The sequence below is a fragment of the Salvelinus fontinalis genome, chromosome 9 (genome assembly GCF_029448725.1).
Source record: "Salvelinus fontinalis isolate EN_2023a chromosome 9, ASM2944872v1, whole genome shotgun sequence".
Classification (NCBI taxonomy): domain Eukaryota; kingdom Metazoa; phylum Chordata; class Actinopteri; order Salmoniformes; family Salmonidae; genus Salvelinus; species Salvelinus fontinalis.
This window is the reverse complement of record NC_074673.1, coordinates 37,889,476-37,961,564: the sequence shown is the minus strand read 5'-3', so window position 1 is coordinate 37,961,564 and position 72,089 is coordinate 37,889,476. Positions and strand designations below refer to the sequence as shown.

At 42.2% G+C, this 72,089-nt stretch overlaps 1 protein-coding gene across 1 annotated transcript; it reads left to right on the top strand.

Moving 5' to 3' along the window:
* The first annotated feature begins 30,541 nt into the window (after nt 1–30,541).
* On the top strand, nt 30,542–71,026 carry LOC129862544 (NEDD4-binding protein 1-like). The gene is made up of 7 exons (XM_055934314.1): nt 30,542–31,078; nt 32,430–33,964; nt 63,511–63,641; nt 65,190–65,286; nt 66,269–66,376; nt 68,589–68,690; nt 68,820–71,026. The coding sequence occupies exons 1-7, from the start codon at nt 30,770–30,772 to the stop codon at nt 69,199–69,201; spliced, it is 2,664 nt and encodes an 887-aa protein (XP_055790289.1). The 5' UTR covers nt 30,542–30,769; the 3' UTR covers nt 69,202–71,026.
* Nucleotides 71,027–72,089: the final 1,063 nt, after the last annotated feature.

Here is a 72,089-nt window from a genome sequence, read left to right as displayed (position 1 = left end):
ACTTTTTCAAACTACCACAAACCTCATTATTATTCATTCTGAATCTGATATCAAAAGAGCCACAACTTATTTTATGTGTAAGTCATAAAACCACTAACCTTGTGTTGTTATCCTGGTCTCCATCTGGCTCACCAGAGGTTGGTTCCCTGACGCTCACTGTAGGAACTGAATGCCTGTAAAATCCATATATTCAATCATTAAAACAACTACTTTCAACATTTTAATAAAAAATAATATCCCCCTTTTCGTAAAGTCAATTTTATTGAATGTCACTCATTCAATAGGCTGATGAGACAGCCTACAGTGAGTGGGTGAGGGTCCTGGGAAAGTGGTGCAAGGAAAATAACTTCTCACTCAACATGACCGCAATGGAATAAGTGGAAAGTTTTAAGCTCCTCGATGTACACATCACTGATGATCTGAAATGGTCCACCCGCACAGACAGTGTGGTGAAGAAGGCACAACAGCGCCTCAATTTGTCTTGGCCCCAAAAACCCTCACAAACTTTTACAGATGCACAATTGAGAGCATCCTGCCGGCCTGTATCACCGCCTGGTGGGGCTGTCTGCCCAACTCATCACCGGGGGCAAACTACCTGCCCTCCAGGACACCTACAGCACCCGATGTCACAGGAAGGCCAAAATGATAATCAAGAACATCAACCACCTGAGCCACGGCTTGTTCACCCCGCTATCATCCAGAAGGCAAGGTCAGTACAGGTGCATCAAAGCTGGGACCGAGAGACTGAAAAACTGCTTCCATCTCGAGGCCATCAGACTGTTAAATAGCCATCATTAGCCGGCTTCTACCCGGTTATTCAACCCTGCACCTTAGAGGCTGCTGCCCTATATACATAGACTTGGAATCACTGGCCACTGTAATAATAGAACACTAGTCACTTTAAAAAAAATTACATACTGCTTTACTCATCTCATATGTATATACTGTATTTTATTCTAGTGTATTTTAGTCAATGCCACTCTGACATTGTGTAACGCTCGTCCTCCTCCTCGTCTGAGGATGAGCAAGGATCGGACCAATATGCAACGTAGTGTGAATACATCTTGATTTATTTAAAGAAAGACGAACACGAAGAACACTTGACAAAATACAAAAAAAACAAATCGACGTGAACAGACCTGTACTTGAGAACATAAAACAAGAACGCACGAACAGGAAAGAAAGAACACACAAACGAACGAACGAAATGAAACGAAACGAAACAGTCCCGTGTGGCACAAACACTGACACAGGAACAATCACCCACAAACAAACAGTGAGAACAGCCTACCTTAATATGGTTCTCAATCAGAGGAAATGTAAAACACCTGCTCCTGATTGAGAACCAAATCAGGCTAATGAAAATGAACCCAACATAGAAACACATAACATAGAATGCCCACCCAGCTCACGTCCTGACCAACTAAACAAAGACAAAACAAAGGAAATAAGGTCAGGAACGTGACACATTGCTCGATCTAATATTTATATATTCTTAATTCCATTATTTTACATATGTGTGTATTGTTGTGAATTGTTAGATACTCCTGCACTGTTGGAGCTAGGAACACAAGCGTTTTGCTATATATAGGGTGAGTGTGTTCATATTGTGTTCATATTGTCTGTGTAGACTGGTCTGTGGCGGAATTTGTCATTTTTTTTATTTGTACATTTAAGACAGTTAAATGTGCGCCACAAACATTTTGTGACCAGCTGTGGAACTAAAATAATACGTCAACATTACTGGACAAACAAACTGGCTGACTAACCTTTTCAGGAACTTCGTTATCCCTTGGCCTTGAGAAGCAACAGCAGATCGTATCATCTTCTATATCCTGTATCAAACACATTTATTCAGTGAGTTTAAATTATTAGCTTTAGCTGCTGGCTGCATGATTGCATCAACCTAGCTAGCTAATGTTAGATAGCTAGCTGTCTAGCTAAGCGACTAAAGCTAACGTTAGTAGTTTTGTTAGCTAGCTAGCTATAGATTGGATCTATCAGGAATCAAGGTAAGACCCAAGTGCAGACTGTGTGAAATAACAATGTTTATTGTAACAACAGGGGCAGGCAAGCGACAGGTCATCGCAGGCAGGGGTCAGTAAACCAGAGGTGGGGTAACAGTACCGGGCGGCAGGCAGGCTCAGGGTCAGGGTAAGGCAGAGGTCGGTAATCCAGAGGGGGGCAAAGGTACAGGTCGGCAGGCAGGCTCAGGGTCAGGGGCAAGCAGAGTGGTCAGGCGGGCTCGGAGTCAGGACAGGCAAGGGTCAAAACAAGGAGAGTGAGAAAAGAGAAACTGGAAAAAGCAGGAACTGAGACACAAAATGCTGGTTGGCTTGAACGAACAAGACAAACTGGCCCAGACAGACAGAAAACACAGGAATAATTACCCAGGGGATAAGTTGGGAAGCTGGGGGACACCTGGAGGGGGTGGAGACAAGTGCAAGGACAGGTGAAACAGATAAGGGCGTGACACTCACTCCAGAGACACCACCTGGCGTTCCACCTGGGCGGATGCCTGGTTGACCGGGGTGCCGGCGGTAAAAGTCGGCGATGATGGCCGGGTCCAGGATGTCTTTAGCGGGAACCCAGCACCTCTCCTCCGGGCCATAACCCTCCCAGTCAACCAGGTACTGGACACCCCTGCCCCGTGGTCGAACCCTGGCTGGCCATCGATGACACGGGGGGAGGGATGGGCCTAAAAGCAGAAGACAAGGGGCAGTCAGAAATGGTTTTGACTCTTGACACACAAAAAGTAGGAAAAATACAGAGGGTACGGGGCAACAGAGGACAAACAGCAGAAGGGCTAATGATCTTGGAGCGGGGGGGAAAGGTCTCGGCTTCCGGGGGTGTAGCCGTGGCACTATAGCGGCGTGCCAGCACCTCAGGCTTGAGCTTCTTGGATACCGGTTGGTGCTGCAGAAGCGAAGTGGCCCGGGTCTTCCTGAACCACTCCCGGAGGTCCTGGTACACTGCAGAGTTGGAGGAGAGGGACGGGGAAATTTCCAAGACGTCCTGGGACAGGCAAAGCTGACTTCAGGCAATGAGTGTTCCCTGACACTCGTAGGTTGACGGGGGTGGTCTGGTGGGTGACTAGGCCTATAGAGCGCCCGTCCAGCACTCTAACACCCATGGGAATGGAGAGGGGTTGAGTGGGGATGCCCAGCTTGGACGCCAGGGTAACGACCATGAGACTCATATCGGCCCCCGGGTTGATGAGTATCTGGAGAGACTTGGACTGGTCGCCCCACAGCAGGGTGGCATGGAGAGGGGGGCGAGTAAGGGGAGAAGAACAATTATCTTTGAGACCCACCAGTGTACTCACTCCTACGAATGAGCTAGGTCTCTTGAAGGGACAGGTAGACACAAAATTGCCGGCAGTACCGCAATACAGACAACTCTGGGTCTCAAGTCTGCGTACGCCTTCAGCTGGAGACAGCCTAGCCCTGCCGAGCTGCATCAGCTTGGGAAGAGGTGAATCGGCAGTCTCCGGAGGCTCTTGGAGGGACTCGGGTAAGCTCGGATCCTCTCGGAAACGTAGACGCCGGGGACTTCCGGAGTTCATCAGATGCAGGGTGGGATCCCTGAGTGAGTGATTGGGACCGCAATCGGACCTCTTCTCCCTCCTACGTTCCCGTTGCCGACCATCGATCCGGATGGTTAAAGTGATGAGTGAGTCGAGAGCCGTCGGTAGTTCTCGGGCTGCCAGCTCATCCTTTACCTCCTCTGATAATCTGTAATCCATGCAGGAATGTGTCAAACAGTGCTTCCGGGTTCCAGGTACCCTCCGCTGCTAGCATGTGGAACTCCACCGCATAGTCTGCTACACTGAGGGTGTCCTGCCGAAGCTGGAGTAACTTCTGGGCAGCCTCTCTACGGGACATCGGAGCCTCTAAAACTTAGGCCTCTTCAACCTCAGGAGGCTGAAGAAATTCGGCTTGTCACCAAAAGCACTCACTAACTTCTACAGATGCACAATCGAGAGCATCCTGTCGGGCTGTATCACCGCCTGGTATGGCAACTGCTCCGCCCACAACCGTAAGGCTCTCCGGAGGGTAGTGAGGTCTGCACAACGCATCACCGGGGGCAAACTACCTGCCCTCCAGGACACCTACACCACCCGATGTCACAGGAAGGCCATAAAGATCATCAAGGACAACAACCACCCAAACCACTGCCTGTTCACCCCGCTATCATCCAGAAGGCGAGGTCAGTACAGGTGCATCAAAGCAGGGACCGAGAGACTGAAAAACAGCTTCTATCTCAAGGCCATCAGACTGTTAAACAGCCACCACTAACATTTAGCTGACAACATACTGACTCAACTCCAGCCACTTTAATAATGGGAATTGATGGAAATTAAAAATGTACCACTAGCCACTTTAAACAATGCCACTTAATATAATGTTTACATACCCTACATTACTCATCTCATATGTATATGTATATACTGTACTCTATATCATCTACTGCATCTTGCCATCTTTATTGTCACGTTCCTGACCTGTTTTCCTTGTTTTTGTATGTGTTTAGTTGGTCAGGGCGTGAGTTGGGGTGGGCATTCTATGTTATGTGTTTCTATGTTGGGTTAAATGTGTTGCCTGATATGTTTCTCAATTAGAGGCAGGTGTTTGACGTTTCCTCTGATTGAGAACCATATTAAGGTAGGCTGTTCTCACTGTTTGTTTGTGAGTGATTGTTCCTGTGTCTGTGTCTGTTGCACCACACGGGACTGTTTCATTTGTTCGTTCGTTTGGCTAGTCTTTCCTGTTCGTGCGTTCTTCGTGTCTATATGTAAGTTCTCAAGTTCAGTTCATTAATAGATATCCATTATGTCTGCATACAACGCTGCGTTTTGGTCCGACACTTACTCCTCCTCCTCTTCCGAGGAGGAGGCATTAGACAGCCGTTACATTTATGTAATACATGTATCACTAGCCACTTTAAACTATGCCACTTTATGTTTACATACCCTACATTACTCATCTCACATGTATATACTGTACTCTATACCATCTACTGCATCTTGCCTATGCCGTTCTGTACCATCACTCATTCATATATCTTTATGTACATATTCTTTATCCCTTTACACTTATGTGTATAAGGTAGTAGTTGTGGAATTGTTAGGTTAGATTACTTGTTGGTTATTACTGCATTGTCAGAACTAGAAGCACAAGCATTTCGCTACACTCGCATTAACATCTGCTAACCATGTGTATGTGACAAATACAATTTGATTTGATTTGATTTGAAGCTCAGCTACAGCCGATGTCAGCACCAAGAGGACAGATGCTTGTCGCGTCTACTCCCGCTCCCCCTCTCCGGAGCTCAACGTTGCCGGTCTACCAACCACCGGTCCTGGCAAACCATCATTACACACACCTGCGCCACATCATGAGGCACAACTGGACTCCATCACTATCCTGAATACTCCCCCTTTATCTAGCATTCCCTAGCATCACTCTTCAAGCAGTATTGGTTCGGTTTCCAGGTCCAGACGCTTCTCTTGTTTTGTAACTCTCCATGTTTGTTATTATTAAACTCACCATCTGCACCTGCTTCTTGACTCCCTGCGTCTACGTTGCAGAATACTGCCTCAGAAATTAGGAAGCAGCAGATGATTACACCATCTTCCAGATGGTCGAGGAACAGGGTCATCTACTCCACCAACACCACGACCAGCTGGCTCTACTGGCTACGACCTTGAAGAAGGCCCTCCACGTTCTAAACTGACTCGACATCACCAGCAAGTTTCTCCATACCTCTGACAGAGGGCCTCCTACCACAGGTCGTCACAGTGAGCCAGTCCCCCAGCCTACCCAGCCGTCCACCCAGGTCAGCAATGCCTGACTTTCCCTTCCAGAGAAGTATGACGGTACTCCATCGATATGCCGTGGCTTCCTACTCCAGTGCTCCCTCTATTTCGCCTATCAGACTGGAGCCCCCACCACCGAGAGGTCCAAGGTTGCCACAGTCATTTCCCTGCTGGATGAGTTGGGTTTCTATGAGAGGTTCATGGCTCTGTTCAGGGCGGTCTTCGACCATCCTCCAGAGGGCAGAGAGGGAGGTGAGCAACTTTTTCAACTCCAGCAGGGTGCCCAGACCGCTGCGGAGTACGCCCTCACCTTTCGGACTGTGGCAGTCTCCAGTGGACAGAATGAGCCGGTGCTCCCCACTCTATTCCGCAGCGGACTGCGCGTGGAGGTCCAGACGGAGTTGGCATGTCGAGATGACAACCTATCCTTGGATGCTCTCATCTTGATGGCCATCCATCTGAATAACCTTCTTCAGGAGTGTCCACTTCGCCACTGGCCTCAATCCAGGGCTGTCCTGAGGCAGAGCCTGAACCCATGGTGATGGGGGCACTGCGTTGCTGGAGACACCTGGGGCTCTGTTCTGATTGTGGCCAGGAGGGACACCAGCTACAGTGGTGCTTGGTGCGTCCTAACCCCGGGTTCACTAGAGCAGAGGGACGGCCTGTGATAGTTTGCATGCCACGCCACATCCGATGAGCAACAGAGCCGGCATAGTAGGATTCAATCTTAGTCCTATATTGGCGCTTTGCCTGTTAGACAGCATGTTGGAGGTCGTAGCGGGATTTTTTTATAAGAGTCCGGATTAGTGTCCCGCTCCTTGAAAGCGGCAGCTCTAGCCTTTAGCTCAGTGTGGATGTTGCTTCTAATCCATGGCTTCTGGTTGGTATATGTACGTACGGTCACTGTGGGGACGACGTCGTTGACGCACTTATTAATGAAGCCATTAATAAGTGTTAAACTCCTCAATGTTATGGTAAGAATCCCGGAACATATTCCAGTCTGTGCTAGCAAAACAGTCCTGTAGCTTAGCATCCGCTTTATCGGACCACTTCTGTGAGCGTGTCACTGGTACTTCCCGTTTGAGTTTTTGCTTTTAAGCAGGAATCAGGAGGATAAAGTTATGGTCAGATTTACGAAAGTGTCGGCGAGGGAGAGACTTGTGTTTCTGTGTGTCGAGTAAAAGTGATCTAGAGTTTTGTCGACTCTAGTTGCACAGGTGACATGCTGTTAAAAATTAGGTTAAATGGATTTCAGTTTCCCTGCTTTAAAATCACCGGAAACAAGAAGAGCTGCCTCTGGATGTGCATTTTATTGTCTGCTTATGGCACTATGCAGCTCATTGAGTGTGCTCTTAGTGCCAGCATTGGTATGTCGTGGTAAATATAGAAATATGAAAAATATAGATGAAAATCCTCTTGGTAAATTGTATGGTCTGCAGTTTATCATTAAGTATTTTTACTCAGGTGAGGAAAAAATGTAAACTGTTGCAGTGAGCGTGGGGTAACCGTATGAAATCCCAGCGACAGGGTGGTATTCACTAGACAAAACAGAGGCAAACGGGCTGAAATTGTGGGAGGTACTATGTCAACTTGTCCAATAATAAATAATTGGGGCGGCAGGTAGCCTAGTGGTTAGAGCGTTGGGCCAGTAACCAAAAGGTTGCTAGATTGAATCGCCGAGCTGACAAGGTAAAAATCGGTTGTTCTGCCTCTGAACAAGGCACTGTTCCTAGGCCGTCATTGTAAATAAAAATTTGTTCCTAACTGACTTGCCTAGTTCAATTAAAAAAAGAAAAGTATGCTTTATTTTCCATTGCAAAATTATTTTATGCATATTTCTATGACGGAAATGTAGGAATATGTCTGGTAAACGCATTCGATGCTGCTGCTTTGAAAGTGGTGTTGAAAAGTATTGGGGAAAATGCTGTCTCGCCACATGTTTTCCGGCGCTTTTACATCATCACCCAGGCGCTCTGCACCTGGGTGATGATGTAAAAGTGTTTAGTTGGAAAGTTTAGTTGGAAAGTGAAATTATAGCAAAAGGTAAACACAGCAAAAAAAGAAACGTCCTCTCTCTGTCAACTGCGTCAACTTTATTTTCAGCAGACGTAAAATGTGTAAATATTTGTATGACCATAACAAGATTCAAAAACTGAGACATAAACTGAATAGACATCTGACTAACAGAAATGGAATACGGTGTCCCTGAACAAAGCGGGGGTCAAAATCAAAAGTAACAGTCTGTATCTCGTGTGGCCACCAGCTGCATTAAGTACTGCAGTGCATCTCCTCCTCATGGACTGCACCAGATTTGCCAGTTCTTGCTGTGAGATGTTACCCCACTCTTCCACCAAGGCACCTGCAAGTTCCCGGACATTTCTGGGGGGTATGGCCCTAGCCCTCACCCTCCGATCCAACAGGTCCCAGACGTGCTCAATGGGATTGATATCCGGGCTCTTCGCTGGCCATGGCAGAACACTGACATTCCTGTCTTGCAGGAAAACATGCACAGAATGAGCAGTATGGCTGGTGGCATTGGCATGCTGGAGGGTCATGTCAGGATGAGCCTGCAGGAAGGGTACCTTATGAGGGAGGAGGATGTTCCCTGTAACGCACAGCGTTGAGATTGCAATGACAACAAGCTCAGTCCGATGATGCTGTGACACAGCGCCCCAGACCATGACGGACCCTCCACCTCCAAATCGATCCCGCTCCAGAGTACAGGCCTCGGTGTAACACTCACTCTTTCGACGATAAACGCGAATCCGACCGTCACCCCTGGTGATACAAAACCGCGACTCGTCAGTGAAGAGCACTTTTGCCAGTCCTGTCTGGTCCAGCGACGGTGGGTTTGTGCCCATAGGCGACGTTGTTGCCAGTGATTTCTGGTGAGGACCTGCCTTACAACAGGCCTACAAGCCTTCAGTTCAGCCTCTCTCAGCCTTTTGCGGACAGTCTGAGCACTGATGGAGGGATTGTGCGTTTCTGGTGTAACCCAGGCAGTTGTTGTTGCCATCCTGTACCTGTCCCGCAGGTGTGATGTTCGGATGTACCGATCCTGTGCAGGTGTTGTTACACGTGGTCTGCCACTGCGAGGATGATCAGCTGTCCGTCCTGTCTCCCTGTAGCGCTGTCTTAGGTGTCTCACAGTACGGACATTGCAATTTATTGCCCTGGCCACATATGCAGTCCTCATGACTCCTTGCAGCATGCCTAAGGCACATTCACGCAGATGAGCAGGGACCCTGGGCATCTTTCTTTTGGTGTTTTTCAGAGTCAGTAGAAAGGCCTCTTTAGTGTCCTAAGTTTTCATAACTGTGACCTTAATTGCCTACCGTCTGTAAGCTGTTAGTTTCTTAACAACCGTTCCACAGGTGCATGTTCATTAATTGTTTATGGTCCATTGAACAAGCATGGGAAACAGTGTTTAAACCCTTTACAATGAAGATCTGTGAACTTATTTTGATTTTTACGAATTATCTTTGAAAGACAGGGTCCTGAAAAAGGGACATTACTTTTTTTGCTGAGTTTATATCTTACGTATCATAATACAACCACAATGTTCCTGGAATTTGTGGCTCACTGACCCTTTAATGGCTTGATCTGACATATCACCCCTACAAACCCAGTGACACACACCTGGGATCTGTCGCACGCTCACTACATAAACATGCAGACTGTGTGTGTGTGTGTGTGTGTGTGTGTGTGTGTGTGTGTGTGTGTGTGTGTGTGTGTGTGTGTGTGTGTGTGTGTGTGTGTGTGTGTGTGTGTGTGTGTGTGTGTGTGTGTGTGTGTGTGTGTGTGTGTGTGTGTGTGTGTGTGTGTGTGTGTTCATACGTGCATGCTTAACTTTGTCCATGTTCTCATGTAGTCCGAGGCAAAGTCACGGCAGGTCCAGGCAGGGCAGAGGCCCTGCCAGATTGAACAATGGCCCACCCAATCAGGATGGCTTAAAATATATTTTTTTATTAAATAAATGAATTTGATTTGTTGTTTGTACTGCCTCCTGACTAATCCGAAATGTTGGAAAATGCTGTAGGAGGTATCTAATTGGTTATATCACAATCATATAGAACCACTACCCCTCTCCACCTCCCCCACACATGTGCCTACTAGCTAGCTAACTGTGGGCAAATTGTTTTGACCCTCTGCAATTATTTGCTAATGAGAACTAGCGCTAGCTAGTCACAAGTTATGGCAAAACAAAGTTCACTCATATGCTTTAAAAAAACGCAGATGAAGGATGAAGACACAACACCTGCCCCATTACCTCTATCGGCACAACCTGATCTGTCAGAATCGGCATCAGCCCATGAGGAGGCTAGCATGTCAGCCTATAAGGAGGTTAGCATGGCTACTGCTTCGAATTCCACAGCCCAGCTAGCTCCCCATCGCCTAGTACCATTTCTTCACGAGTCCACCTGCAGATTTGTCTGCAGTTGCGAACCACCCACACAACCAAAAATGTGAGTGTTCCCCACTACAGTGATCAATGTAAAATTGCGGTGTTTCTCATGGAAAAGGTATTGACAAAAATACATGGCTCGTAACTTAATTGTACAAGTTATGCTCCACATATATAAAAACCATGACGACTGCCGGAAAGCCCAGAACGCAAGATCGTCATTTTCTATGACTCACGTGGTGGAGGAAAATAATGCCTGCACATACTGTACATGGTAAGCTGGCGCACACTAAGTGGCACTTCACCTTTTAGTATGGTAAATGTCTGTGAGGATTTTTCTACAATACCATTACAATCTTTATAGAATACAAATATAATTTAATCAATTACATGTGGAAAAATATATTTGAGTGAACATTAGCAAGCCAGCAGTAGATGAAATAGAAAGTGAATCTTCTCCTCTCTCTCTCCCCGGTTTTAGCTTGCGGCTATCACTGTCTAACTGGCTAGGTTTAGGATATTTACTAGCCCATACCAGTGACAAACTTAGCTATGTTATCGACATATGACAGTACACAAACAAAAAGCTAACTCTCTTATTTTGCCAACTAGAAAGAAATAGCCAAAAAATGTATTCATAAATGGAGGAAGAGCATAGCTAGCTATAGCAAGTTAACATTAGCCTCTTCAATAAGAAGAAACTGTGACCAGTAGCATCTATTCATAGATGCCAAGGAAAGCCAGGCTTCCCCCAAAAAATGTATAATTTATTCATTTTTGTATTTTTTCCCTCTCTCTGTGTTTCATAATTTTCCTTCAATTCGCAAGAATTGTACCTCACCGGAGAAAGCATCCAAGCGAGCAAAACAGGGCCCCTCTGTCTCTGTGTGTAGCCCATCTATCTGATGCTGTCTGGTCAAAAATAGTATGATATTGTTGACACAGGTAGCATTGAATACAAGGGAGGCCAGTGAGCATTTAACTGCTCTTGATATATTTTTTTAAATAAAATAATAGCCAATCAGTGTTGAGCAAAACTGAGTGAGCTCAACTGTGAATGGTCCTGGCGCACCCAAAAAAAGTGTCAAGGGAAGCCAGTTTGGATTTGACTTCACACCATTCATATCACATCAAAAGCCAAGTCATTGACAGAAAGAAATTGAATTATTGCATCTCATTGTGTTGTTGTCATCTGGTGACTAGCTAGCTAGCTAAAATTGTCCTTCTCCTAAATTAGCCATGGATGTATAGAGATTTGGACTTGTGATTTTACTTAATTCTCCATACTGGCCAATGATGATCATGGCGATTCTGATTCAACCATAAATTCATACATTGTGCCCTTTGCCTGAAAGGATGGAAGTTCAATATGTAGCTAGATGAAGTAAGCTAACATTAACTGAGCAAAAATGGCACCTGAGCGAAAATTGAGAAAAACTAAACTTCTGGAGGACCTATCATCCTTTCACTCCCTCCTCTCTACCTTCTCTTCTAATGTATCTGCTGCTAAAAGCCCTTTCTACCTTGACCTCTTTCTCCGCTCTCTCTCCAGATGACATCCTGTGACTAGTGAGGTCTGCCCGCCCGACAACCTGCTCGCTCGATCCTATCCCCTCCTCTCTTGTTTTTACCATCTCTGGAGACCTTCTCCCATTCCTCACTTCCCTCATCAACTCATCCCTGATCATTGGTTTTATTTCCAAACCACTTGAGCGTGCTGTCTCTGATCAACTTTCTCGTTATCTCTCTAAGAACAATCTTCTTGACCCTAACCAGTCAGGCTTCAAGATGGGTCATTCAACCAAGACTGCTCTTCTCTGTGTCACAGAGACTCCACACTGCCAAAGCTGACTCTCTCTCCTCTGTTCTCATCCTCCTAGATCTTTCCGCTGCCTTTGACACCATGAACCATCAGATCCTCCTCTCCACCCTCTCAGGGCTGGGCGTCTCAGGCACTGGACACTCTTGGATTGCATCCTACCTGGCAGGCCTCTCCTACCAGGTGACGTGGAGTGGATATGTGTCTGCACCACATACTCTCATTACTGATGTCCCCCAGTGCTCTGTTCTAGGTCCTCTCCTCTTATCTCTATACACCAAGTCACTCGGCTCCATCATGTCCTCACATGGTCTCTCCTATCATTGCTATGTGGATGACACTCAACTACTTTTCTCCTTCCTCCCTTCTGACACCCAGGTGGCGACACACATTTCTGCGTGCCTGGCAGATATCTCAACTTGGATGTCGACCCACCACCTCAAACTCAACCTCGACAAGACAGAACTGATCTTCCTCCCGGGGAAGGCCTGCCCACTCAAAGACCTCTCCATCACGTTTTTCAACTTCACAGTGTTGCCCTCTCAGAGTTCAAAGAACCTTGGCTTGACCCTGGACAACACCCTGTCGTTCTTTGCAAACATCAAAGCAGTGACCCGCTCCTGCAGGTTCATACTCTACAACATCTGTAGAGTACAAGCCTACCGTACACAGGAAGTGGGCAGGTCCTAATCCAGGCACTTGTCCACTCCCGTCTGGACTACTCCAACTAGCTGTTGGCTGGGCTCTCGTCTCCTCCCTACTTTCAGGCAAAACCCCTACGGGAGGGCAGCTTCCGCTCAGCCTAGTCCAAGCTCCTCTCTGTCCTGGCACCCCAATGGTGGAGCCCATCTTCCGAAAATATCTGAAACCCTACATCTTCAAACAGTATATTAAATAATCCTCCTCCTCACCTAGACTCCCATCCCCTTCTCGCTCTGACTTTACTGATAGCTATGTTATTGAGGAGAAATGTACTTTCTTTGCCTGTGATGTGGTTGTTCCACCAAGATATCTGGAGATGAATGATGTGATTGTTCCTCCTAGCTTTCTGGAGATGAATGATGTGGTTGTTCCTCCTAGCTATCTGGCAATGAATGATGTGGTTGTTCCACCTAGATATCTGGAAATGAATGATGTGGTTGTTCCACCTAGCTATCTGGAGATGAATGATGTGGTTGTTCCACCTAGCTATCTGGAAATGAATGATGTGGTTGTTCCTCCTAGCTATCTGGAGATGAATGATGTGGTTGTTCCACCTAGCTATCTGGAGATGAATGATGTGGTTGTTCCACCTAGCTATCTGGAGATGAATGGTGTGGTTGTTCCACCTAGCTATCTGGAGATGAATGGTGTGGTTGTTCCACCTAGCTATCTGGAGATGAATGGTGTGGTTGTTCCACCTAGCTATCTGGAAATGAATGATGTGGTTGTTCCTCCTAGCTATCTGGAGATGAATGATGTGGTTGTTCCACCTAGCTATCTGGAAATTAATGATGTGGTTGTTCCACCTAGCTATCTGGAGATGAATGATGTGGTTGTTCCACCTAGCTATCTGGAAATGAATTATGTGGTTGTTCCTCCTAGCTATCTGGAGATGAATTATGTGGTTGTTCCACCTAGCTATCTGGAGATGAATGATGTGGTTGTTCCACCTAGCTATCTGGAGATGAATAATGTGGTTGTTCCTCCTAGCTATATGGAGATGAATGATGTGGTTGTTCCTCCTAGCTATCTGGAGATGAATGATGTGGTTGTTCCACCTAGCTATCTGGAAATGAATTATGTGGTTGTTCCTCCTAGCTATCTGGAGATGAATTATGTGGTTGTTCCACCTAGCTATCTGGAGATGAATGATGTGGTTGTTCCTCCTAGCTATCTGGAGATGAAGGATGTGGTTGTTCCACCTAGCTATCTGGCGATGAAGGATGTGGTTGTTCCACCTAGCTATCTGGAGATGAATGATGTGGTTGTTCCACCTAGCTATCTGGAGATGAATGATGTGGTTGTTCCACCTAGCTATCTGGAGATGAATGATGTGGTTGTCCCACCTAGCTATCTGGAAATGAATTATGTGGTTGTTCCTCCTAGCTATCTGGAGATGAATTATGTGGTTGTTCCACCTAGCTATCTGGAGATGAATTATGTGGTTGTTCCACCTAGCTATCTGGAGATGAATTATGTGGTTGTTCCACCTAGCTATCTGGAGATGAATTATGTGGTTGTTCCACCTAGCTATCTGGAAATTAATGATGTGGTTGTTCCACCTAGCTATCTGGAGATGAATGATGTGGTTGTTCCACCTAGCTATCTGGAAATTAATTATGTGGTTGTTCCACCTAGCTATCTGGAGATGAATGATGTGGTTGTTCCACCTAGCTATCTGGAGATGAATGGTGTGGTTGTTCCACCTAGCTATCTGGAGATGAATGGTGTGGTTGTTCCACCTAGCTATCTGGAGATGAATGGTGTGGTTGTTCCACCTAGCTATCTGGAAATGAATGATGTGGTTGTTCCTCCTAGCTATCTGGAGATGAATGATGTGGTTGTTCCACCTAGCTATCTGGAAATTAATGATGTGGTTGTTCCACCTAGCTATCTGGAGATGAATGATGTGGTTGTTCCACCTAGCTATCTGGAAATGAATTATGTGGTTGTTCCTCCTAGCTATCTGGAGATGAATTATGTGGTTGTTCCACCTAGCTATCTGGAGATGAATGATGTGGTTGTTCCACCTAGCTATCTGGAGATGAATAATGTGGTTGTTCCTCCTAGCTATATGGAGATGAATGATGTGGTTGTTCCTCCTAGCTATCTGGAGATGAATGATGTGGTTGTTCCACCTAGCTATCTGGAAATGAATTATGTGGTTGTTCCTCCTAGCTATCTGGAGATGAATTATGTGGTTGTTCCACCTAGCTATCTGGAGATGAATTATGTGGTTGTTCCACCTAGCTATCTGGAGATGAATGATGTGGTTGTTCCTCCTAGCTATCTGGAGATGAAGGATGTGGTTGTTCCACCTAGCTATCTGGCGATGAAGGATGTGGTTGTTCCACCTAGCTATCTGGAGATGAATGATGTGGTTGTTCCACCTAGCTATCTGGAGATGAATGATGTGGTTGTTCCACCTAGCTATCTGGAGATGAATGATGTGGTTGTTCCACCTAGCTATCTGGAAATTAATGATGTGGTTGTTCCTCCTAGCTATCTGGAGATGAATGATGTGGTTGTTCCACCTAGCTATCTGGAAATTAATGATGTGGTTGTTCCACCTAGCTATCTGGAAATGAATGATGTGGTTGTTCCACCTAGCTATCTGGAAATGAATTATGTGGTTGTTCCTCCTAGCTATCTGGAGATGAACTATGTGGTTGTTCCACCTAGCTATCTGGAGATGAATGATGTGGTTGTTCCACCTAGCTATCTGGAGATGAATGATGTGGTTGTTCCACCTAGCTATCTGGAGATGAATGATGTGGTTGTTCCACCTAGCTATCTGGAGATGAATGATGTGGTTGTTCCACCTAGCTATCTGGAGATGAATAATGTGGTTGTTCCACCTAGCTATCTGGAGATGAATAATGTGGTTGTTCCACCTAGCTATCTGGAGATGAATGATGTGGTTGTTCCACCTAGCTATCTGGAGATGAATGATGTGGTTGTTCCTCCTAGCTATCTGGAGATGAATGATGTGGTTGTTCCACCTAGATATCTGGAGATGAATGATGTGGTTGTTCCTTCTAGCTATATGGAGATGAATGATGTGGTTGTTCCTCGTAGCTATCTGGAGATGAATGATGTGGTTGTTCCACCTAGCTATCTGGAGATGAATTATGTGGTTGTTCCACCTAGCTATCTGGAGATGAATGATGTGGTTGTTCCACCTAGCTATCTGGAGATGAATGATGTGGTTGTTCCTCCTAGCTATCTTAAGGTGAATGCACTAGCTGTAAGTTGCTCTGGATAAGAGCGTCTACTAAATTACTAAAATGAAAATGTAACTAGCTGGCTCATTGTTGCCCATGAAAGTAAGTTAGACTAGCGAGGAAACATTTTAGCCAGGTAGCCTAGGATAACAAAAAAATCTAAGCATGTACTGTATGAAAGAGTCATTTCGGCAACATAGACCATTTCGGCAACATGAATGAGAAGAGGATGGCATTGGCGTTTCTCTACAAGTAGGGTGAGTCATCATGTTTTTTTAATTGATTTGCAAGCACGCACACACGCACACATTGAAATCAGTACCGTGGACAGCCACATCCTATTTAGTTTACAATGATTGGACTAAATTGGTTTTGGTATATTTTAGTTGTCTGTATTAGACTAGGCAAAGGTGATTTGATGATGTTGAAATGTTAAAGTTGAAATGGTCCTGGAATAGTGGAGACAGCTCCTGCTTTCCTAACCCATCCGAGGTTCTAAATCAGTGGTTGTTTAGTAGTCTGAAAATGTCGGAAACATGAGCTTGCTTGACCATGCTGTAGGTCATGTAACTGTTTGTTACATGCAATATGCTTTGTGGACTTCACCGGACAGATTTTACTCTCCGGTTTTGTGATGAAGCACAGGTGTTTATGATTTTATTCTGCCACTGTCTTCTTATTGTCTCGGCTTTAGGCGTATATATCACCGTGGCAAGACATATTACTAACAGGTTATAGAGCAAACAACGCAATTATCACAACACATAGGTTGTAATATGGCTATTTTTACTTGGCTTGGCTTCCCCAGTGAGTTTACCAACACACCGCTACTGACTGTAACCACATTGATCCTAAGATCAAAAAATAAACTTTCCCATGGACCAAAATCCACAATCTACCCCTCCAAAGAAAGCATACCCCCGGGGCTACTTCGAAATGCCACCCGATCTGTAATCAGAATTTGAGTTTAGCCCGCACTCTGCAGTCGTATGTGGTATGTATAGAAAAAGAGCTATAGAATGACCGAATTACCGCGCAATATGCAGACCCCACAAACACCTTGAAAACGACTATTTCCCATTGGCTTGTACTATCTATGACAGCAGCATCAGTTAGCGACCAACAACTGCAGGACATGTTTACATTTGGTTAGTTCTATCAGTGTTATTTAGATGAAAGACGCAAGCTAACTGAGATAGCTCTTTAGCTAGCCAACTTTGGCATAGCTAGTTCTTTCACTTACCTGTTTACTTCCATGCCAGTGATAATGCTTACGTCTCTGCAGGTGCTGGTGGCTGTTTGAGATGCTTTCGAAGCCACGTTAATGGTAGGGACAGCATCCACTTTGAGAAGCAACTTCTTGCTGAAGCCCTCCTTTCATTGTTGATAACTGTGGAAGTGCTCAGGGATTAAATGTGCCCCGCAGATTGATGAGTATTTTTCACAAATGTATCCCACTTTTTAGAAGTATTCATACCCACCCTGATATTAGGCTATGTATGATGATTTCATGTTTTCATGCCTGCCTCGATAGGCCAGGTTTATGTTTGCTGATTCAAGTGAAATATTGTATTCATATCCACCGTGGTATTATGTATAATGATTTCCTGTTTTCATGCCTGAATGCCTATACAGTAGAGTTTGCTTATTCAAAGTGAGCTATTCATAACCTGCCGTACAGTTCAAGATATAGGCCTACAGTGTTTGTCTTGTATTGTGTGTGGCTCTTTTGATATGTTAAAAAGTGTGCAATTCTGGGCTTAATGAAAACACTTTCAGGGATTTATATTCTTCATTGCTTCTTTGTGCAATAGTGCTATATACTGTTTGCACATGTTTCAATCCAGTGCGGAGCTGGTGTCCAGCCGTTGCGCTGAACAGGGTCCTGAATGCATCTTTTGTGTTTGCACTGTAGATCGCTCCTTTGAGCGGGAGTGGTCGATATTTAGGTGATAGACATGTTGTGTATTTCATAATGTTTGTTTATTGTCAACGGTGTTGTTGTAAGCAGTTGTGTAGTTGCGCACTTTCTCTGCCTACTTAGCAATAATAACGGGCTTGTTTGTCAAGGGAAATTTGTTGTGTTTTTTTGGTCACATTTATCCTGTGTTAAATTATACAATGTGTTTGCACAAATTTTCACATAAATATGTTAGGCAGTAGTGTAGTGGAGGTTATTCGCAGGTATGAGCCATATACCCACTTTTTGGGGCATTATTTATAGTCACTTTTTAATCACCACTGACGCGTTTCAAAGTAGTGTAGTGGACGTATACGCTGTATCAATTATGTAGTGCAATAGATAAATCATGCACAAAGTAGCCTACACAAACACAAATATTGTGACATATTTGGCAATATGGGTTTGAAAAATGTGAAACCATAGCATAGACCTATATTATTCAGCACCACTGGCAGGTATTGCGGCTCGGCTGGAGCCAGCCAATATCGGATCAAAGATCTCAGCAGTGGACAGCTCCGCACTCCGCTCTATTCTCTGCCTCCTAATGTTTGCATTCACAACAATAATTGCACATTTATTCTCATGTCTCGTGAGTTCTACGGTTAGCCTATCCTCTTTCTTTTTCTTCTCGACAAAATAACTTTAGGCCAGGGCCCTGACTCGATCAGGTAGCGATCACCATTTCCCCTATAGACCAAATAGCCTAAGCCTACAGAATTCATGTGGCAAAGACTATAGCCTAGAAAAGTTATTCAATGATAGTAATATTAGGGTAGAAATACATGGAAAGCATGGTGAATGGACTTTTTTTGTAACCCATAAATCTCCTCTAGTAAAACGCACAATACACCGATTAATCAGCAGCGACTAGCATCCACGCCTTAAATTGCTGTGAACTGTAGGAACTCCTTGAGCATCCCGTTCTCGTGTCACGAGCCACTACAGAAATATGTTCCCTTTCTTACCTATGCGCTTATCTGATCCCTTAGCCCAACATATCAACCATCAGCCTATTATTTAATTCTGGATATCGTTCTGGGTCTATTTCGCATTGCCATGATTTTAGGTCATTCAGAGTAGCCTACATCTGTTTCTCTGAATTGTTCACACAGGGCGCCTTTCATTCGCCAGGCAGGCCATTTTGGAAAAAGTTGAGTATGCACCACGACAACACCACGGAGTTCTGAGTAGTTTTGCAGATTTTTTGGGGCCCAGTCACTTTTACTCATGTCCAGCCACATAGCAATTTCTGCCTACGTCTCTGCATGTAGTATCTGCCAGTGTGCTTGAAACTTTGATAGATCCTTCAATAACCCACTGTAATAATCTAAGTGCTGAATCCTGAGAGACTGATCGTTGTCTGATGTGCTGTGGACCACCGGAAAAGCCCAATTTGTCTCGTCTCCCTGATCTTACACAAAATAACATTTGCATTCAGCCAGCTGCCTGTAATAAAGCCTGGCAGTTATGGGGTCCGCTCAGACGCTTCACCATTAATCACAATTAAAGAGAGCTCAGCGCTTGTCACATGAATATTTACAGCGTGGTCGGGCCATCACACACTGTAAATTCATAAATCATCAGGCCAGATTATGGAATTTATGACCGTTTTATTATTCATGATCTGCCTTTTATCTGGTTTTATATTTATTTCCAGCACCAAATGACCTGCTAGGGAGGGGGAGGGGGGCGCTGTCTCTTACCCAAGCTGTCCAGTCACATATGTCAACATGTGTGTATGTGACACTCACACGTGTTAACAGAGAAGTAAGCAAGGCCTCCCATCTGCACCTCAAGCCAAGGACTCCTCCCCCATCTCATCTGTCTCCTCTCTACTCCTGCACTCAGCCAGGATATGATATGTCATCCATCCCTTCCGTTATGTGATGTGTCATTCTTTTTTTATCACTCAATTCTGGTATTAGATGTCATGTGACAGATATATTCTGCATATCCTCCCTCCACTTAAGGAAACCAACCAACCCAGCATCATGTTCCACAGTACCCAAACTTGTCAGAATTGTTCCTGACTGCTGTAGTGATGGATGCTCAGAGAGACTCATAATAATAATTCATAACTGATTGGATTTATATCAAACTTTTAGAGGGCCTGGTTGTATAAAACAAATGGTCAATGCGCTTAAATAGAAACTCAACTCATTCACCACCAATGATTGGCAACTACTTGGGTTGTGCCAGAACACTCACCACACATCAGCTTATTTATTTTTCACCTTTATTGGTGGAGAGGTGAGGACTCGGAGTGAATATATGCAAATTACTGAGTGGTGTGGAGATTCTCACAAACACCTTTTCACTTAACTACTATCAAGCTTGGTTTTCTTAACATTATTTCAATTTAGTAGAGACAAGCCGATGGCTTAAATTAGTTTTTGTGTATACATGTGTGAGTGTGAGGAATATGTGTGTACAGTACATGCATGCTCTGATGTCTCCCAGTTCTCCACATCATCATGCTACAATGGCTCCTGGTGTCCAGTCATCCCAGCTGTGGCTGAACAGTGAACAGCCAAATGGAACTAAAGTGGAGCATGTGTCACAGGTCAATGCTGCTCTCCACCTCACAGCTGTCCACTGCCCATTGAAACAGGCCCAATGGCTGGCCGTAGACACAGCATTACACTTCTGGACTACAGAGCAGGGCAGAGCAGGCTCACTGACAGCTCCATTTATTAAGACCACTTAACCCAAGGAATCCTCAGTGATCCAAAACAAGAGTTTGATTATACTGAATGTTTATATTGTTGGAGAAATTGGCCCTCATTCTGTTGTGCTCCTTCCTATCACTTCACACACGTGTCCCTACAACTCAGACAACATCAGCTTAGAGTGGAAATATTCAACGATTAATTCATTGAGTGATATGTACAGCCATATTTCTACAGCCATTTAGAATGTGTGATTTCATGTGCATCGCTATGGTTCAACCGTGTCATATAATTTAAAAGGGGTAGCATTTCCTCTTCATTGTCAAATGAGGAGAATATAGAGTAATCACTGATTGACATATTGACTAACTATTCCCAATGGACTGTGGTGTGTGTAAGTGTGTGTGTGTGTGAGAGAAAGAGAGAGAGAGTAGAGAGAGAGTTGAGTGGATGAGAGGGGGAGACTAGTTGATTGGCAGACAGTAGTAATCACATGAGGAGAACATGAGCTGATCAAGGTGTGGCTGTGATGTGGTTGTAGTCCAACAACAGTGGGTGTCAGTTTGTAGGCTTGGTGCGCTATGAGGCTGTCAGAGACAAAGGCGCATGCAGGATACCTCTGCTGATATTACTGTCATCTGGACGCTGATGGTTCACGGCACGTTCTCCTCCCTTGTTTAACACTTCTCCTCAATGAACTTTAATAAAGACTATATTCCCCTGCTCTGTGCGTCTGAACTTCAAATAATGAAAAATATTGATCTGAGACTTTTTTTGTCAATATTACTCTCTGCCATGGGGAGGGGAGAGAGTCTGGTCTAGAGGTTGTTTGGTGTCTAGAAGATGAGAGCACCATCTAGTGGACAGATGATAAATTAAAGTTGTCAGTCATCTGTTGCCTTCACACCACACCCTCCACAATACTATACAATTTCACTGGTACATATATGGATAATATTCTAAATAAATTTTATCACCAGCACAGTTGCTAGCTTCATAATGCTATGGTGATCACATTAACCTTCTAGTAACAGGCATGTAGCAATTATTCTATCATCTGTGAACTAACTGCATGGGGCTGTCTTATATCTGAGAATGTGAGCGTGAGAGCATGCATGTGTGGTTGTGACAGTGCTTCTGTATATCTCACTATGTGTATCTTTATGAGTATCTATTGAATGCCCAATCAATGTTCCTCATGGACAGAGAGAACACTTTGCCATTGCCATCAGTGTGGGTGATGCATTGTATTTCTGCTGCTGCCACTGTGCTTTGTGTTTCCCGCCATCTCAAGGCCTCGGCGCCTGAACACAGCCTTGCCTTTTGTTCCCACCTCTCTCTCCATTCCCTCTGATCATCCAGTGCCCACACAACTCCCTTTGTCTTTCACTTCATGCCTCACTCCATGAAAAACACAAGCATGAAAATAACACATCTCTTTCACATACAGAAACAAATAATAAAACAAGTCACATCACTTCGTCAAAGGCTTAGTGTCCCAGTCTGTATAACTTGAATGTGCAAGGAGAATTTGGATTGCATGCAAAAAATGTGTATGCAAACCTGATCTAATGAAAATATCTTGCATAGTAAACAATTGCACTTATTGTTTCCTACTAGCACTGACTTTGCTGATAGGTGATAACTACGTTGACGAAAAATGTACTTACTATGACTGTGAAATGTGGTTGGCTCAAGTTGCTATCTTAAGATGAATGCACTAACTTTAAGTCACTCTGGATAAGAGTGTCTGCTAAATGACTGAAATGTAAATATATTGGTCTCTTGAGATTAAACTGACACAAATGTTAGTTCCTTGCACGTTAGCAGATACACTCTAGTTAGAGGAGTGAAAGTAGTATTCAAACATGATGCTCAGCTTTACCTAAACTTATTAGGCAAATGCATTACACTCAGAGCCATATATTTAGATATGTGGCTCTGATTACACTGTACCAATAACAATAGTCACATTACCTTTCAGCACAGTTATGTAGCTGGGCAAAACACATCTATCAAGTTTATGTTATGTAGCTTCATCACTAGTAGGTGGTGCAACTGTATAATTTTAGATCAGCTATGAGTCGATGAATCAGCTGCCATAATATGGTTTCCGGTGTTTCACAAATATGCTGGGAATAATCTACACTGATCAGAAATATAAACCCAAAAGTGCTGGTCCCATGTTTCATGAGCTGGAAAAAATCTTTCTTTTTAAATTCCAGGCACAAAAAAAGTTTTCTCTTAAATGTTGTGCACAAATTAGTTTACATCCCTGTTAGTGAAGATTTCTCCTTTGCTAACATAATCCATCCACCTGACAGGTGTGGCATATGAAGAAGCTGATTAAACAGCATGATCATGACACAGGTGCACCTTGCCCTGGAGACAATAAAAGGCCACTCTAAAATGTGCAGTTTCGTCACACAACACAATGACACAGATGTCTCAAGTTTTGAGGGAGCGTGCAATTGGCATGCTGACTGCAGGAATGTCTACCCGAGCTGTTGCCAGAGAATTTAATGTTAATTTCTCTACCATAAGCCAGTGACAATGTCCTTTTAAGAATTTGGCAGTAAGTCCAACCGGCTTCACAACTGCAGGCCACGTGTATGGCGTTATGTGGGCGAGCGGTTTGCATGAGGACTGCAGCACATCTCATGCCCAGGGCAAGACATTGCAATGTCCGTACTGTGAGATGCCTAAGACAGAGCTACAGGGAGACAGGACGGACAGCTGATCGTCCTCGCAGTGGCAGACCACATATAACAACACCTGGATCGGTACATCCGAACATCACACCTGCGGGACAGGTACAGGATGGCAACAACAACTGCCCGGGTTACACCAGGAACTCACAATCCCTGCATCAGTGCTCAGACTGTCCGCAATAGGCTGAGAGAGGCTGGAATAAAGGGTTGTAGGCCTGTTGTAAGGCAGGTCCTCACCAGACATCACCGGCAACAACATCGCCTATGGGCACAAACCCACCGTCGCTGGACCAGACAGGACTGGCAAAAAGTGTTCTTCACTGACGAGTCGCGGTTTTGTCTCACCAGGGGTGACGGTCGGATTCGCGTTTATCGTATAACTTGCAGGTGCCTTGGTGGAAGAGTGGGGTAACATCTCACAGCAAGAACTGGCAAATCTGGTGCAGTCCATGAGGAGGAGATGCACTGCAGTACTTAATGCAGCTGGTGGCCACACCAGATACTGACTGTTACTTTTGATTTTGACCCCCCTTTTGTTCATGGACACATTCTTCAATTTCTGTTAGTCAGATGTCTGTGGAACATGTTCATGTTCAACTGTCTCAGTTGTTGAATCTTTCCTTTCTCTAAATTTCCTGAAAATAAACGCAGTTGACAGAGAGAGGACGTTTCTTTTTTTGCTGAGTTTAGAAGGTGGAGACAGTACAGGTACATCAAATCTGGGACCTAGGGAATGAAAAACAGCTCTATCTTCAGGCCATCAGACTGTTAAATAGTCACCACTAGCCGGCCTCCGCCCAGTACCCTGCCATGAGCTTTAGTCAGTTAATTAATAGTCGGCTACTACCCTAGTACTCAACCCTACACCTTAGAGACTGCTGCCCTATGTAACGCTGGTCACTTTAATAATGTTTACATTCTGTTTCACTGCAAATCTATACTCTATAGCCACTCCTATCTGTCGTATCTTTAATCTGAGCCTAGAGGAAAGTCTTTGTCCTCAGGCCTGGAGGGAAGCCAATGTAATTCTGCTACCCAAGAGTGGTAAACGTTACTCGTTTTAACAGCAAACCAGCTTGCTGCCCACTCTTAGCAAACTGTTGGGAAAAAATGTGTTGTTTGACCAAATACAATGCTATTTCTCTTTAAACAAATTAAAATTAAAGTATTCAGACCCCTTGACTTTTTCCACATTTTGTTACGTTACAGCCTTATTTGTAATGAATGAAATCGTTTTTCCCCCTCATCAACACACAATACCCCATAATGAAAAAGCAAAAAGTTGGTAAATGTATAAAAAGAAAACTGAAATATCACATTTACATAAATATTCAGACCATTTACTCAGTACTTTTTTGAAGCACCTTTGGAAGCGATTACAGCCTTGAGTATTGAGGATGACGCTACAAGCTTGGTACACCTGTATTTAGGGAGTTTCTCCCATTCTTCTCTGCAGATCCTTTCAACCTCTGTCAGGTAGGATGGGGAGCGTCATTGCACAACTATTTTCAAGTCTCTGCAGAGATGTTCGATCGGGAAATTATGTAAAAATGTATCACTAGCCACTTTAAACAATGCCACTTAATATAATGTTTACATACCCTACATTACTCATCTCATATGTATATGTATATACTGTACTCTATATCATCTACTGCATCTTGCCATCTTTAGGTAATACATGTATCACTAGCCACTTTAAACTATGCCACTTTATGTTTACATACCCTACATTACTCATCTCATATGTATAGACTGTACCCTATACCATCTACTGCATCTTGCCTATGCCGTTCTGTACCATCACTCATTCATATATCTTTATGTACATATTCTTTATCCCTTTACACTTGTGTGTATAAGGTAGTAGTTGTGGAATTGTTAGGTTAGATTACTTGTTGGTTATTACTGGATTGTCGGAACTAGAAGCACAAGCATTTCGCTACACTCGCATTAACATCTGCTAACCATGTATATGTGACAAATAACATTTGATTTGGGTGCAAGTCTGGGCTTTGGCTGGTTCACTCAAGGACATTCAGAGACTTGTCCCGAAGCCACTTTTGCGTTGCCTTGGCTGTGTGTTTAGGGTCGTTGTCCTGTTGGAAGGTGAACCTTCGCCCCAGTCTGAGGTCCTAAGCGCTCTGGAGCAGGTTTTCGTCAAGGATCTCTCTGTACTTTGCGCCGTTCATTTTTCCCTCGATCCTGTCTAGTCTCCCAGTCCCTGCCGCTGAAAAACATTCCCACAGCATGATACTGCTACCACCATGCTTCACAGTAGGGATGGTACCAGGTTTCCTCCAGACGTGATGCTTGGCATTCAGGCCAAAGAGTTCAATCTTGGTTTCATCAGACCAAAGAATCTTGTTTCTCATGGTGTGTGATATATCAAAAAATGATTGAATCCATTTAGAATAAGGCTGTAACTTAACACAAACTTAGCACTGTATACACTATATTTACAAAAGTATGTGGATACCCATTCAAATTAGTGAATTCTGCTATTTCAGCCACACCCGATGCTGACAGATGTATAAAATTGAGCACACAGTCATGTGATCTCCATAGACAAACATTGGCAGTAGAATGGCCTTACTGAAAAGCTCAGTAACTTTCAACGTGGCACCGTCATAGGATGCCACCTTTCCAACAAGTATATTTGTCAAATGCCCCAATGCATAGTGCACACTGTAAAGTTTGGTGGAGGAGGAATAATGGTCTGGGGCTGTTTTTCATGGTTCAGACTCCATAGTTCTAGTGAAGGGAAATCTTAACTCTACAGCAAACAATGACATTCTAGATGATTCTGTGCTTACAACTTTGTGATATCAGTTAGGGGAAGGCCCTTTCCTTTTTTTTCTATCTTTTTTTATTAACAACAAATCAATACAGGGAGTGCATGTGGGAACACAAGTATATATGAATAATAAACAATGGACAATTGGGCTAGGGGGTACAATATCACATTACACAAGGACCTTAAGGGACATACATACACTTATAATTGTAACAGCTTTTTTGTTAGTAGAGTATTTAATTGTCTTAAAATATAGTTCAATTTCTTTTTGTAAGGTAAGAAAATGCATTTTTTGGTTTGTAAATTTACATTTGTGAATCTGAAATCTGGCCAAAAGAATAATGAAATTAATTACATAAAAATGTTTCAGCTTATTTCTATCATATGTAAAGAATCCAAGCAGTACATCTCTCCACAATAGTGTAAGATCTTCATAAATGTGTTCAATTATAAATCTACTAATGTCTTGCCACAGTTTTCTTACATGAATACAATTCCAAAAAGGTACAAGACTGTTTCTTGGTGGTCATTACAAAAGGAGCAATTTGAGTTGATGTTTTTCTTAAACTTCTTCGTATAGTGGTTGGCAGGATAATATTTATGAATAATTTTAAAGGAAACGTCCTTAATTTTGTTAACAAGTAGGTATGTGTGTGGCAGCATCCTAACTTTTTCCCAACAGATATTATCAATACATCCATTCCAATAAGGTATAGAAACAACATCCTGCTGAAACAAGGTTCGTATCGCTCTGTTGTTGAATGGACCAAAAGAGAAACAAATCTTTCCTACTGATGAGTCACCAGGGTCAACGGAAGGTAGGCTCAAGGGTCAACGGAAGGTAGGGTCAGGTCTTGACATATTCCTGAATAATAAAGCAACACCTGAGGGAATGGCATCTAAAACAATTGCAAAATCTTTAGGTGTTAGAGGGACCTTGTAAAGTGATAAGAATTCCTTATAACTGAGTAAAAGACCCTCTGCATTTACCAGTTGGCTCACCAATAGGATATTATTTCAGATATACCAATATTCTAAAAACAAATAAGTATTTTTATACAATATATCCTGATAATTCCATATATAATATCTGTGTGGAGAAAAATGATGCTTATAAATTAAGGACCATGACAAGAAAACTTGCAGATGAAAAGCAGAAAGTTTCACTCAAACTTTGTCAATATTATAATTGCAAACCAACATGAAGTTAAGGCAACCAAAAGTAGAGAAGACATGATGAGGAATAAAATTACACATAGAAGTGGGTCTTCTTAGAAATTGATTTATCCAATTGATCTTAAAAGTATTATTTAAGGTAGTAAAGTCCAGAAAATTCAGCCCACCATTCTCATAAGTGTTCATTACAACAGTTTTCCTAATGTAATGGGTACGGTTTCTCCGCAGAAAGTTGAAAAGCATCTGGTCTATCTCCTTGCTTATTTTACAGTCAAGATATAAAGATAGAGCGCCATATCTTAGTCTAGAGATACCTTCGGCCTTGGTTATTAGGACTCTACCTTTTAAAGATAAGTCCCTTTGTAGCCATTGATTTAACTTCTTCTGTTTTTTTTTTAATAAGAGAGTTAAAACTTTGTAAGAATCTAGACTTCTGATCCTTTGTAATGGTTATGCCTAAATATGCAAGTTCTTCTTTTACTGGAATACCATAATAGGAAGGTGTCACACAATCTTTGACAGCCATGAGTTCACATTTAATAATGTTAAGATATAGACCAGACGCTTTGGAAAAGGATTGTATCACATTGATCGATATGGGAATGTGGTTAGCATCTTTCAGAAAAAGTGTAGTATCTTCAGCCAGCTGGCTTATAATACTTTCTTTACCAGCTATGGAAATAACTTGTACAGGACTATTATTTAAATAATTTGTAAGAAGTTGGGTGATTAATAAAAACAGGTACGGAGAGATAGGACAACCTTGCCTAATTCCTCTCTTAGCTCAAATCTAGGTGAGGTGCCATATTTCAATTTGATAAAGCTGTTACCATTTGTATAGAGAGTCTTAATAGCCTTACAGAAAAAATCCCCAAAGCCACGTCTCTCAAGGGAGTGGAAGAGGAACTGATGCTCTACTGTGTCAAATGCTTTATAAAAATCTAAAAATAATATGAAGCTATCCTCGGTTATTAGGTCTGAGTAGTCAAGTATGTCTAATACTAGTCTGACATTGTTAGAAATATGTCTGTTCCTCATAAAGCCAGACTGTGTTTCATCAATGATTGCATCCAGGACTTCTTTAATTATTTTTGCAAGTAGTAAGGCTAATATCTTATAGTCATTCTTAAGAAGACAAATTGGATGCCAGTTATTGATGAGCAGCACTTTTGTTTTAGGCTTGGGTATCAGTGTTATTTACCCCTGACTCATTGTAGGAGAGAGAACATTGTTGTTATTATCTCTAAAAAAGACTTCAAATAGGAAGGGAGCTACTCGTTCAGAAAATGATTTGTCAAATTCTATTGTAATTCCATCAACACCTGGTGATTTATTGTTCTTTAGATGTTTGATAGACTCTATAATCTCTTCAACTTTGATGGGTTCATCACACTGTTTAGATTCTATATCACTGATAGAGTGAACATTATTCAGTGAGTTAAAAAAACATATCTGTGGATTACTGACAGTACGTAGGGCTATACAATTTTCTGTAAAAATTGCTACAGTATTTAGCGATTCATTTTTGGTCATCTGTAATAACACCAGCAATGTTTAATTTATGGATAGTGTTATTTTTAGAGTGAAATTTATCAAGTCTAAAGAAATAGGATGAATTCTGTTCTCCCTCCTCAATCCATTTTTTCCTAGATCTAATAAAGGCTCCTTCTGCTTTTCATCTATATATATTATCCAGTTTATTTTGTAACTCAATTAGTTCCATCTTCTCCTCCCCAGAGAGGCCGGCTGGGAACCTCTGAGAAAGGGAAGTTATCTTAATGATCACCTTTTCCTCCTCAGCTCTTCTGGTCTTAGCAAGATTACTACCATATTTTCTAAGGTATTTGGACACCTCAAATTTAAAGACCTCCCAGTTCTTGCAATAAGATTTTTCTTCACAAGCCCTTTCCCAAAAGTGTGAAAGCAGATCTTTAACCTCAAACTTAACTATATCATTATTTAATAATGAGCTATTTAGCTTCCAGTAGGATGCTCTACCAAGGTTAGTATCAGGGCTAAATATTTTGATATCAATGTAAATGGCCCTATGGTCTGTGAGGGGAGTAGTACAAATATTTGTAGTAGCACACTCACTATCAATACATTTGGATATAAGCCAAAAATATATTCTGGATTGTCTGGAACCTGTTTTGTTACTCCAAGTGAATGATCTGTCGGCCGGAAACATCTCTCTCCATATATCAGTAAGATCAAACTTTTCCATAAAAAGTATTAAACCCAAATTCTGATTGATTAATGCACTTGTGGCTGAATGGAAGCAAATCCCTGCAACAATGTTCCAACATCTAGTGAAAACTCTTCCCAGAAGAGTGGAGGCTGTTATAGCAGCAAAGTGGGGGACCTACTCCATATTAATGCACATACCTTTGGTCATGTAGTGTATATCTATATTCCATTTCTGACATTGCTCATTCTAATATTTCTTAATTCCTTTCTTTTTATTTGGGGGATTTGCATGTATTGTTTTGTATTGCTCTGTTGAGTTAGGAACATAAGCATTTCGGCTCTGCCCATAATAACATCTGCAAAATTATTGTACGAACCAATGAAATGTGATTTGTCTTCAGCCGGTCTTCTGCAAAAGGGCTGTAACGTCGATATATGGCGTGTTGACACCAGTGTAATGAAACAGGCAGGGAGCGGGTCTCGAACCCTCGACCTTCTAGCCCAAAGTCCGGCGCGCTATCGACTGTGCCGCAAAAGCATGCTCAAGCGGCAGAGTCGATTTCCGCGCTTATAAACCCAGGGTCGTTACACTATAAAAAGATGTGTTTCAATTCAACATTTTTGAATTATTATTTGTCGCTGATATGACAGAAAATCAGCTCCTTATACCGCAAGCGATTAATGTTTGTTCAGACTAAGCGTCCGGGGCTCTTAGCAAAACTCCCCAGTACAGAAGATGCCTTCATTCCAATGAATGTTATGTGTATTGGAACTGAGTCATGATCAAGGGCTCGCTCCTTCTGCTCCTCGGATACAAAAAAAACTAAATAAATCCACTTCTTGTTATCCTCACTGACGCAACCTTATCCAGATAACGCCACCCTCACTCCAACTAAAAAATAAGTCAGAGCAAGGCTTTACATATTCCACAACCACTTCTCTTATTTCCCCTGTTGTTCGCCACTGCAGTCCATTCCTTTTCACTCTTAACAGTCTACTCCACTCGATGCGCCATCAGTTTCAAACAAAACATCCGCCTCCGCCATCTTCATTTCCGTACGTTCCGTAGTACACATTGTCTTCTTTTGATGACATCATCACTGGGACTTTCCGGATGCGTTGGGATTGTCGTGTAAAAAGTTATTTTAAAATAGGATTACTCTAGGTAATATATCACCGCGGGGAAGAAGAATATAGATCACAGGAAACCATGAAGGAGGGTAAAGATCGACATGACACCGAATGGTTAAAATATTAAAACTCTCCGTTGTCAATAGGGACAGATATTCATAAACAGAATGTCAACAACGCGGCCTCTCCTTGGTATGAAGCGAGTCACCGAGGTAACCTGTTCGGAACCGCCCGGAAACAGGCTATCACCAGTAGCGAGCAAACAACAGCAAGAGGTCCTGACAGTGGACGAATTTGCGGTCCTTGAAAACAAGCAAGAAGAACTGAATTGCGCTAAACGCAAAGTAGAACAGGTTTTCCAGGTAGCTTTCACAATTATCGGCCTTTTGGACCACACTGGAGCCCACAGTAGTACAGCATCAAGGCAGATATGGCTTAAACTCAAGGGAAAGAGAGACGACGTGTCGAAGGCAAAGGTAAACATTGACTGTGATTAATGAAATGACTTTGAGGCCCATTCTTCAAGTATTTTATTTATTTTTGTCAGTTATGCAGTTCAATAGCAAAGACCTTTCATTGGTAGAGCAAAGGTCCATCCTTAAATGTTATGTGTTGGTAATAAAATAAGAGGTACCTGATTGGAATAGGTATGATATGACCAATGTAAAAATGCTGATATGAAAGTTGTTTGACTTTCATATAATATAAGGCTTTGTGTAATCTGCTTTCTAGCTAACTGTACAGATTATATTAGTAAAGATTATAAAACTAGTCCATCTAGGTGCCAGGTTTACAACATCATTACATAAGATCCCGACTACATGATGGGTGTCAATGACACTTTTGCTTTCAAGTTCAGCACTGATTTCCCGTTCATTCTACTACTCTAAAAACAGCAGTCATAACATATTTTACACTTCCGTATCTTGAGTTTCCCTTTGCCAACATTGTGAAGTGGGCAGATGAAGTTCAATGTACAGGTCACCGGATTGGGTAATATTATATTACTATTGGTGCCACCGATGTGAAATGGCTAGCTAGTTAGCGGTGGTGCGCGCTAATAGCGTTTCAATCGGTGACGTCACTCGCTTTGAGACCTTGAAGTAGTGGTTCCCCTTGCTCTGCAAGGGCTGCGGCTTTTGTGGAGCGATGGGTAACGATGTTTCGAGGGTGACTGTTGTTGATGTGTGCAGAGGGTCCCTGGTTCGCGCCCGGGTCGGGGCGAGGGGATGGACTAAAGTTAAACTGTTACACCAGTAAACTTGGAATCCCCTTCCACCCCATTGAGAACACAGAAAACGGAAGCCCCAACATATTTATGCCTTGCCCCGTAATTTTTTCTGCTTGGTGTGCGTAGTCATCAGGAAACCATGTGCACTCTATGGAGAGGAGACACACGTATGCATTGTGACAGCCAGGGCATCTCAAACTTGAGGCTGATTCATCAAATATTTCAGGAAACTGTTGAGATTTCCTCATTGGGTTTCAGTTGATTTCTTACAACTTCCCATCTTCCACTTTTCAATCTTACCAATTTACAGTCAATGTGATGATGACAGAGTTGACTGAGAGTTGTTATTGAAGATGATGAGTGAAGTTTTCTTGGGCAGGCGGAGAGGGGGTATTCCTAAGCACTACTATTAGTTTCAAAAGCTTAGAACATGGACCTTCTCATGTGAAATTATTTAATGTAGTCTAGATCCCCATCCATGGTGCTTTATGAACTAGGTGTGTTGCCTACACCTGTGTAAGTTGATGTTGGACAACTCATTTTTTGTTGTTGGCATGTCTACTTCTCTAACTGGTGTTGACTCTATGTTGTTGCAGGAGTACCTGAAAGGTCTCTGTGACCCAGAGCTGCAGCAGGTGGAGCGCTACCCTGTGGACATCCACTGCATCTTTGCCGGTGCCCGGGGTTTGTTCCTGGATCGGCTGCTGCGGGACACCAGCGCTGAGGTTGTGGTGCTGGAGCCGGGACGATTGCGCCTGCTGGGCTGCGTTGAGTCTGTCGTCATGGCACAGAGCCGCGTGCAGCAGTTTGTTGCTCTCTTCCAAGAGAAGCGGAGCCTGCCCGGAGACAGGGAGCAGACCGTCAAACGCACCTTCAAGACGTTTGTGGAGGAGCGGGACGATAAGTACGCCATGGAGCTGCTCTTGCTACCCAGTGCCCTGAAGGAGGAGCTGCTAGGTCTTGCCCAGAGCCCCACTCAGCCTGGTGGGGTTATAGACGTGGACCAGGATCGCTCCCAAAGCAGCACCCCTGTCACTGACCTCTCCAACCGCATCGTGGACACCAGCTTTGAGGAGAAGGCGGCTGGGGCTCCAGCCGGGGCCGAAGTGGGGTTGCTGAATGGCATCCGACCCTCCCACAAGCGGCGTTCGTCAGAGAGCGAGCTGAGGGACACCAAGAGGCAGTTTTCCCTAGAGAGGAGGGGTGAGTCGATTGAGAAAGAGTGCCACACTGTAACCAGTGACAGCCGAGCTAAGAATCCATCCAAGGCCAACATGGGGCTTATGGTGCTGGACTCCACTGATAGTGCAGAGGACCGGGAAGCTGTGACCCCAGAGACCAACCTGCGGTGCCTGGTGAACTTCTTCAGGACTATGGGCTACCAGCAGGAGGTGGTGGAGAGGGTGGTGAGGGAGACGGGCCAGACAGAGGACACCTTCCTGCTGCTGGAGCGCATTGTGGAGGAGAGCCAGAGAACAGAGGGGCAGCGAGGTGGGGCGTCCTCAACCCACAACCCTGAGTCTTCATCTTCCTCCTCCGCTACTTTCTCCAGGGATAAGGACAGAGGGCCAGATAGAATGCCAAACAGAGCCCTGGATGTAAAGTCCAAGGAGAACATTAAGCCACTCAGCAGCAATGCTGTGGGCCAGAGGGGACAGTGTAGCAGCATGCTGCAGACAGTGACACTAAAGAGGAGCAGCACTGGTCAGGGGGCTGCTTACAATATCATCACCATTGAGGATGACGAGGACAGTTCCGACACTATGACTGGCGTTAAGGCCAGGACGGCAGAGCAACTGGATCCTCCATCGGGGTCCAGGATGGACTACCTTTCCCGGGGAGGGGCTCAGACCATGGGGCCGATGGGGCCGGTACATGTGGAGAGTGTGACGGCACTGCGGAGCACACCACAGTGCCCAGCCCAGCCAGCAGGCACAAGGCCAGGCTGCTCCTACCAGACCCTGTCAGCCAGGGTCCCTCCACCCCGCACAGAGCCCCCTCCACCACCCCTGACTGCCACGACGCGCTTCCATGAGTCCCTAAGAACCCCCTACACCCTGACCCTACAGAATGAGCCTGGACACCCTGACCTCCGCCACATCATCATCGACGGCAGCAACGTGGCCATGGCGTGAGTAATCCCCCCTCATACTGTACCCACACACATTTTGTCATCATCAGATAAGACTTTGTCTGGACCACCTGTGTGTAGGCCTACGTGAGCTTTGGTGTGTGAGTGAAAGCAAGAGTGTAACCCTCAGTCAGGACTTTCTCATGGGTAACATTATAAATGCTCATAGCTGAGAGCTCTTCCAGTAACCCACTGTAAATGTATGTGTGTATATATATGAGTAGATAGGCCTAGCACATGGCTGCAGTGGGGGGCGTCTTAGTGGCTTTCCAGATGGGAAAACCTTTCTCTGACTATGAAATAAGTAATAGTAATGGGCAATTCCACGGTAGCGGAATTGCGCTGAGACTCAAATATTTCACTTAAAATATATGCCAAACAAAAACCATTGGTTTCAAAGTTTAACCAACCATACAACTCTCTGCACAATGACTACTTTGAACAATTTACACTGAACATTTTACAAAAACACATTTATTTAATGAGCTCTGCCCCTAAATAAGACCAAATTTGGTTGGTCCAGACCAGACCAAATCTGAACAAATCAAGACATCTAAGTTTCACAACTTTGGACATCAAAGTACAGCTCAGTAGAGTACCGTACAGAACAGTACAGTGGATTATAGTACAATAATGTAGATTACAGTACAATACAGTAATTATAGTGTGCTTTACTGTGTACTGAACTATACTCTACTTTTCTTTACTGACTGATCTCTACTGTACTGTACTGAACAATACGCTGATATTATTTTACTGTGCTGTAATGTACTTAAGCAATAATACATGAGGCCATGTGCTATGACATTTTTATCATGGCTGTGACGTGGCCATATCCTAACTAGAGGTCGACCGATTATGATTTTTCAACGCCAATACCGATTATTGGAGGACCAAAAAAAAGCCGATACCGATTAATCAGACGATTTAAAAAAAAATGTTTTAATGTATTTTTAATAATGACAATTACAACAATACTGAACAAACACTTATTTTAACTTAATATAATAAATCAATAAAATCAATTTAGCCTCAAATAAATAATGAAACATGTTCAATTTGGTTTAAATAATACAAAAACAAAGTGTTGGAGAAGAAAGTAAAAGTGCAATATGTGCCATGTAAAAAAGCTAACGTTTAAGTTCCTTGCTCAGAACATGAGAACATATGAAAGCTGGTGGTTCCTTTTAACATGAGTCTTCAATATTCCCAGGTAAGAAGTTTTAGGTTGTAGTTATTATAGGAATTATAGGACTATTTCTCTCTATACGATTTGTATTTCATATACCTTTGACTATTGGATGTTCTTATAGGCACTTTAGTATTGCCAGTGTAACAGTATAGCTTCCGTCCCTCTCCTCGCTCCTACCTGGGCTCGAACCAGTAACACATCGACAACAGCCAACCTCGAAGCAGCGTTACCCATCGCTCCACAAAAGCCTCGGCAAGAGGAGCAACTACTCCAAGTCTCAGAGCGAGTGACGTTTGAAACGCTATTAGCGCGCACCCCGCTAATTAGCTAGCCATTTCACATCGGTTACACCAGCCTAATCTCGGGAGTTGATAGGCTTGAAGTCATAAACAGCGCAATAGCTGCTGGCAAACGCACGAAAGTGCTGTTTGAATAAATGCTTACGAGCCTGCTGCTGCCTACCATCGCTCAGTCAGACTACTCTATCAAATCATAGACTTAATTATAACATAATAACACACAGAAATATGAGCCTTTGGTCATTAAAATGGTCTAATCCGGAAACTATCATCTCGAAAACAAAACGTTTATTCTTTCAGTGAAATACGGAACCGTTCCGTATTTTATCTAACGGATGGCATCCCTAAGTCTAAATATTGCTGTTACATTGTACAACCTTCAATGTTATGTCATAATTATGTACAATTCTGGCAAATTAATTACAGCCTTTGTTAGGAATAAATGGACTTCACACAGTTCGCAATGAGCCAGGCAGCCCAAACTGCTGCATATACCTTTAATGATTGCACGGAACGCAAGAGAGGTGACACAATTTCCCTAATTATAAGAAGTTCATGTTAGCAGGCAATATTAACTAAATATGCAGGTTTAAAAATATATATACTTGTGTATTGATTTTAAAGAAAGGCATTGATTTTTATGGTAGGTACATTGGTGCAACGACCGTGGTTTTTTCGCAAATGCGCTTGTTAAATCATCACCGTTTGTCGAAGTAGGCGCATCGATTGTATGCAACGCAGGACACGCTAGATAAACTAGTAATATCATCAACCATGTGAGGGTAACTAGTGATTATGTTAAGATTTATTGTTTTTTATAAGATAAGTTTCATGCTAGCTAGCAACTTACCTTGGCTTCTTGCTGCCCTCGCGTAACAGGTAATCAGCCTACCATGCAGGCTCCTCGTGGAGTGCAATGTAAGGCAGGTGGTTAGAGCGTTGGACTAGTAACCGGAAGATTGCAAAAACGAAGGTAAAAATCTGTCGTTCTGCCCCTGAACAAGGCAGTTAACCCACCGTTCCTAGGCCGTCATTGAAAATAAAAATGTGTTCTTAACTGACTTCCCTAGTTAAATAAAGGTGTTAAAAAAATATATATATATTAAATCGGTGTCCAAAAATACCGATTACTGATTGTTATGAAATCTTGAAATCGGCCCTAATTAACCTGTTTGGGCTAGGGGGCAGCATTTTCACGTTTTGATGAAAAGCGTGCCCAGAGTAAACTGCCTGCTACTCAGTCCCAGTTGCTAATATATGCATAGTATTAGTCGATTTGCATAGAAAACACTCTGACGTTTCTAAACCTGTTTGAATGATGTCTGTGAGTATAACAGAACTCATATGGCAGGCAAAAACCTGAGAAAAATCCAACCAGGAAGAGGGAAATCTGAGGTTTGTAGTTTTTCAACTCTTTGCCTATCTTTGCAGTGTCTATGGGGTCAAATTCCACTTCCTACGGCTTCCACTAGATGTCAACAGTCTTTAGAACCTTGTTTGATGCTTCTACTGTGAAGTGGGGGTGAATGAGAGGGGATTGAGTAAGGTCTCTCCCAGAGTGCCATGAGCTGGCCATGAGCTGACCATGCGTGTTCACGTGAGAGTTAGCTTGAATTCCATTGCATTTCTGAAGACAAAGGAATTCTCCGGTTGGAACATTATTGAAGATTTATGATAAAAACATCCTAAAGATTGATTCTATACTTCGTTTGACATGTTTCTACGAACTGTAATATGACTTTTTTGACTTTTCGTCTGAACTAACGCATTGAGCATTTGGATTACTGTGCTAATGGATTACTGGGCTAAACAAAAAGGAGGTATTTGGACATAAATGATGGATGTTATTGAACAAATCAAACATTTATTGTGGAACTGAGATTCCTGGGAGTGCATTCTGATGAAGATCATCAAAGGTAAGTGAATATTTATAATGCTATTTCTGACTTATGTTGATTCCGCAACATGGCGGGTATATGTTTGGCTTGTTTTGGTCTCTGAGCGCCGTACTCAGATTATTGCATGGGTTGCTTTTTCCGTAAAGCTTTTTTGAAATCTGACAAAGCGGTTGCATTAACCTGTCTAGGACAGGGGTTCCTCTAGCGCCACTCCTCCCACATTCCACTGAAAAGGCAGAGCGCGGAATTCAAAAAAAAAAAATGTTTTCAATATTTAACTTTCACACATTAACAAGTCCAACACAGCTAATGAAAGATACAGATCGTGTGAATCCAGCCAACATGTCCTATTTTTAAAATGTTTTACAGGGAAGACACAATATGTAAATCTATTAGCTAAACACCTTAGCAAAAGACACCATTTTTCTTTGTCCACCAACACCACTAGCTATCACCAATTCGGCCAAATAAAGATATTGATAGCCACTAACCAAGAAAAAACCTCATCAGATGACAGTCTGATAACATATTTATGGTATAGGATAGGTTTTGTTAGAAAAATGTGCATATTTCAGGTAGAAATCATAGTTAACAATTGCACCCACAATGACAACTCGACTAGAATAAATACATAGAGCAACGTGTATTACCTAATTACTAATCATAAAACATTTCGTAAAAATACACAGCATACACTAATCGAAAGACACAGATCCTGTGAATACAGACAATATTTCAGATTTTCTAAGTGTCTTACAGCGAAAACACAATAAATCGTTATATTAGCATACCACATGTGCAAACATTACCAGAGCATTGATTCTAGCCAAAGAGAGCGATAACGTCAACATCGCCAAAATATATTAATTTTTTCACTAACCTTCTCAGAATTCTTCAGATGACACTCCTGTAACATCATATTACAACATACATATAGAGTTTGTTCGAAAATGTGCATATTTAGCCACCAAAATCATGGTTAGACAATGACAAAAGTAGCCCAGCTGGTCAGAAAATGTCATGCGCCATATTAGACAGTGATCTAGTCTTATACATAAATACTCATAAACTGGACAAAAAAATATAGGGTGGACAGCGATTGATAGACAATTTAATTCTTAATACAATCGCGGAATTACATTTTTTAAATTATCCTTACTTTTCAATACAGGTTGCGCCAAGCGAAGCTACATCTAACAAAATGGCGGCATAAGCGATTAACATTTTTCGACAGAAACACGATTTATCATAATAAATTGTTCTTACAGCAGTTCTTCCATCAGAATCTTGGGCAATGAATCCTTTCTTGGGTCTAATCGTCTTTTGGTCGAAAGCTGTCCTCTTGCCATGTGGAAATGCCCACTGCGTTCGGCATGAACTGGAAACGTGCCCAGAGGTTCAAAGTGTCTCAGAAAGAAATGCGTCAAAATCGCACTAAACGGATATAAATTGCTATAAAATGGTTTAAATTAACTACCTTATGATGTTTTTAACACCTATAACGAGTAAAAACATGACCAGAGAAATATTACTGGCTAAAGTAAAGCTTGGAAAAAGAGCAGGTCCGTGTCCACCTTGCATCAGGCGCAGCTGGAAAAGAGACACTACCTACACGTTGTTCTGTTTTATAGAGGCTCTGATTGCGCAATCGACTCCATTCAAAGCGTCATCACGTAATGACATCCAGGGGAAGACGTAAGCAGTGTTTGTATCCTCATAGCGTTCACAGGGACCTTTAAACTGACTCCAGATCAGGGGCCAAGATGTCTGAAATCTGACTCCATGTCAGGGAAAGTGCTGTAGAATGAGTTCTGTTCCACTCAGAGACAAAATTTCAACGGCTATAGAAACTAGAGAGTGTTTTCTATCCAATAATAATAATAATATGCATATTGTACGAGCAAGAATTGAGTAGGAAGCCGTTTAAAAATTACACGATTTCCAGAAAAAGTGACAACAGCACCGCCTATCCTAATGAGGTTTAAGGAGAAGTATATCTATAATTCTCTGCATAATACTTGTATCTTTTATCAAAGTTTATTATGAGTATTTCTGTAAATTGATGTGGCTCTGTGCAAATTCACGGGATGTTTTGGAGGCAAAGCCAAATGTAAACTGAGGTTTTTGGATATAAATATGAACTTGATCGAACAAAACATACATGTATTGTGTAACATGTTGTCTCGGGAGTGTCATCTGATGAAGAATATCAAAGGTTAGTGATTAATTTTATCTCTATTTCTGCTTTTTGTGACACCTCTCTTTGGTTGGAAAATGGCTGTATGCTTTCTGTGACTAGTTGCTGACCTAACATAATGATATGTTCTGCTTTCGCCGAAAAGACTTTTTGAAATCGGACACTGTGGTTGGATTAACGAGAAGTTTATCTTTAAATTGGTGTCTAATACTTGTATGTTTGAGAAATTTGAATTATGAGATTTCTGTTGATTGAATTTGGCACCCTGCAATTTCATTGGCTGTTGGCGAGGGGTTCCCCGTTCCCAGACAGGTTAATCGGCCATTCCGATTAATCGGTCGACCTCTAATCCTAACACTGGTTGTCAAGTGCAATTTTAGGCGTTCTCTAGTTATTAATTCTATTCGTATTGACTGCCATGTAAAGCAAAACTACCCAAGCGCTGGTTGCAGGTTCCTATGGCAAAAAAAAGTTGCTATGGAGGCCCCCCCCACCCCAGGAACATACAGAGAACTCAAATGTGTATTTAGGGCTGGATTGGGAAGGTGTGAAACGTATCAACGAGAGAAAAAAGCCAATCAATCTTATCGTACAAGTTCTCTTCATTTTATGAGCTATCACTCAGAGACAATTATACCAGCAATAAACTGATTAATTTATTGAATGGAACTATATCAATGCATTTGAATCATGAAGGTCATATGATGGAAAGTCAAAACATTTTAAAAGATTCACGTTTGTTCTACAAGAGGAAATCTTAGCACTTCTCACACATCACATAAGCCTCAACAAAACATATAGAAAACCCAGCAGATACCCTCCCATCCGACCCCACCCCATACCTGCCCATATGGGGAGATGTTCATAATAAAGCCCCACAGTGGACATGTCATAATACCCATAAAACCTTGCGGTCAAACAGGGAAATGATTCCAACCGTTTTTGCCACCATAACATTTTTCCCATAGGGGATTTTAGAAACACTTAAAATAAGGGCTGTGTTTTGTCTAGGTTTGCCCTGGTGTGATGTTTTGATAACTGTGTAAATCTTGGACACGGTGACTTTTAATATATTGGGCTCTATTTATTCTCAGATTCGAAAATGCTAATTAGAAATTAAAGTAGACAATCAGCTAATTAGCATTTTATTTTGGGGGGTAAGTACAGGCAAATATATTGATAAGTCACCTTGTCCAAGGCCTCTTAAGTGGCGCAGTGGTCTAAGGCACGGCATCGCAGTGCTTGAGGTGTCACTACAATTGGCCCAGTGTTGTCCGGGTTAGCAGAGGGTTTGGCCGGGGGGCTTTACTTGGCTCATCGCGCTCTAGTGACTCCTTGTGGCGGTCTGGGAACCTGCAGGCTGACATCGGTTGTCAGTTGTGTTAAGAAGTGGGTGTTAAGGTGAGTGTTAAGAAGCGCGTAAGGGGGGGCTCATGTTTCGGAGGACGCATGACTCGACCTTCGCCTCTCCCGAGCCCGTTGGGGAGTTGCAGTGATGAGATTGGATCACAATTGGATATCACGAAATAAGGGGAGAAAAGGGGCTACCCCCCCCCCAAAAAGTCTGCTTGTCCAAGAGAGATTTACAAGGTTATTAAAACGTCACGCCAGTAAGACAACCATTATTTAAAAAATCCCCTGTGGAAAAACATCTCCCTGTTTGACCGCTAGGGTATTATAGTAAAAAACACTATAACATACTGTGTTACTCTATAGCAGGGGTGTCAAACTCATTCCACGGAGGGCCTTGTGTCTGCAGGTTTTTGGTTTTTCCTTTCAATAAAGCCCTAGACAACCAGGTGTGGGGAGTTCCTAACTAATTAGTGATGTTAATTCATCAATCAAGTACAAGGGAGGAACGAAAACCCGCAGACACTCGGCCCTCCGTGGAATGAGTTTGACACCTGTGCTCTATAGTGATAGCACCTGGGAGGAAATGTAATTGTCTGATTTCTCTGACCTGATGGGAGATCAAAGCAGTGGTGGTGCGGGTGTTCTGGGCTGGAGATCATGTGGCGGGCTTTGCACTGTATATTGCTTTTGTTCAGTAGGTGAGGGGGATCCAATCAGTTTAGATGCCATGAAAAAAATTAAATAGTAGGCTATAGGCTACTCCAGTGATATGAAATAATCTATACACTTTTATGCAAACCTTCAGAACTTGAAATAACTTGAAATAACTTTTGGTTTTCAAGGTAAAGTGAAATTATACAATGTATCACTTGTGCACTCTGAAGTGGAAATAACAATGTTGTCTAACAACATCATCAAATCAAGTTTATTTTATATAGCCCTTCGTACATCAGCTAATATCTTGAAGTGCTGTACAGAAACCCAGCCTAAAACCCCAAACAGCAAGCAATGCAGGTGTAGAAGCACGGTGGCTAGGAAAAACTCCCTAGAAAGGCCAAAACCTAGGAAGAAACCTAGAGAGGAACCAGGCTATGAGGGGTGGCCAGTCCTCTTCTGGCTGTGCCGGGTGGAGATTATAACAGAACATGGCCAAGATGTTCAAATGTTCATAAATGACCAGCATGGTCAAATAATAATCAGGAGTAAATGTCAGTTGGCTTTTCATAGCCGATCATTAAGAGTATCTCTACCGCTCCTGCGGTCTCTAGAGAGTTGAAAACAGTAGGTCTGGGACAGGTAGCACGTCCGTTGGACAGGTCAGGGTTCCATAGCCGCAGGCAAAACAGTTGAAACTGGAACAGCAGCAAGGCCAGGTGGACTGGGGACAGCAAGGAGTCATCATGCCCTGTAGTCCTGACACATGGTCCTAGGGCTCAGGTCCTCCGAGAGAGAGAGAGAAGGAGAGAATTAGAGAGAGCATACTTAACTTCACACAGGACACCGGATAAGACAGGAGAAGTACTCCAGATATAACCAACTGACCCTAGCCCCCCGACACATAAACTATTGCAGCATAAATACTGGAGGCTGAGACAGGAGGGGTCAGGAGACACTGTGGCCCCATCCGATGATACCCCCGGACAGGGCCAAACAGGAAGGATATAACCCCACCCACTTTGCCAAAGCACAGCCCCCACACCACTAGAGGGATGTCTTCAACCACCAACTTACCATCCTGAGACAAGGCAGAGTATAGCCCACAAAGATCTCCACCACAGCACAAACCAAGGGGGGGCGCCAACCCAGACAGGAAGATCACGTCAGTAACTCAACCCACTCAAGTGACGCACCCCTCCTAGGGACGGCATGAAAGAGCACCAGTAAGCCAGTGACTCAGCCCCTGTAATAGGGTTAGAGGCAGAGAATCCCAGTGGAGAGAGGGGAACCGGCCAGGCAGAGACAGCAAGGGTGGTTCGTTGCTCCAGAGCCTTTCCGTTCACCTTCACACTCCTGGGCCAGACTACACTCAATCATATGACCTACTGAAGAGATAAGTCTTCAGTAAAGACTTAAAGGTTGAGACCGAGTCTGCGTCTCTCACATGGGTAGGCAGACTATTCCATAAAAATGGAGATCTATAGGAGAAAGCCCTGCCTCCAGCTGTTTGCTTAGAAATTCTAGGAACAATTAGGAGGCCTGCATCTTGTGACCGTAGCGTACGTGTAGGTATGTACGGCAGGACCAACTCTGAAAGATAGGTAGGAGCAAGCCCATGTAACGCTTTATAGGTTAACAGTAAAACTTTGAAATCAGCCCTTGTCTTAACAGGAAGCCAGTGTATGGAAGCTAGCACTGGAGTAATATGATCAAATTTCTTGGTTCTAGTCAGGATTCTAGCAGCCGTATTTAGCACTAACTGAAGTTTATTTAGTGCTTTATCCGGGTAGCCGGAAAGTAGAGCATTGCAGTAGTCTAACCTAGAAGTGACAAAAGCATGGATTAATTTTTCATCATTTTTGGACAGAACATTTCTGATTTCTGCAATGTTACGTAGATGGAAAAAAGCTGTCCTTGAAACAGTCTTGATATGTTCGTCAAAAGAGAGATCGGGGTCAAGAGTAACGACGAGGTCCTTCAAAGTTTTATTTGAGACGACATTACAACTATCAAGATTAATTGTCAGATTTAACCAAAGATCTCTTTGTTTCTTGGGACCTAGAACAAGCATCTCTGTTTTGTCCGAGTTTAAAAGTAGAACGTTTTCAGCCATCCACTTCCTTATGTCTGAAACACAGGCTTCTAGCGAGGGCAATTTTGGGGCTTCACCATGTTTCATTGAAATGTACAGCTGTGTGTCATCCGCATAGCAGTGAAAGTTAACATTATGTTTTCGAATGACATCCCCAAGAGGTAAAATATATAGTGAAAACAATAGTGGTCCTAAAACGGAACCTTGAGGAACACTGAAATGTACATGTACAAATCACTCCCAAACAGCACAGATTTTTCTCTCGCTATAGAAGCACTGGTCCTCTTAAATTGTAATTACAAGTTGCACATCTAAATATTTAGGGTCATATTGATGGTCTACTCTGCCATTCCTCCACTTCACACCAGGGCTGCCAAGAATATAGGGTTGCTAGAAGACGTAAATGGGAAAATAATGGACTTGTGAAAACTATAAAAAAGCTATACCACTAGCATGAGATATATTTAATGGTGACCACAGCCCTTTGAAAAAACATTTAAATCGTGTTTTAATGCAATCATTTTTTTTCTCCCACCCTGCTCCATGTATTCAATGTATTCATTTCAAATGTGGCTCCCAATGCACCTTTACTTCCGAGCTATTATGACACATCTGGCAGTTCCTTCTTTGTTTGTTCCGAGCCCAGCGTTTCCCAAACTCAGTCCTCGGGACCCCAAGTGGTGCACGTTTTGGTTTTAGACAGCTGATTCAAATTATCACAGCTTGACGATTAGTTGATTATTTGAATCAGCTGTATAGTTCTAGGGCAAAACCCAAAACGTGCACCGCTTGGGATCCCGAGGACCGAGTTTAGGAAACGCTGTCCTATCCCCTTGCTAGCTAGCCAACTACACAGCTAACACAATCACTTCAGATTTGAAGCTGGAAAGACGGCAAACGAGCTGCATTTAGTTTAGGTTCTCCTGTTTTCTATCGACATTTATTTGTATGTATCCATAGAAAATTATGCTGTTTCATGATTTCAACTGGCTGAGAAAAAAAGCTGCCTGTCTCGACTCCCGACACGTTTATTATTATGGGACACAGTGAAGATCGAATTTCAATATTGCAACGATGTTGCAAATGTCGAAGATAATGTCTAGAATAATTACAGTGTAGATCAAGTTTATAAGTTGCATGGCTGGGCAGATGAGACATTGGATCTGTAAAAGTAGTAGTGCATTGCTAGGTGACAACGTAAACGATGGCACTTTTTATGAATGTGTATGTTTAGTATATCATGGGCAGGATAGACTCTAACAATGGGACTTCCACACCATAATTAAGCAATAAGGCCTGAGGAGGTGTGGTATATGGCCAATATACCACGGCTAAGGGCTGTACTTATGCACAATGCAACACGAAGTGCCTGGAAACAGCACTTAGCCGTGGTGTATTGGCCATATATCACAAACCCCAGAGAGGTGCCTTAATGATTACCAACATAATTAGAGCAGTAAAAATGTATTATTTGTCATACCTGTGGTATAAGGTCTGATATACCACATCTGTCAGCCAATCAGCATTCAGGGCTCAAACCACCCAGTTTATAATGAACTATACTCTACTTTTCTTTACTCTACTGTAGTTGTGAAACCAACTGTGGTTTGTGACTACTTTGATTTCCCATTGTAGCCAATTCAATTGCTTAAAATCTGTTAACGATTTGGTAACAGAATTCTGCGTTTTAATCACTTGCATAAACAAAATTATACCAGTAAAAACACTAACTAATTGATAGGCCTACCTTGTTACTTATGTGAACTTTTATTATCCTGTCTCGTCATGAGGGAGAGAAATTAGAAAATATCTTAAAGATATGTGGGGTTTTGGTAATGGAATTTCAAGTCACAGGGCAATGTTTCTTAAATTTACAGAAGGCAGACATTTTTCTCCAAAACTAAGTATGTGTTGATATTAGTTGGCAGGGGTCTTTACATCAACATTATTGTGTTTTGATATACTTCTAATACTTTTTAAGACTTTTTCTGGTAGACCCCTTTTCCATCTGTTTGACCAGAAATCAAAGCCTTAGCTTATTCCGAATTTTTAGGATGCAAGATGGTTGATAAATTTATATAAGATGTAATTTCTCAGAAATATAGACTCTTAGCTTTTATTTGACACCCAATTGGATATGCTCCTATGAACGTCACGTTGGTGCTCATGGGTCCTTTTACATGGAAATGACCTAATATAAACTATCTCTCTTCACTTTTGTCAGTTTTCCTGTTTCTTCCTTCTCGCCCTAAGCAATTTTATTCTGTCCACTGAAGTCATTACTGGAATTATGAACAAGTATGGGGGTTTTATTTTAGAAAACTACATGGGGGAAATTTTAAAGTTTTTTGCATATTTGGCTATTTACATTTCCAGGTTGTCAAGGTGATTTTACTATCCACGTCAATGGTACTGGGGTTAGTTGCACATCCTGTTTGAACTCACTTTCTCTTTAAGAGGGAACTTCCCAGTGACTTTGTATTGCCTCACAAAAATGGAGACTTGTGTGTTTTGAGCTTTTGTGTGTATGTGTTCGTCATGCTTTCTGGAAGTTTGTTTGCAAACGCCTGTTATGGTTTCTACTTAAACCCCTCTCTGCCCATATTGTTCAGCACTCTCACTCTTTACTTGGACTCCAAGTAATATAAACTAACCCTATGTTAATCTTATTTTTAGATAAACATTGCATTCAGAAAGTATTCAGACCCCTTAACTTTTTCCACATTTTACTTTATAGCCTTTTGTAAAATGTATTAACTAGTTTTGTTCCCTTATCAATCTACACACAATACACCCAAATGACAAAGCAAAAACTGATTTTTGCACAAAACTGAAATATCACATTTACATAAGTATTCAGACCCTTTACTCAGTACTTTATTGAAGCACCTTTGGCAGCGATTACAGCCTCAAGTCTTCTTTGGTATGATGCTGCAAGCTTGGCACCCTTGTATTTTTGGAGTTTCTCCCATTCTTCTCTGCAGATCCTCTCAAGCTCTGTCAGGTTGGATGAGGAGTGTCACTGCACAGCTATTTTCAGGTCTCTCCAGAGATGTTCGATCGGGTTCAAGTCCGGGCTCTGGCTGGGCCACTCAAGGACATGCATTGTCTTGGTTGTGTGCATAGAGTCGTTGTCATGTTGGAAGGTGAACCTTCGCCCCAGTCTGAAGTCCTAAGCGCCCTGGAGCAGGCTTTCATCAAGGATCTCTCTCTGTACTTTGCTCCATTCATCTTTCCCTCAATCCTGACTAGTCTCCCAGTCCCTGCCACTGAAAAACATTCCACAGCATGATGTTGCCACCACCATGCTTCACAGTAGGGATGGTGCCAGGTTTCCTCCAGACGTGATTATTGGCATTCAGGCCAAAGAGTTCAATCTTGGTTTCATCAGACCAGAGAATCTTGTTTCTCATGGTCGAAGTACTTTAGGTGCCTTTTGGCAAACACCAAGCGGGCTGTCATGTGCTTTTTACTGAGGAGTGGCTTCCGTCTGGCCACTCTACCATAAAGTCCTGATTGGTGGAGTGCTGCAGAGATGATGGTTGTCCTTCTGGAAGGTTCTCCCATATCAACAGAGGAAATCTGGAGCTCTGTCAGAGTGACCATCGGGTTCTTGGTCACCTCTCTGACCAAAGCCCTTCTTCCTCGATTGCTCAGTTTGGCCGGGTGGCCAGCTCTAGGAAGAGTCTTGGTGGTTCCAAACTTCTTCCATTTAAGAATGATGGAGACCACTGTGTTCTTGGGGACCTTCAATGCTGCAGATATGTTTTGGTACCCTTCCCCAGATCTGTGCCTCAACACAATACTGTCTCGGAGCTGTACGGACAATTCCTTTGACCTCATGGCTTGATTTTTGCTCTGACACACACTGTCAACTGTGGAACCTTATATAGACAGGTGTGTGCCTTTCCAAATCATGTTCAATCAATTGAATTTACCACAGGTAGACTCCAATCACGTTGTAGAAACATCTCAAGGATGATCAATGGAAACAGGATGCACCTGAGCTCAATTTCAAGTCTCATAGCAAAGGGTCTGAATACTTATGTAAATAAGGTATTTCTGTTTGTAGCTTTTATACATTTCTAAAAACCTGTTTTCGCTTTGTCATTATGGGGTATTGTGTGTAGAATGATGAGGAACTTTTTTGATTAAATACATTTTAGAATAAGGCTGTAATGTAACAAAATTTGGAAAAAAGTCTAGTATACAGTGCCTTCAGAAAGTATTCACACCGTTTTACTTTTTCTAAATTTTGTTGTGTTACAGCCTGAATTTAAAATTGATTACATTTAGATTTTTGTCACTTGGCCTACACAGAATACCCCATAATGTCAAAGTGGAATGATGTATTTTTATTTTTCACCAATTTAATAAAAAATGAAAAGCTGATATGTATTGAGTCAATAAGTATTCAACCCCTTTGTTATGACAAGCCTAAATCAGTTTAGGAGTAAAATGTGCTTAACAAGTCAAATAATAAGTTACATGGACTTACTGTGTGCAATAATAGTGTTAAACATTATTTATAAATGACTAACTCGTCCCTGTACCCCACACATACAATTATCTGTAAGGTCCCTCAGTCAAGCAGTTAATTTCAAACACAGATTCAACCACAAAGCCCAGGAAGGTTTTCAAATGCCTCACATTTGGTGGTATACAGAAAATAGCACTATTTGGTCAAATACCAAGTCCATATTATGGCAAGAACAGCTTAAATAAAGAGGATAAGTTCATTAAAGTTACCAGCCTCAGAAATTGCAGCCCAAATAAATGCTTCAGAGTTCAAGTAACAGACACATCTCAACTGTTCAGAGGAGACTGTGTGAACCAGGCTTTCATGGTCGAATGGACATTAGACCGGTGGAAATCTGTCCTTTGGTCTGATGAGTCCAAATTTGAGATTTTTTGTTCCAACCGCCATGTTTTTGTGAGACGCAGAGTTGGTGAACAGATGATCTCCGCATGTGTGGTTCCCACCGTGAAGCATAGAGGAGGTGTAATGGTATGGGTGTGCTTTGTTGGTGACACTGTCTGTGATTTATTTAGTATTCAAGGCACACTTAACCAGCATTCTGCATCGATGCGCCATCCCATCTGATTTGCGGTTAGTGGGACTATCATTTGTTTTTCAACAGGACAATGTCCCAACACACCTCCAGGCTGTGTAAGGGCTATTTGACCAAGAAGGAGAGTGATGGAGTGCTGCATCAGATGACCTGGCCTTCACAATCACCCGACCTCAACCCAGTTGAGTGAAGGAAAAGCAGCAAACAAGTGCTCAGCATATGTGGGAACTCCTTCAAGACTGTTGGAAAAGCATTCCAGGTGAAGCTGGTTGAGAGAATACCAAGAGTGTGCAAATCTGTCATCAAGGCAAATGGGAGCTACTTTGAAGAATCTCAAATATAAAATATTTTTGAAAATTGTAACACTTTTTTGGTTGCTACATGATTTTATGTGTTATTTCATCATTTTGATGTCTTCACTATTATTCTACAATGTAGAAATTAGTATTTAAAAAAATATATACACTACTCAAAAAAATAAAGGGAACACTTAAACAACACAATGTAACTCCAAGTCAATCACACTTCTGTGAAATCAAACTGTCCACTTAGGAAGCAACACTGATTGACAATAAATTTCACATGCTGTTGTGCAAATGGAATAGACAAAAGGTGGAAATTATAGGCAATTAGCAAGACACCCCCCAAAACAGGAGTCATTCTGCAGGTGGTGACCACAGACCACTTCTCAGTTCCTATGCTTCCTGGCTGATGTTTTGGTCACTTTTGAATGCTGGCGGTGCTCTCACTCTAGTGGTAGCATGAGACGGAGTCTACAACCCACACAAGTGGCTCAGGTAGTGCAGTTCATCCAGGATGGCACATCAAGGCGAACTGTGGCAAAAAGGTTTGCTGTGTCTGTCAGCGTAGTGTCCAGAGCATGCAGGCGCTACCAGGAGACAGGCCAGTACATCAGGAGACGTGGAGGAGGCCGTAGGAGGGCAGCAACCCAGCAGCAGGACCGCTACCTCCGCCTTTGTGCAAGGAGGTGCACTGCCAGCGCCCTGCAAAATGACCTCCAGCAGGCCACAAATGTGCATGTGTCTGCTCAAACGGTCAGAAACAGACTCCATGAGGGTGGTATGAGGGCCCGACGTCCACAGGTGGGGGTTGTGCTTACAGCCCAACACCGTGCAGGACGTTTGGCATTTGCCAGAGAACACCAAGATTTGCAAATTCGCCACTGGCGCCCTGTGCTCTTCAAAGATGAAAGCAGGTTCACACTGAGCACATGAGCACATGTGACAGACGTGACAAAGCCTGGAGACGCGGTGGAGAACGTTCTGCTGCCTGCAGCATCCTCCAGCATGACCGGTTTGGCGATGGGTCAGTCATGGTGTGGGGTGGCATTTCTTTGTGGGGCCGCACAGCCCTCCATGTGCTCGCCAGAGGTAGCCTGACTGCCATTAGGTACCGAGATGAGATCCTCAGACCCCTTGTGAGACCATATGCTGACACATACACATTTGTGGCCCGCTGGAGGTCATTTTGCAGGGCTCTGGCAGTGCACCTCCTTGCACTAAGGCGGAGGTAGCGGTCCTGCTGCTGGGTTGTTGCCCTCCTACGGCCTCCTCCACGTCTCCTGATGTACTGGCCTGTCTCCTGGTAGGGCCTCCATGCTCTGGACACTACGCTGACAGACACAGCAAACCTTTTTGCCACAGTTCGCATTGATGTGCCATCCTGGATGAACTGCACTACCTGAGCCACTTGTGTGGGTTGTAGACTCCGTCTCATGCTACCACTAGAGTGAGAGCACCGCCAGCATTAAAAAGTGACCAAAACATCAGCCAGGAAGCATAGGAACGGAGAAGTGGTCTGTGGTCACCACCTGCAGAATCACTCCTGTTTTGGGAGGTGTCTTGCTAATTGCCTATAATTTCCACCTTTTGTCTATTCCATTTGCACAACAGCATGTGAAATTTATTGTCAATCAGTGTTGCTTCCTAAGTGGACAGTTTGATTTCACAGAAGTGTGATTGACTTGGAGTTACATTGTGTTGTTTAAGTGTTCCCTTTATTTTTTTGAGCAGTGTATATAGGAAAAATCCTTGAATGAGTAGTTTCCAATAAAGCAAATTGAATTGAATTGAATGAGTAGGTGTCAACTTGACTGGTACTATATGTGATTGAGATTCCTGTATTTCATTTTCAATAAATTTGCTGAAATTTCTACTAATATGTTTTCACTTTGTCATTATGGGGTATTGTGTGTTAATAGGTGAGAAAAAAATATGTAATCCTTTTTTAATTCAGGCTGTAACACAACTGAATGTGGAATAAGTCAAGAGGTATGAATACTTTCTGAAGGCACTGTAATTAGTAGTGATGCCGATACCGATATCTGACATTTTCCTTGCCAAAAAAATCTAAACCGATATTTAAAAAAAAAAATGAAAGCATTTTTTAAAGCATTCTAGTACAGTTAAATAGTTAACGCAAACAAGTGGACACAGCGGTCTAAGGCACTGCATCTCAGTGAAAGAGGCGTTACTACAGTCCCTGGTTTGAATCCAGCCTGTATCACATCCGGCCATGATTGGGAGTCCCATAGAGCGGCGCACAATTGGCCCAGTGTCGTCCGGGTTTGGCCGGGGTAGGCCGTCATCGTAAATAAGAATTTCTTCTTAACTGACTTGTCTAGTTAAATAAAGGTTACACACACCACTTTCTGTGCTGTTTCGTTGTTCATTTGTTCAATCATTTCATTCTCAACCAGGATTTCTATGAAACTCCGTTTGTGTCTTTGCGTGTCAAAAAATATACTATTTGACGTGTCAAATAAGCTTGTTGACCAATCAGGACCTGAACATGACTGCACGTCTCATAATAATTTAACGTCTTCATAAATCTTTTACGTAGTTATTACACATTGATTACACTGTCTCTCGTATTTCATATGTATCGATGAATCGTTGTGACGTATGCTATGATGCTGGTAAAGTTGTCTTGCGCACATACAGTGCTCGTCATAAAAAAAGCTATCTAGCTCATGGATGCAAACAATGTTCTTCCCCAAAAACATAGCAAAACGACATCTGTTTCAGTAGCTATAGTTAGCTAGCTGTCATCATCTAAAATAACCCTAATTTATAAGTCAGTTCTTAGTTGATTAATGGTGGTCGGACCATCAATGTGAAGCTAGCCACAATAAGGATTAGGCACAATAGTGGACTTTGCGGTTAGCCTTCAAAATAAAAGTACGGCATAATTCTACTATTTGTATTCATTTGCATCCCTGTCAATGACACACATTTACTTTGAAGGTAAACCGCAAATTCCACTATTGTGCCTAATCATTATTGTGGCTAGCTTCACAACACATAACCCGGTCCGGTCGAGCCTCACTAGCCAGATAACGCTAGCTGGCTGCTTATAACGTTAGCTTGGGGCAACAGGGTTAAGTAGCTGGCTAGCTATTTATTGAACTGAAGTTCAATTTCAATAGGCGAAAAATAAGTGGCAACCGAGCTAATACTACCTCACAAGGATTCCTAAATCATTGCTAAGATTAATGAAAATGACTGCAATTTTTACTGGTCATTGTTTTAAGGCTGGTTGTATTGGTGCTAGCTAGGTACCAAGCCAAAGCTAGCTACCCCAGAAATTGCGGTCTAACAAATGATGCTTTATTACCAACGCGGTATTGTAAACACATCGTTCGTGGCCGGTGTTTGCTGACTTTTTTTGTATAGCTTTGACAGTGCTGCTGTATCTTTTTAGACACCCAAAGACCCAAACGGCGTTTCATAGTATGTATGTATGTCGTGAAGCTAATTGCAGTGCTATTACTGTGTAACTCCGGTAGAGCAACATCTGAAAAATAGCGCGCTTGGTAACGTTAACCGGTGCTCGACCAGCATCACTCACGACAGAACGGTTGATTGTCAAGCGCAATGAATGCCATTATCTTGGCTTTTATGGATTTCGCCTTTGAGTTGTCTTGCTGAAATGTTGTTACTCTTTCAAATGACTGCTTGACTTGATGACTGCTCGATCCACACAGCAGACATTGTGGGCTAGTTTAGGAATGCTGTGTTGACGTATAGCGCAAAAATGTTACGTTACATCATATACCTTCGTTATATAGGTACGCACGTCAGCTTTGACATCGGTTTTGCACATCGGGCGTTAAACTAGACATTGGCCAATACCGATGTTGGCATTTTTAGCTAATATCGTCCAATTCCGATATGTTCAACGATTATATCGTGCATCCCTAGTAATTAAATTAATGTATTGTGAAGGATCAACAACTCGGGATAGAATTTGAAGTATAATTGTACAATTCTCAGAAAGTGACATTTCGGACCCGAATGCCAAAACATTCAAGAGATAAGGGTGCTCAAAGTTGACCATTTTGCATACCCCACCATACCATGAGACAGCCACGTCTTCATCACTGGAAAAGAAAACCGGTTGATTTTATTTAAAAGCTTACAAACAGGGTTGTCATTTTTTTAGATAATTTCTGGAAAAAAAGGTTTTGCATAAAAATGAAGTATTTTTTTTACCATTTAACCTCTACTTCCTCACAAACCCGGGTCCGGGAGCACCCCCATCAGTAAAAAAAGCTGACTAGCATAGGCTAGCATAGCGTCACAAGTAAATAGTAGCATCTAAATATCATTAAATCACAAGTCCAAGACACCAGATGAAAGATACACATCTTGTGAATCCAGCCATCATTTCAGATTTTTAAAATGTTTTACAGGGAAGACACAATATGTAAATCTATTAGCTAACCACGTTAGCAAAAGACACCACTTTTTTTACTCCACCCTTTTCTTACTGCATCAGTAGCTATCACAAATTCGACCAAATAAAGATATAAATAGCCACTAACCAAGAAACACTTTCATCAGATGACAGTCTGATAACATATGCTATACAATAAATATGTTTTGTTAGAAAAATGTGCATATTTCAGGTATAAATCATAGTTTACCATTGCAGCCACCATCACAACTCTCACCAAAGCAACTACAATAACTACAGAGACCATCGTGTATTAGCTAATTACTCATCATAAAACATTTCTAAAAAATACACAGCGTACAGCAAATGAAAGACACAGATCTTGTGAATCCAGCCAATGTTTCAGATTTTCTAAGTGTTTTACAGCGAAAACACAATATAGCGTTATATTAGCTTACCACAATAGCAAACATCACAACAGCATTGATTCAAGCCAAAATAGCGATAACGTATAAACCACCAAAATATATAAATTTTTTCACTAACCTTCTCAGAATTCTTCAGATGACAGTCCTATAACATCATATTACACAATGCATATAGAGTTTGTTCGAAAATGTGCATATTTAGCGCCACAAATCGTGGTTATACAATGAGAAAAGTAGCAAAGCTGCCCAGAAAATGTAAGGAGAAATCTTTGAAGAGGCACCTATTCTAATCAGTAACTATTCCAAAACTTGACTAAAAAATACAGGTTGGACAGCAATTGAAAGACAAACTAGTTCTTAATGCAATCGCTGGGTTACATTTTTTAAATTAACGTTACTTCAAAATACAGCGTGCGATAAAGCGAGGCTGCACTGCAATTAATGGCGGCTTATGCATTTGACATTTTTCAACAGAACAACGAATTATCAGCATAAATAGTTCTTACTTTTTGATGAACTCTCATCAGAATCTTGGGAAAGGTGTCCTTTGTCCAAAATAATCGTTGCTAGGTTGTATAACGTCCTCTTCAACGTTGCAATTAGCAGTAAACATTAGCATGAGAGAGAGAGATACCCAACCCCCTAGAACGCCAGGAAATGAAATACCCGAAAATCGCAATATACTGACATAAACTGATATAATTCGGTTTAAAATAACAAGATTATGATGTCTTTAAAGCCTATATCGAATAAAAACACAGCCGGAAATGTCTAAGATCTATAACTGATGGTTCTAGTACAATATGCCAAGGTCCTCAGTGCGTCAGAGCGAAGAGGGAAAAGACCAGACACGTCTTTGCCAAGTGATTTATAACCTTTGAGATCTACGTAGAGACTCCATTTCAAGTCTCCCTATTCGCTAACATCCAGGGGAAGGCGTATGCAGTGCATCTCAACCAATAGAAGACAGGCAGATTTATACACAGGTCTCAGAGCAGCTTGGAAAATTTGGCATTCTCACATACACATAGGAAAATTGCTCTAAGTCCAGTTCTGTTTCACTCACAGATATAATTCAAACGGTTTTAGAAACTAGAGAGTGTTTTCTATCCAATAGTAATAATAATATGCATATTGTACGAGCAAGAATTGAGTACGAGGCAGTTTAATTTGGGAACGTCATTATTACAAAGTGCTAACAGCTCCCCCTATTGACTTAATGTCAATTATCTATCTTTTTTCATGTTCACATATGTTGTAGCTTAGACCCTATTTTACAGAATCTAAGGCAGGAATTGGCAACTGGCGGCCCATGGGCCGACCTCGCCCTTTTGTAGGCCCCGCGACCAGCTATCTAAACTTGTAGTAAGCATGGTCGAATGGCACCGGGGTGGTGCCCTTTGATCATCCGTTAACTGCAAACATTTGCCTCCACCCTCTGGCAAATGTGTAGAATTGCATGAAATTAGTTTTTAAAGTTGCCCATCCCTGATATAAGGTTTTTGTGTTATGCCCGCCATCGGTTCAGACACAGCATGCTCTTGAATACAGGGTGGGTGTCATGCTTTGGTTGATAAATGTACTAAAATGGGAATACAATTTTCAACATTCAAATGGTACCACAAAGATGGTTGGAGGTCCTCTTATTCTGAAATCGTTTCTGTAGTTAGTAACATATACAACTATCTTTCCTGAAAATATTTTGTTAAAATATAATTTGATCTCTGAGAAATTAAGCTAATTGATTGCACCCAAATTGGCAATTTATTTATTTATAGGATTCAGAAAATATTCAATAAATATAGTACCCAACATCCGATTTGGACCAAACTTGTTCCGACCAATGAGTAAGACATGAATCGCGAGGAAAAAATCAACAGCCACTCACGAACCCCCCACACCCCATGCCAATCCTACACCAACAACCAGTATACAGTATCAATTCTCTATGTTTGACAAGTAGTATGAAGCTGTTGCTTGGAGTATTGCTTTTCCATACTATGTCATGTATTCCCTGTGAATCTGTTGATGGGTTTCTTCCCCTGTTAAAAAAATGAAAAAAAATAGACAGCAGATTAACTACAGAAACAATTTCAGAACAATCTGAGATGGTGGGTGTCATGGCTTTCTGAAATGTCATGTAATGATTCTGTTGACTTGAATAGGAATATCTGTTGTTTTAAATCATACTGTCAGTCCTCCATACGAAACCTATTGATAGGTTGTAGCTAGAAATATAGATAATAGAATAGACATTGCCATTTAAGTGGACATTCGATCGTGGGTGGACTGGCGGTCATCTTTGTGTTAGTAATTATACTGAACATTAAATATATATGCAACATATAAAGTGTTGTTCCCATGTTTCATGAGCTGAAATAAAAGATCCCAGAAAAGTTCCATGCGCACAAAAAGCGTATTTCTCTGAAATATGGTGCACAAATTTGTTTACATGCCTGTTGGTGAGCATTTCTCCATTGCCAAGATAATCCATCCACCTGACAGGTGTGGCATATCCAGAAGCCGATTCAACAGCATGATCATTACACAGGTGCACCTTGTGCTGTGGACAATAAATGGCCACTCTAAAATGTGCACTTTTGTCACACACAATGCCACAGATGTCTCAAGTTTTGAGGGAGCATGCAATTGGCATGCTGACTCCAGGAATGAACAACAGAGCTGTTGTCAAAGAATTGAATGTTAACTTCTCTACCATAAGCTACCTCCAATGTCGTTTTAGAGAATTTGGCAGTACGTCCAACCGGCCTCTCAACCGCCGACCACATGTAACCGCGCCAGCCCAGGACCTCCACATCCGGTTTCTTCACCTGTGGGATCATCTGAGACCAGCCACCTGTGAGGTGTCTGTTTCTCAAACTAGATACTCTAATGTACTTGTCCTCTTGCTCAGTTGTGCACCGGGGCCTCCCACTCCTCTTTCTATTCTGGTTAGAGCCAGTTTGCGCTGTCCTGTGAAGGGAGTGGTACACAGCGTTGTACGGGATCTTCAATTTCTTGGCAATTTTTCGCATGTAATAGCCTTCATTTTTCAGAACAAGAATAGACTGATGAGTTTCAGAAGAAAGTTATTTTTTTATGGCCATTTTGAGCCTGTAATCGACACCCACAAATGCTGATGCTCCAGATACTCAACTAGTCTGAAGGCCAGTTTTATTGCTTTTTTAATCAGCATAACAGTTTTCATCTGTGCTAAAATAATTGCAAAAGGGTTTTCGAATGATCAATTAGCCTTTTAAAATTATACATTTACATTTAAGTCATTTAGCAGACGCTCTTATCCAGAGCGACTTACAAATTGGTGCATTCACCTTGTGATATCCAGTGGAACAACCACTTTACAATAGTGCATCTAAATCTTTTAAGGGGGGGGGGGGGGGTTAGAAGGATTACTTTATGCTATCCTAGGTATTCCTTAAAGAGGTGGGGTTTCAGGTGTCTCCGGAAGGTGGTGATTGACCCTGGAAGGTGGTGATTGATTATAAACTTGGATTAGCTAACACAACATGCCAAATTCTGTTTCAATATAGAAATGCTACAAAAAAAAACGTGTTGAAACGTGTTACAAATGATGAAATCACGCATGATTCACCGAATGATATTTTGAAAGAGGAAGTAAAGTACTTTAAGAATGTTTTCATGTCTCTTCCGTCTCCACTAACTGAAACTAATTGTATGGATTTTTTTCCTAATAATAATTTAAAATTAACATCTGTACAGAAACACTCATGTGAAGGCCAAATTACAGAGGAGGAACTTCTTGATGCAATTAAAGCCTTTAAGGCTGGGAAAACTCCAGGGCTGGATGGCATACCAGTGGAAGTATACAAACTTTTTTTGATATACTCAGAGGACCATTATTAGCATGTTTTAACCACTCCTATATAAATGGTAGATTATCAGACACGCAACAAGAAGGTCTGATATCATTATTACTGAAACAGGACCCAAGTTGTATATATAAAGATCCAGTCCATTTAAACACTTTGAGACCTCTTACATTCCAGTGTTGTGATACAAAAATCCTAGCAAAATGCTTGGTGCATAGAATTTAAAAAGTATTGTCAGATATTATTCATCCTAATCAGACAGGTTTTTTACATGGACGATGCATTGGAGATAATATAAGACAAGTACTGGAAACAATAGAATACTATGAAATATTGGGGACACCAGGCCTGGTTTTCATAGCTGATTTTGAAAAGGCTTTTGATAAAGTACGACTGGAGTTTATATATAAATGCCTGGAATATTTCAATTTTGGGGAATCTCTTATAAAATGGATTAAAGTTATGTCTAGTAACCCTAGGTGTAAAATAATAAATAATGGCTACATCTCAGAAAGTTTTAAACTATCTAGAGGAGTAAAACAAGGTTGTCCACTATCGGCATATCTATTTATTATTGCCATCGAAATGTTAGCTGTTAAAATTAGATCAAACAATAATATTAAGGGGTTAGAAATCCGTGGCTTAAAAACTAAGGTGTCATTGTATGCTGATGATTCATGTTTTCTTTTTAAACCACAATTAGAATCTCTCCACGGCCTCATAGAGGATCTAGATACTTTTGCTATCCTCTCTGGATGAAAACCAAATTATGATTACGTATTGGATCACTAAAAAATGCTAATTTTACATTACCGTGTAGTTTACCAATTAAATAGTCTGACGGAGATGTGGACATACTCAGTATACAAATCCCAAAAGAAAGAAATGATCTCACTCCAATACATTTTTATTGAAAGTTAGCAACCATGGAAATCTTGCTACTATGGAAAGGAAAATACCTGTCTATTTGTGGAAAAATCGCCCTGATTAACTCTTTAGTTGTATCACAGTTGACCTATTTGCTTATGGTTTTGCCTACACCTAGTGACCTGCTTTTTAAATTATGTGAACAAAATATATTCAATTTTATTTGGAATGGCATTCCAGACAAAATTAAAAAGGCCTATTTATATAACGAATATGAATTCGGAGGGCAGAAATGATTAAATATTAAAGCATTAGACCTCTCACTAAAGGCATCAGACATACTAAAGTTATACTTAAATCCAAACTGGTTCTCTAGTAAATTGGTAGGAATGTCTCATCCTATGTTCAAGAATGACCTTTTTCCCTTTTATTCAGATTACACCTGCTCACTTTCGGTTGTTTGAAAAGGAAATAATCTCCAAAATATCGTTATTTTTTTTTTAAACAAGCCTTAAAAAGTTGGTTGCAATTTCAGTTTAATCCACCTGAAAAGACAGAACAAATAATACAACAAATATTGTGGTTAAACTCAAATATTCTAATTGATTTAATAAAATGTATTTTTTGAAGAAATGTTTAAAAAATGTATAATTTTTGTGAATGATATCATAAATAGGACTGGTGGAGTTATGTCACACATGCTGCTAACACAGAAATATGGAAATGTCTGCTCTACCCAAAATTACAACCAACCAATTGCAGCATTACCACAAAAATGGAAGAGGCAAGTAGAAGGGTAAAAAAGTAAGAACTTGTATGTCGGCCCTGTATTAAAGAACATAAATTATTAAAGAAAAGTGTGATAAATAAAAAAATATACCAATTTAATTTAAGGACCAAAAAACTGACAGATGTGCCATATAAATTGCAAAATAGTTGTGAAGAGATTTTTGATGTACCCATTCCATGGCACATGGTCTATGAATTGATACCCAAAACAACGCTGGATTCAAAACTTCACATTTTTCAAATTAAATTACTATACAAAATTCTTGCAACCAATAGAATGTTATATATATGGGGGATACAATCTTCCCAGCTCTGCAGATTTTGCTGTGAGGAGGCAAAGTCATTAGATCATTTATTTTGGTAGTCCATATGTAGCTCGTTTTTGATCACAGGTCCAGGAATGGCTGAAGAATTGCAACATTTGCCTAGAACTAACGCTGCAGACAGCAATACTGGGTGATTTGAAAAGCCATAGTCAATCAATCAATAATATAATAATTGTTTTAGAAAAATATATATTTTTAATTTACAATCTGTAAAAGCTATGACAATAGAAAGGTTCAGTACTTTTGTCAAGCATCACAGCACAGTTGAAAAATATATGGCAAATATAAATCCAAAATGGATGGTGTTGAGAGATAGATGGGAGGGGTTGAATGGAGCTGAAGAGTGGGACTAATAACAAGATAACCAATGTAAAACATACGGGGTCTGTAAAATGTATATAGGTTCAGAAATTTTGTGAAATAGCACAGTTACAAATAAAAATCAAACTGGATGGATATCAGAAATAGAGGAAGGATTAAAAACAAACAAAATATAACTATTGTAAAATAGATTGTGTCTGTAAAATGTGTATAAGATGTATAAACTGAAGGTAGAACCCTAAATCTTATTGTTTATTAGTTTACTCCAATTGGGGAAAGGGTGGTAGGGTTTGCGGGGAATAATAAAGGTATATAAAAAAAAAAAATACTATGTCGATATAGGTATGTGTATGTATGTATGTATATATGTGTATATGTATGCATATGTGTATGTATATGGATATATACACTGCTCAAAAAAATAAAGGGAACACTAAAATAACACATCCTAGATCTGAATGAATGAAATATTCTTATTAAATACTTTTTTCTTTACATAGTTGAATGTGCTGACAACAGAATCACACAAATTATCAATGGAAATCAAATGTATCAACCCACGGAGGTCTGGATTTGGAGTCACACTCAAAATTAAAGTGGAAAACCAAACTACAGGCTGATCCAACTTTGATGTAATGTCCTTAAAACAAGTCAAAATGAGGCTCAGTAGTGTGTGTGGCCTCCACGTGCCTGTATGACCTCCCTACAATGCCTGGGCATGCTCCTGATGAGGTGGCGGATGGTCTCCTGAGGGATCTCCTCCCAGACCTGGACTAAAGCATCCGCCAACTCCTGGACAGTCTGTGGTGCAACGTGGCGTTGGTGGATGGAGCGAGACATGATGTCCCAGATGTGCTCAATTGGATTCAGGTCTGGGGAACGGGCGGGCCAGTCCATAGCATCAATGCTTTCCTCTTGCAGGAACTGCTGACACACTTCAGCCACATGAGGTCTAGCATTGTCTTGCATTAGGAGGAACCCAGGGCCAACCGGACCAGCATATGGTCTCACAAGGGGTCTGAGGATCTCATCTCGGTACCTAATGGCAGTCAGGCTACCTCTGGCGAGCACATGGAGGGCTGTGCGGCCCCCCCAAAGAAATGCCACCCCACACCATGACTGACCCACCGCCAAACCGGTCATGCTGGAGGATGTTGCAGGCAGCAGAACGTTCTCCACGGCGTCTCCAGACTCTGTCACGTCTGTCACATGTGCTCAGTGTGAACCTGCTTTCATCTGTGAAGAGCACAGGGCGCCAGTGGCGAATTTGCCAATCTTGGTGTTCTCTGGCAAATGCCAAACGTCCTGCACGGTGTTGGGCTGTAAGCACAACCCCCACCTGTGGACGTCGGGCCCTCATACCACCCTCATGGAGTCTGTTTCTGACCGTTTGAGCAGACACATGCACATTTGTGGCCTGCTGGAGGTCATTTTGCAGGGCTCTGGCAGTGCTCCTCCTGCTCCTCCTTGCACAAAGGCGGAGGTAGCGGTCCTGCTGCTGGGTTGTTGCCCTCCTACGGCCTCTTCCACGTCTCCTGATGTACTGGCCTGTCTCCTGGTAGCGCCTCCATGCTCTGGACACTACGCTGACAGACACAGCAAACCTTCTTGCCACAGCTCGCATTGATGTGCCATCCTGGATGAGCTGCACTACCTGAGCCACTTGTGTGGGTTGTAGACTCCGTCTCATGCTACCACTAGAGTGAGAGCACCGCCAGCATTCAAAAGTGACCAAAACATCAGCCAGGAAGCATAGGAACTGAGAAGTGGTCTGTGGTCACCACCTGCAGAACCACTCCTTTATTGGGGGTGTCTTGCTAATTGCCTATAATTTCCACCTGTTGTCTATTCCATTTGCACAACAGCATGTGAAATCCATTGTCAATCAGTGTTGCTTCCTAAGTGGACAGTTTGATTTCACAGAAGTGTGATTGACTTGGAGTTACATTGTGTTGTTTAAGTGTTCCCTTTATTTTTTTGAGCAGTGTATATTTACACAAAAAAAATATATGGGGGATTGGAAATGATACAGACAATTACATTGATGGAAGCAACAATCTTTCCGCAATATTAAGCTGATCCACCCTTTTTTTTTTTTTAAGGAGGGAAAAAAACAACAACACAACACAACGTGCCATTGGAACACAGGAGTGATGGTTGCTGATAATGGGCCGCTGTACACCTATGTAGATATTCCTTTAAAAATCAGCCGTTTCCAGCTACAATAGTCATTTACAACATTAACAGTGTCTACACTGTATTTCAGATCAATTTGACGTTATTTTAATGGACAAAAAAATGTGCTTTAATTTCAAAAACAAGGACATTTCTAAGTGACCCCAAACTTTTAAACTGTAGTGTACGCAAAAAAGAAGAAAATCTGAGTTTACGCATTTTTAGATCATTGATGTTAATGGTTTAAAAATGACAATTGATGTGTTTTTTTCTCAAGAAATAAACAAGTAATTTGACACTGTTTGTACGCTTTTAAATGATACACTCAACCGTTTATCTTTCGTAGTGATGAAGACATGCATGTCTCATGGTATGGTGGGGTATGACAAATGGGTCAACTTTGAGCAGCTTTATCTCCTGAATGTTTTGGCATTCAGGTCCAAAATGTCACTTTCTGACCACTTGTTCCATGGGCAAACGTGTATTGAAAGTTTTGTTTAAATCAAAAGGGATGCTGTCAAAAAGTGATTCAAATGGATTTACCTCATACACTACATGCTTGTCGAACATCTCATTCCAAAATCATGGGCATTAATACGGTGTTGATCCCCCCTTTGCTGCTATAACAGCCTCCACTCTTCTGGGAAGGCTTTCCACCAGATGTTGGAACATTGCTGCAGGGACTTGCTTGCATTCAGCCATTAGAGCATTAGTGAGGTCGGCACTGATGTTGGGGTGAATAGGCCTGGCTCGCAGTCAGCGTTCCAATTCCAATCCCAAAGGTGTTTGATGGGGTTGACGTCACGGCTCTGTGCAGGCCAGTCTAGTTCTTCCACACCGATCTCGACAAACCATATCTGTATGGACCTTGCTTTGTACACAGGGAAATTGTCATGCCTTCCCCAAACTGTTGCCACAAAGTTGGAAGCACAGAATCGTCTAGAATGTCATTGTACGCTGTAGTGTTAAGATTTATCTTCATTGGAACTAAGGGGCCCGAACCGTGAAAAACGGCCCCAGACAATTACTCCTCCTCCAGGTAGAGATCTCCTGGCATCCGCCAAACCCAGATTAGTCTGTTGGACTGCCAGATGGTGAAGCGTAATTCATCACTCCAGAGAACGCGTTTCCACTGCTCCAGAGTACAATGGCAGCGAGCTTTACACCACTTGAGCCGACACTTGGCATTTGTGACAATATCGTTTGAAGGCAGTCATCAATTTGTCAATCTGAAATACAACAATCACTTGATGTATTAGTTATAAGGCAGTCCTAAACCTAATCACTGCTAAATAACCCTTCCTCCCTGTCTTCCTCCTGCTCCTCTTTAGGCACGGTCTCCACCGCTTCTTCTCCTGCCGGGGGATAGCCATTGCTGTTGAGGCCTTTTGGAGTCGGGGCCACCGGGAGATCACCGTCTTTGTGCCTCAGTGGAGGCAGAAGAGAGACCGCTATACCACAGGTCAGAACAGACACGCCACAGCACAGGCCACCTCAACCTGAGCTAAATCTAATCCTTCGTTTTGGGTGGTAAAAAATGTACATGAATTGTACCGGTAGGAAAGCCATCCAAGGCATTGGTCAGTTGAAAGACGATTGGAAAATAGTTGGGAGGATTCATGTTTGAATAGTTATAGTTATAATGTGCTCCATGTGTGCTCTGTTAAGGATATGTTTAAATGCAGTGGTGATTTTAGCATGTAAATCTTGGTGGGGTAAACTCCCAAAAATGTTTTTAACGCATGCCAGCAAAGATACTACACTAAACAATACATTAATTGCACTATAACGGTGACAAACGGTGCCCACAACTGTTAGAGCCTACATAAAGCTGTCCTAACAGGAGAGCTTTCTTTCCAGCACCATGGAGTGAATCCTTACCACTGCTACACCTGGCTTTCAGTGAAGCCTTGTCTGGCAGCGAAACAGTTCATTATGGCTGACTTGCTTAAACAAATGTGGCTTCTACTGACAATTGAGATGTACAAACTATGGCATAAGGGGACGACGAGCAGATAAGAAGCAACCTGTCATTTTGATTTAAGACATTAATGAGCGAGGTAGGACGGACGTACAGTACCAGTCAAAAGTTTGGACACACCTACTCATTCAAGGGTTTTTATTTATTTTTTGTATTTTCTACATAAACTATGAAATAACACATGGAATCCTGTAGTAACCAAAAAAGTGTTAAACAAATCAAAATATAATTTAGATTCTTCAAAGTAGCCTTGATGACAGCTTTGCACACTCTTGGCATTCTCTCAACCAGCTTCACCTGGAATGCTTTTCCAACCGTCTTGGAGAAATTCCCACATATGCTGAGCACTTGTTGGCTGCTTTTCCTTCACTCTGTGGTCCAACTCATCCCAAACCATCTCAATTGGGTTGAGGTCGGTTGTGTGGAGGACAGGTCATCTGATGCAGCACTCCATCACTCTCCTTCTTGGTCAAATAGCCCATACACAGCCTGGAGGTGTGTTGGGTCATTGTCCTGTTGAAAAATAAATGATAGTCCCACTAAGTGCAAACCAGATGGGATGGCGTATCTCTGCAGAATGCTGTGATAGCCTTGCTGGTTAAGTGTGCCACTCACAGACAGTGTCACCAGCAAAGCACCATCACACCTCCTACTCCATGCTTCACAGTGGGAACCACACATGCGGAGATCATCCGTTCACCTATTCTGTCTCACAAAGACACGGCGGTTGGAACCAAAAATCTTACATTTGAACTCCGGTCTAATGTCCATTGCTGTAGATATTCCATTAAAAATCTGCCGTTTCCAGCTACAATAGTCATTTACAACATTAACAATGTCTACACTGTATTTCTGATCAATTTATGTTATTTTAATGGACAAAAAATGTTTTTCTTTAAAAAACAAGGGCATTTCTAAGTGACCCCAAACTTTTGAACGGCAGTGTATATTTTTTTTTGGGCCCCACCTGCCCTAAATGACGGGTCATCACGGTGTAAATGTGTGTATTTGCTCCACGTGTTTCAACAGAACAACATTACCTGAATCAACTGGAAGACCTGCGTCTGCTCTCCTTCACTCCTTCCAGAGAGGTCTGTGGAAAGAGGATTTCCTCACATGATGACAGGTACTGCTTAGTCACGCATCTCACCTCGTCATACAGCCTGCCCACCCTCTGTATATTCAACCCTGTGTCCCCCCCCCCCCCCCCCCTTAATGTACAAAACATTAAGAACACCTTCTAGGCTCTGGTAGTATACCATATACTGGGTATTTGGAGAATTGTTTTTATTTTTATGAAGTTTAATATTTGTAGCTACTTTTTAAGTAAATGCTTGCAGTCAACTTGTGCAATATGTTAATTTCAGCTGTCACATTATTATGAAGTTTATTTTAGTCCCCAGTCACATGTCATGTGGACTCTACAAGGTGTCAAAAGCATTCCACAGGGATGCTGGCCCATGTTAACTCCAATGCTTCCCACAGTTGTGTTAAGTTGGCTGGATGTCCTTTGGGTGGTGGATAATTCTTGATACACACAGGAAACTGTTGAGTGTGAAAACCCCAGCAGTGTTGTAGTTCTTGACACAAACCAGTGCGCCATACTCAATTCAAAGGTACCTTAAATCTTTTGTCTTGCCCATTCACCCTCTGAAGCGCACACATACACAATCCATGTGTCAATTGTCTCGAGGCTTAAAAATCCTTTTTTAACCTGCCTCCTCTCCTTCATCTACACTGATTGAAGTGAAAATGTTTTTTTTGCTAACATGATGGTGGTCCTTGCTCACCTTTTTATTCACATTTTTTTATTGAACCTTTATTTAACTAGGCAAGTCAGAACAAATTCTGATTTACAATGACGGCCTACCCCGGCCAAACCCGGACGACGCTGGGCCAATTGTGCGCCACCCTATGGGACTCCCTATCACGGCCGGATGTGATACAGCCTGGATTCGAACCAGGGACTGTAGTGATGCCTCTTGCACTGAGATGCAGTGCCTTAGACCGCTGTGCCACTCGGGAGCCTTGCCCACATTCTCTACTGCCACCTCATCCATACTGACTCACTGTCAGCTGACTCAGTCTTATCACTCTCTTACCTACAGGTTTCTGCTCCATCTGGCAGAGAAGACAGGAGGGGTTATCGTCACCAATGACAACCTGCGGGACTTTGTAAATACATCACAGGCATGGATGAAGATCATCCAAGAGAGGTGAAGGCCTTTTAACCAATCATCAGACATGCACTAATTTCTCCACAGACATTTATATATATACAGTGGGGCAAAAAAGTATTTAGTCAGCCACCAATTGTGCAAGTTTTCCCACTTAAAAAGATGAGAGAGGCCTGTAATTTTCATCATAGGTACACTTCAACTATGACAGACAAAATGAGGGAAGAAATCCAGCAAATCACATTGTAGGATTTTTAATGAATTTATTTGCAAATTATGGTGGAAAATAAGTATTTGTTCACCTACTGTCAGCAGCATACCACCCCGCATACCACTGCTGGCTTGCTTCTGAAGCTAAGCAGGGTTGGTCCTGGTCAGTCCCTGGATGGGAGACCAGATGCTGCTGGAAGTGGTATTGGAGGGCCAGTAGGAGGCACTCTTTCCTCTGGTCTAATAAAATATCCCAATGCCCCAGGACACTGCCCTGTGTGTAGGGTGCAGTCTTTCGGATGGGACGTTAAACGGATGTCCTGACTCTCTGAGGTCATTAAAGATCCCATGGCACTTATCGTAAGAGTAGGGGTGTTAACCCCGGTGTCCTGGCTAAATTCCCAATCTGGCCCTCAAACCATCATGGTCACCTAATAATCCCCAGTTTACAATTGGCTCATTCATCCCCCTCCTCTCCCCTGTAACTATTCCCCAGGTCGTTGCTGCAAATGAGAACGTGTTCTCAGTCAACTTACCTGGTAAAATAACGGTAAAATAAATAAATAAAAAAACAAACAAGCAAGATTTCTGGCTCTCACCGACCTGTAACTTCTTCTTTAAGAGGCTCCTCTGTCCTCCACTCGTTACCTGTATTAATGGCACCTGTTTGAACTTGTTATCAGTATAAAAGACACCTGTCCACAACCTCAAACAGTCACACTCCAAACTCCACTATGGCCAAGACCAAAGAGCTGTCAAAGGACACCAGAAACAAAATTGTAGACCTGCACCAGGCTGGAAAGACTGAATCTGCAATAGGTAAGCAACTTGGTTTGAAGAAATCAACTGTTGGAGCAATTATTAGGAAATGGAAGACATACAAGACCACTGATAATCTCCCTCGATCTGGGGCTCCACGCAAGATCACCCCGTGGGGTCAAAATGATCACAAGAACGGTGAGCAAAAATCCCAGAACCACACGGGGGGACCTAGTGAATGACCTGCAGAGAGCTGGGACCAAAGTAACAAAGCCTACCATCAGTAACACACTATGCCGCCAGGGACTCAAATCCTGCAGTGCCAGACGTGTCCCCCTGCTTAAGCCAGTACATGTCCAGGCCCGTCTGAAGTTTGCTAGAGAGCATTTGGATGATCCAGAAGAAGATTGGGAGAATGTCATATGGTCAGATGAAACCAAAATATAACTTTTTGGTAAAAACTCAACTCGTCGTGTTTGGAGGACAAAGAATGCTGAGTTGCATCCAAAGAACACCATACCTACTGTGAAGCATGGGGGTGGAAACATCATGCTTTGGGGCTGTTTTTCTGCAAAGGGACCAGGACGACTGATCCATGTAAAGAAAAGAATGAATGGGGCCATGTATCGTGAGATTTTGAGTGAAAACCTCTTTCCATCAGCAAGGGCATTGAAGATGAAACGTGGCTGGGTCTTTCAGCATGACAATGATCCCAAACACACCGCCCGGGCAACGAAGGAGTGGCTTCGTAAGAAGCATTTCAAGGTCCTGGAGTGGCCTAGCCAGTCTCCAGATCTCAACCCCATAGAAAATCTTTGGAGGGAGTTGAAAGTCCGTGTTGCCCAGCAACAGCCCCAAAACATCACTGCTCTAGAGGAGATCTGCATGGAGGAATGGGCCAAAATACCAGCAACAGTGTGTGAAAACCTTGTGAAGACTTACAGAAAACGTTTGACCTCTGTCATTGCCAACAAAGGGTATATAACAAAGTATTGAGATAAACTTTTGTCATTGACCAAATACTTATTTTCCACCATAATTTGCAAATAAATTCATTAAAAATCCTACAATGTGATTTTCTGGATTTTTTTCCCTCATTTTGTCTGTCATAGTTGAAGTATACCTATGATGAAAATTACAGGCCTCTCTCATCTTTTTAAGTGGGAGAACTTGCACAATTGGTGGCTGACTAAATTATTTTTTGCCCCACTGTATATATAATCCATGGACACATTATGTTAAGAAGCCTTCTCCCCTAACACTGATTGTCCCCTTTTTCAAGGCTTTTGCAGTTTACCTTTGTGGAGGACCACTTTATGATCCCAGATGACCCCCTGGGGAAACATGGCCCCCACCTGGATGTTTTCTTACGGAAGGACAACAGGTGTGTGTGTGTGAAAGAAAGGAGATGAAAGTATTGTTTATACACTATGTCCTGACTGCAATGTGTGCGTACATGCATGCACACATGGCATGTATGTGTGAATATTGACCAAACGTGTCTCTCTCACAGACGGAGCCCAGTTGCACCTCTTCTGAGGCCGGACCCCCAAGCCACCCCGCAGCATGTCCAAGCTCTGCAGTCTGCTCCCTGCCCCTCAGCTACCCCCCATCCCTCAGCTACCCCCTTGATGAGGCCACCCTCCCAATGGCCGCACTCTGGGCCCCCTGGGTGGCACCCCCCTTGCCCTACACCCTCATCCCCTCTCCAGCGGTCGCACTCCCCTCCCCCAACACCCTCCCCCCCTCCCCAGCGGTCACCCTTGGAAACCATAGAGCTCAAAAGGAAGATGTACGATATCTTCCCCGGCCAGAAGCAGCGCATTGACTGTATCCTGTGTGACAACCCCTACATGAGGGACCTGAACGCACTGTCAGGCCTTCTGCTGGGATGAAACCAAGCTCACATACAGTACTCAGCCACTCACACACAGATACACTTACAAGTCTGTCTGTCGAATGATGGCGCCAAAAGTAGGCCTATGTACGGAAAACTGAGATGTTTTTTATTAAAGACGATGATCAACTGCACTGCTATTGGGGATGGCTATTTGTTTGGAAGGCATCAGTCTCCATTTTCTCCACATTTTGTTTAAGTTCAACAGTGTCCATGGAACATATCCACTAGCACAAATGCACTTGACATCTCTAAATAGTTTGCTTTCTAGTGAAACCATGGAATGTGGGGAGAAATTGTCCAGCTGGCATATGATGTGCTCATATTTGTTCTGAGTACTTAAGTCTTTAAAGTGTGAAACCAAAATTGTGTTGAAATTGCTGTTGCTGTTATAACTGCTGAAGGAAAAGTTATTTTGTTCATGTTGTAATATAATTACAGTTTATATTATTTGATTGAGCACATATGAAAATTGGGACATGTAGATATGGTTTTATGTGAACAACTACGAAAAATACAGCAGCCCATAAAGACGTTTTTTTTTTTAAACCAGTGGAACTTCAATCTGCCTAATTGCTTCAGTGAATCACAAAACAGTGCTTTAGTACCAGGTTGGCAGGGTCTGGAGGACCCAGTGCCCTGTCCTAGCACACTCCTGTGCAGAGGTTAATGATATCTTATATTAATATTTTAGTAAATTATATTTCTGGCCTACTACACGTCAGTCTGGCTGCCCCTTATCTTCTAGTACTGAATGTCCACTACACTCACTGAGGACATAGCCATTGTATCTTCGGAAGAGTCCCAGACTGACTCGGATGCCAGAAGAGACAATTTACCCGTGTTACTCAATGATCTGGCACACCCTGGCCATTCTCTTTTGCAAGTCGCTACCTTGTAATGGTAACACATAGCAAACCTGGAGTTCATGGTTGGTCAATAGGATAAGACCCCAGTCACCAGCTATGGCCACCAGAGGTCACTGTATACTAAGCTGTCAGGGGCTAGTTGCTACTGAATCACTTCTTCATTACCACAAACAAGAGTTAGTGAGTGACCTGTTTATTATGAATAAATTAATTTGCTTCAGTTGTGTATAACTTCGGTTTTGTTTAACAGTAGTGATGGGGGGGGATCGATACAGTTACAGATTGGGATATTATATTTTACAATATATCGTATCGGTTTGACAATATCGCAATATTAATTTTGCAATTGTTGGCTATAACTGCACCAAAACTCAGTGTTTTTCCTTAATAGCTTATTTTCCATCTTTTTAAATAGGGAGCCAATTTGTTTTCAGCACTTTTATATTACTGATCAAAACTTGTTTTCTCATGCTCTCTCATTTCTCTGCAGCAGACATATGGTGAGCAATGTTTGGACCACGGAATCGCAATAAAATCACAGTATTGAATTGCAATACACATAGAATCGCAAGACATATTGTATCAGCATCATATCGTGAGGACCCTGGCAATTCCCACCCCTGTATAATAGTAATATTCAACTCTTTTGGGATGTGTTTGTCAGTGTATTCTACCCGTGAGGTAAAACTTTGGTCTATGTCTCCAAGTCCCCTTTTGTTTATTCTCAACAAAATGCAATGGATGTCAGTCACTGATGTTTGGTTTTAAAAAATTAATTAAAAAAAAAAATCCGATTTCTATGAGAAGGGAAATGCAGTGGTATCACCAGTGAGGGTACAGACATTTTGTGGGTATCTCACAGTTACTTGAAAGACAGGGTGTGTATTTGATCTCCACAGGCTGGTAAAGTTAAAAAGGCAATGTGTTTGTCATAAACAATACTTAATTTTCTTATTCTGTATGTTGCCGTCTTTGTTCTTACCATACATTTATGAGCTGTTTTGTTGGGGTGTGTAGACATGGACTGAAAACTAAAAATAGCCATATACATTATAAGAGAAACAGTGACTGCAGAAGGGTAAAGCTGTGAGGCATTTGCTCAAATAAATGTATTCAGGCTGAGTAACTTACCAACTGTCTGAAGGGAGAGACAACTGGCCAGCCTGGTCTCATAGACTAGACATGCGGGTTGAAGGGCGGGAACCCGGTTACCGAGATTTACCGCCACAAACCACTCCCTTTTCCCGAGATAAATAACTGTAGGAAACCGGTCAATTATAATAAGTTATTTATATAAACAGCATGGCGTGAAATGAAACTGTTAAATTATATGCGATGTCTAAATCTGGCTCCTCTACTGCTTCTGCATGATGAATCGGGACTCAGGGTGGGGACAGACAGCCCATCTCAGTATGGAGCGCAGTTCACAATGCATGTAGACCTATCATCTCATGGTAAAAATGTTTTATTGCGACAGGTAGTTCTGCATTTGCTGCAGCATAGTTTATGCTACACTAATATAAAGACCAAATGCTCGTCGAATTTACCCATATCCATCGGGTTTTCGACTGTCACCTTGTTTTTTCATTGTAAAGATATATATTTTTTAATTGCAGGTGCAGTTTCAAAACAGTCTATCACTCGAATATCATTGCTTTTAATCAGTGCATGCGCGAGCACTCTCGCAATCTTTTTTTCTCTCCAACTCCATTCAAATTGCATCCAAAATAGATCATCCTGTTCTAGATTGAAATACAGTTGAAGTCAGAAGTTTACATACACTTAGGTTGGACTCATTAAAACTTGTTTCACAAATTTCTTGTTAACAAACTATAGTTTTGGCAAGTGGGTTAGAACATCTACTTTGTGCATGACACAAGTAATTTTTACAACAATTGTTTACAGATTATTTCACTGTATCGCAATTCCAGTGGGTCAGAAGTTTACATACACTAAGTTGACTGTGCCTTTAAACAGCTTGGAAAATTCCAGAAAATGTTGTCATGGCTTTAGAAGC

Coding starts and splice junctions, on each gene's coding strand:
- LOC129862544 (XM_055934314.1), top strand. CDS start 30,770: ATGTCAACAACGCGGCCTCTCCTTGGTATGAAGCGAGTCACCGAGGTA. Junction 65,287..66,268: donor ATTTCCTCACATGATGACAG/GTACTGCTTAGT, acceptor TCTTACCTACAG/GTTTCTGCTCCATCTGGCAG. Junction 68,691..68,819: donor TTCTTACGGAAGGACAACAG/GTGTGTGTGTGT, acceptor TCTCTCTCACAG/ACGGAGCCCAGTTGCACCTC.